A 72,089-nucleotide genomic window follows, 5' to 3' on the forward strand; every position below is an offset into this window, starting at 1 on the left:
CTTCTGTTTTCGCTGCTTCTGTATTTGGTATTTTGTATCTGATTGTTTTTATTTTTATATAGTCAGGAACCTAGTTGCTGCTAGTGGGCTCGAGCATACCACACTATACGACACTATACTCATTAACTCCTTAAGATCTATTTCTAGTGGGCACTAAGCATCAACACTTGGTGTTACTGCATGCTAATTAGTCAATTTTCTTGACGCCGTCCCCTGTGGTCGGGCGGGGGTGGTTCTGCCCCCCCGTTGTCTGCTCGGTGGCGGTTGCGTCTTGGCCGCTCCCTGGGCCCCCTGTGGGGTGCGGTGTTGGGGTGCTTCCCCTGGTGCCCGGGGCGGTGCCGTCCCGGCGCGGTCCGCTGCTCCGTGCCCGGCGGCGCGGTTCGGGGTGGGTGGGCCTCCGGTGTGCCCCGTGGTTCCCTCTCCCCTCCCCCTTCCTCCCCCCCGTCGCCTCTCCCTCCTCGCCTCCTCCCGCCCATCCTCCTCTGCCTCCCGGTCCCTTTTCCCTTGTCGCCCTCCCTCCTCCCCCCCCCCCCCCCCCCTCCTGCCCTGCAGCCGCCCTTTCGCCTTCTTGTCGTCTTCTCCCCGCTTCCCCCCCCCCCTTCCCTGTCTGCCCTGCGGCCCCTCCCCCTCCCTCTCCCTGGGCCTGGGGCTCCCTCCCCGGCCCGGGCGTCGGGCTCCGGGGGCCGGGCGGGGGTTTGAGGCCTGCCCCACTCCGGTAGAACTCCTGGCGCCCCGGGCGGGCTCCGGTGGCCGGTGGGCTGTCCGGTAGCCCTGCTGCGCTGGCTGTCCGCCCATTGTGGTGCCGGGTGGGGGGGGGGGGGGGGGGGTGTGCTGGGGGGCGGGCGTGCCACCTACACCCGCCGGGTTGGGTGAGGCCCCGCTGGTCGCTCCTCTTACTCACTTCACAAGCTTTGCACTATACACTTTGTAAATATACACATAGGGCACACAACACATTTCTTGGTGGGGTGGGGAAGGGTGGAAACACCGTCTTCACCCTTCAACTCCCCTCCAATTTTAATGCACTTCACGTCCAAGGGGAGGAGTGAGTTGGGGCGGGGAGCCATCAGAGGGGATGGAGTGCAGTGCCTGGCAGCGCTGTGGTCCCCCCCATTTGTATCCCTGCCCCACCACTTTGTCCCTCCATTCCCTTTTTTAATGCACCACACATATACATATTCATTTCTTTGGGGGGATACGGGTGTGTCGGAGTAGGGCAAATTTTTTCCCTCTGCTCCGACTCACCTGCTCCCAATTTTAATGCACCACACGCACACACTTGTATATACACTGGGTGGGGCCGCTTTGCTGGACCGCGGTTGACGGCTTCTTTCTTTGGTGGTGGTCCTTATGCATGCCAGATCCGTCGCACCAGCATCTACTGAAACTCAACAGAAGTAGCCTCTCCCTCCCACAGCCCCTTGAATCAGTTGGTGCTGGTGTCTGTGGTTCTCACTTTGCTCTATCTATCCTTCCCTCCTTCCTCTCTTTAGTTTTTCCTCTGGTCACTTGAGATCTTAATTTATTAGAAGTATGAGGTTTCTGGGGTTGGCATAAGACTCTGGTTTTGTTACCACGTAGGAGGGGTCTTGTTGGTGCTGGACTTCACTTTGATGGATTGGATGTGCTGGCTTCTATGGATCTCTCTCTGCCTTATCGATCCTTCCCTCCTTCCTCTCTTTAGTTTTTCCTCTGGTCTCTTGAGATCTCGCCAAATTTGCTGGAATTTAGAGGCTTCCGGGGTTGGCGTAAGACTTTGATTTTGTAATCATGGGGAAGGCAGGAAGTGTTTGGTCGGTGCTGGATTTCACTTTGATTTTCCTTTCTTTTCTCTTTATTTCTTTTTTTTCTGACCTTTTCTCTGGTCTCCTGACCATTTAAACCTCACGACTCTGGCAAGATTCTGAAGTACCTGGTTAAGGCGAAGGGTAATGGGATATTTATAAGGTTTTAGGTGAATGAATGAGTATAAATTTATACGTATTTGCACGCACGCACGCACGCGCACGCACGCAAACGCACGCAAACGCACACACGCAAACGCACGCACGCACGCAAACGCACGCACACATACACACAAAAAAAAACAAAAAAAAACAACAAAAAAAAACAATACTTTTTGTAGGTCTTAGACTAATAGGTATGCCTCTGAATTTTCACAAATCTAGGTCAAGTCAAGTCATCTTTAGTTATTTCGCGCTTGAATCATCCAATCGGAAATGCTCCATAAAAATGTATAGAGGGCGCTATTTATTGCAAATTTCAAAAGAAATCTCTAAAAATTCATGTTCATGACAAGTCTGATGTGTGTGCAAAGTTTCATGAGTTTTCACACATGTATAGACCAAAAAAAATAAGCAGCACTTTACTTGGCAAACAATGCATCGCTATGGCAACAGCATGTGACAAAATAAAAAACTTTCGATAACTTTGCATCTTAAACATCTTAAGATGAAACACACCAAGTTTGAAGACGGTCGGATGAATTTTTTACGAGGAGTTCGTGAAAATATGACCCCTAAGAAAGGCCACACAAAATGGCGACAAATCCCAACGTAAATAAAAAATGGCGGACTTCCTGTTTGGTTTAGCATATGGTTCCAAGAGACTTTTTTGTACATCGTGGGCTCTTATGTATGCCTCCAAATTATCATAGCGCTAGGTGAAACGTACAACCGGGAATGCTTCGTTAAAGTGGAGTTTTTTAGCACAAAATGTGATGCCCGGCCCCTGGGGAACTTCCTGTTGGGTTTAGTACATGGCGCCAAGAGACTTTTTTGTACATCGTGAGCTGTTACATATGTCTAGAAATTTTCGTAGCTCTAGCTGCTTCGTACAACTGGGAATGCTTCATTAAGAAGGATTTTTTTCCTTTGCAAAAAGTGCATGCCACGACAACAACGTGCGACGAAATAAAAAGCTTTCAATAACTTTTCATCTTCAACATCTTAAGATGAATCACACCAAGTTTGAAGATGATCGGATAAACTCTGTAGGAGGAGTTTGTTAAAATATGACCCCTATGAAATGGCCAAAAAAAATGGCAACACATTCCAAAGTAAATCAAAATGGCGGACGTCCTGTTAGGTTTAGCATATGGTTCAAAAAGAGTTTTTTGTACCTCGAGGGCTGTTATATACCTCTACAAATTTTGGTAACTCTAGGTGAAACGTACAGCCGGGTATGCTTTGTTAAAGAGGAGTTTTTTTAGCTCAAAATGTGATGCCGGGCCCCTGGGGGACTTCCTGTTGGGTTTAGCACAGGGCACCAAGAGACTTTTTTGTACATCTTGGGCTGTTACATATGTCTACAAATTTTCGTAGCTCTTGCTGCTTCGTACAAATGGGAATGCTTCTTTAAGTATATATTTTTTCCTTTGCAAACAGTGCATGCCATGACAACAGCGTGCGACGAAATACAAAGCTTTCAATAACTTTTCATCTTCAATATCTTAAGATGAATCACACCAAGTTTGAAGATGATCGGATAAACACTGTAGGAGGAGTTCGTTAAAATAAGACCCCAATGAAATGGCCCAAAAAATGGCAACACGTTCCAAAATAAATCAAAATGGTGGACTTCCTGTTAGGTTTAGCATATGGTTCAAAAAGAGTTTTTTGTAGGTCATAGCCTGTTACATATGTGTACCAATTTTCGTAGCTCTAGATTAAACGTACAACCGGCAATGCTTCGTGAAGTAAGAATTTTTAAACTCTAAATTTGATGCGCCGCCGCCGTCATATAGTATATCAAAAACTTTTCATTTTTCACAATGATGTTGTCCCAGGTGTTGAGATGGTACATCCCAAGTTTGAAGTCAATCGGGTTAACCGTGTAGGAGAAGCGGGCAAAAGTACGACTCCTGTAAATGTGCAAAAATTGGCAAAAATTGGACATTTAAATACTCATACCTCACTTTCTGTCTATTTTAGGGTACACACTTCAAAGAGGTTTTTGTTCATTGGGATGTGCTACAGGTGCCACACAATTTTCATAGCCGTCGGACAATCGTAGCGGGACAGGGATCCGTTTAACCTATGTAGGGGGCGCTAAGGAGCCATTTTTCTGTTATCATGTATGGCGACTTTAAAATATCAAATTTTTCGCCAGGCCTGATGTGCGTGTAAAGTTTGGTGAGTTTTCGTTCACGTTTAGTGTCTCAAAAATGCGATTGTTTGCGGAGAAGAAAAAGAATAATAACTAGAGCTGCGAGCAGCTATAAAGGGCCCTCGCAACCCGGGCCACGTTGGGGTATTTGCACGTCGGGGTACTGGCATGTTGGGGTACTGTCAAATAGGAAACCATCTAAATTGTAAACGTTTTTGCCATGCTTTGTGTTTTTAAAGTTTCATGGAAAGGCCAAAAACGATGCACAATTAACAAAATAAAATCAAAATGGATTGGCACATGGCTATATAGAATACTTTTTGAATATATTCGGCATGCCTGCCAATATTCACACATCTAGCTGAATCATATAATCGGAAAGACTTCATAAAAATGTCTAGAGGGCGCTATTGAGCCATTTATTACAAATTGCACAACAAATCTCTAAATAAAATATTCATGTTCCAGACAGGTCTGGTGTGTGTGCAAAGTTTTGTGAGTTTTCACCCATATTTATACTCTCAAAAAAGCATTTTTCTTCACAAACAATGCATGGCTACAGCAAAGGCGTGTGACAAAATAAAAAAATTTAATAACTTTTCATCTTAAATATCTTAAGATGAAACACGCCAAAGAATGAAGACGATCTGATAAGTTCTGTTGAAAATATGACCCCTATAAAAGGCCCCAAAAAATGGCTACAAATACCAAAGTAAATCAAAATGGCAGACATCCTTTTTGATTCAGCATATGGCTTTAGAAACCTTTTTGTAAGTCTTAGGCTGATAGGTATCCCAATTTTTACAAATCTAGCTGAATCATAAAACACAAAACATTTGCAAAAGCTTCATAAAAATGTCAAGAGGGCGCTATTGAACCATTTATTGCAAATTGAATAAGAAATCTCTAAAATATTCATGCTGATGACAAGCCTGATGTGTGCGTAAAGTTTCATGAGTTTTTGCACGTTTAGACCCCAAAAAAAAAGCAGCATTTTACTTGGCAAACAATGCATCGCCATGACAACGGCGTGCGACAAAATAAATAACTTTCGATAACTTTGCATCTTAAACATCTTAAGATGAAGCACACCAAGTTTAAAGACAGTCGGATAAATTTTGTAGGAGGAGTTCGTTAAAATATGACCCCTAAATAAGGCCACAAAAAATGGCTACAAATCCCAACGTAAATCAAAATGGTGGAATTCCTGATTGGTTTAGCTATGGCTCCAAGAGACTTTTTTGTACATCCTGAGCTCTTATGTTTGCCTGCAAATTATCATAGCTTTAGGTGAAACGTACAACCGGGAATGCTTTGTCTGTTTAATCAAAACGCAAAATATGGTGTGCAATTCCAATGCATTGCTATGGCAACAGCGTGTGACAAAATAAAAAACTTTCGATTACTTTGCATCTTAAACATCTTAAGATGAAACACACCAAGTTTGAAGACAGTCGGATAAATTTTGTAGGAGGGGTTCGTTAAAATATGACCCCTGAAAAAGGCCACAAAAAATGGCAACAAATCCCATCATAAATCAAAATGGCGGACTTCCTGTTTGGTTTAGCACATGGTTCCAAGAGACTTTTTTGTACATCGTGGGCTCTTATGTATGCCTGCAAATTATCATAGCGCTAGGTGAAACGTACAACCGGGAATGCTTCGTTAAAGAGGAGTTTTTTTAGCTCAAAATGTGATGCCCGGCCCCTGGGGGACTTCCTGTTGCGTTTAGCACATGGCACCAAGAGACATTTTTGTACATCCTGGGCTGTTACATATGTCTACAATTTTTCGGCGCTCTAGCTGCTTCGTACAACTGGGAATGCTTCATTAAGAAGGATTTTTTTCCTTTGCAAAAAGTGCATGCCACGATAACAGCGTGTGACGAAATAAAAAACTTTCAATAACTTTTCATTTTCAACATCTTAAGATGAATCACACCAAGTTTGAAGATGATCGGATAAACTCTGTAGGAGGAGTTTGTTAAACTATGACCCCTATGAAATGGCCAAAAAAAATGGCAACACATTCCAAAGTAAATCAAAATGGCGGACGTCCTGTTAGGTTTAGCATATGGTTCAAAAAGAGTTTTTTGTACCTCGAGGGCTGTTATATACCTCTACAAATTTTGGTAACTCTAGGTGAAACGTACAGCCGGGTATGCTTTGTTAAAGAGGAGTTTTTTTAGCTCAAAATGTGATGCCCGGCCCCTGGGGGACTTCCTGTTGGGTTTAGCACAGGGCACCAAGAGACTTTTTTGTACATCTTGGGCTGTTACATATGTCTACAAATTTTCGTAGCTCTAGCTGCTTCGTACAACTGGCAATGCTTCTTTAAGGATATTTTTTTTCCTTTGCAAACAGTGCATGCCATGACAACAGCGTGCGACGAAATACAAAGCTTTCAATAACTTTTCATCTTCAACATCTTAAGATGAATCACACCAAGTTTGAAGATGATCGGATAAACACTGTAGGAGGAGTTCGTTAAAATAAGATCCCAATGAAATGGCCAAAAAAATGGCAACACGTTCCAAAAAAAATCAAAATGGTGGACTTCCTGTTAGGTTTAGCATATGGTTCAAAAAGAGTTTTTTGTAGGTCATAGTCGGTTACATATGTGTACCAATTTTCGTAGCTCTAGATTAAACGTACAACCGGCAATGCCTCGTGAAGTAAGAATTTTTAAACTCTAAATTTGATGCGCCGCCGCCGTCATATAGTATATCAAAAACTTTTCATTTTTCACAATGAATTTGATGCGCCGCCGCCGTCATATAGTATATCAAAAACTTTTCATTTTTCACAATGATGTTGTCCCAGGTGTTGAGATGGTACATCCCAAGTTTGAAGTCAATCGGGTTAACCGTGTAGGAGAAGCGGGCAAAAGTATGACCCCTGTAAATGTGCAAAAATTGGCAAAAATTGGACATTTAAATACTCATACCTCACCTTCTGTCTATTTTAGGGTACACACTTCAAAGAGGTTTTTGTTCATTGGGATGTGCTACAGGTGCCACACAATTTTCATAGCCGTCGGACAATCGTAGCGGGACAGGGATCCGTTCAACCTATGTAGGGGGCGCTAAGGAGCCATTTTTCTGTTATCATGTATGGCGACTTTAAAATATCAAATTTTTCGCCAGGCCTGATGTGCGTGTAAAGTTTGGTGAGTTTTCGGTCACGTTTAGTGTCTCAAAAATGTGATCGTTTGCGGAGAATAATAATAATAACTAGAGCTGCGAGCAGCTATAAAGGGCCCTCGCAACCCGGGCCACGTTGGGGTATATGCAAGTCGGGGGACTTGCACGTTGGGGTACTGTTAAATAGACAAGGACCATGGAAAATAGAAATGCATTTGCCGTGCCTTGTGTGTAAAAAGGTGCAGTAAAAGGCCAAAAATGATGCACAATTCCCAAAATAAATTCAAAAGTGTGGACTTTCTGATGTGTGTGCAAAGTTTCATGAAAAGTCGCTCGTTTGATATTCAAAACCAGCATCTGTTTATTTGAAAACATTGCATGGCACAGAGATGGTGTGTGATCAAATAAAAAGCTTTTTGATGACTCTTAATGTGGTGTCGCTGTGCAACACATATGTATTCATGACATAGTGAAGTATTGTGACAGTTTTGTAGGGTCCAGCAAACAGTAAATGTGTGACAGTTATTCAAGAAAAAATGTAGCTTTGAAGCAGGCTAACCAATGACATCATCTAAAGGGGAAAAAAGCACATGAGCAAGCATAGGTATAAGTAGAGGAGAAAAAGAGATGAAAGAAGTGCGAGAGATGGAACAGGAGAGGAATGCACCTGTTTATGTATAGCTGTTGTAACAGGACAGATTAAATAACACTTTAACCTGGGGTTAACAGCGCCCTAGGACAGATAAACTCTTTAGTGTAAAAGTTTTCTGGGACAGATGAATCCCTTGGGGTCAAAGAGTTTGGGTTAGCACATAGTCTGTCTTAGGATAATGTAACCTCCATGGATGAATTAGTCCTAGGACGCTTTGACCTGCGGGCTAAAACTTCAGGGGGGTTAACCTGTCCTGTTATATTGTGATCATCGTCTTCGTGCATGTCCTCAGTGGCTTCTTCTGTCTGTGTGGCAGCATTTGATACATCTGTAGAACAAAAAAGAATGAAGAATCATGTTAGATCTATGAAGTTTGGTTGTCTTAGGTGTAGTTTACAGAACAGTCGTGTGCATATTTTTAGCATGGTAGTGTCTTAATACAAATGCATATTATGTAATGCACTGTATATGGATATTACAGACGTAATATTTGACGGTGATCTTATATTCATAGTTTTTGCCCGTTAATAAATAATATAGCTAGTAAGTAATAAGACACGCAAAAATGGTATAGTTGAATCCTCTGGGTCAAAAAGCAATGTTTTAGGATTGTGTGATGAAATGAAGAATAAAAGTAAGGATACGACAGGTACATAAATGGTTATATATACACACGGACATATATATTTATACAGTATAACAGTGCCGCATGTATTGGTTTTAAGGAAAGAGTTGAAAAGCAGTGTTCAGAAAAAAGCATAAGACGCACAAAGTACCATTTCACTACATGTAATAAGTTGTCAAGTAGACATGTGAATTAAGTGGTTAAGATAGTGGCTACTGTGCAAGTAAGCTTCAATTGTCTCTAAAAGGTTAGCATATGTGTTCTACATGATATCAATGGCTAGACGTGCTCGTGGAGAAACATTACAAACAGAAAAACACACTAAAGGTGCCTTTAACAAACCTGTTAATAAATGAGAACTTAATACATATATGTATGGCATACTGTATATAATTGAGAAAGTTGTCCTGTTTAGTTTATGTATTGTATACTTACGGAAAAAAGTTGGCAATCTTTGCGTATGGAGATGATTAGAGGGTCTTTATCAAAAGAGAATTTGCTTGTTGATTTGTGCATGTTCTGTAGAAAAGCAAAGGAGTAGAAATAAATACAGTATCATACTTCATAAACATACAAGAAATTTGTAGCTGTATTAACCATTGTTGGTATTTGAAGTGATAATTTAGGAATAGAAGTGTAGTGATTGCAGAATTTATAGAGTGCTTACCTTGTATGACTTTGTAGATGGAAATGTCTTTTGTTGAAAGAGCTCTTTGTTGTCTACTATATATGCAAGGACAAGCATAAGTAGGTGTGGTTATGAAGTACTTGACCATTGAAATAAAGCAGTGGTATCAAATGTATGGACCGTGGTTTGGCTCAGGCCTGCAAAGGGGTTTAATGTGGCACAAGAGATAATCTTGTAAGGTACAAAAAATAATAATAATATAATAGGTATGCCTCTGAGTTTTCACAAATCTAGGTCAAGTCAAGTCATCTTTAGTTATTTTGCGCTTGAATCATCCAATCGGAAATGCTCCATAAAAAAATGTATAGAGGGTGCGATTTATTGCAAATTGCACAAGAAATCTCTAAAAATTCATTTTAATGACAAGTCTGATGTGTGTGCAAAGTTTCACGAGTTTTCACACATGTATAGATAAAAAAAAACAAAGCAGCACTTTACTTGGCAACCAATGCATCGCTATAGCAGCAGCGTGCGACAAAATAAAAAACTTTCGATAAATTTGCATCTTAAACATCTTAAGATGAAACACACCAAGTTTGAACACGGTCGGATGAATTTTGTAGGAGGAGTTAAAATATGACCCCTAAAAAAGGCCACAAAAAAAGTCTACAAATCCCATCATAAATCAAAATGGCGGACTTCCTGTTTGGTTTAGCACATGGTTCCAAGAGACTTTTTTGTACATCGTGGGCTCTTATGTATGCCTCTAAATTATCATAGCGCTAGGTGAAACGTACAACCGGGAATGCTTCGTTAAAGAGGAGTTTTTTAGCTCAAAATGTGATGCCCGGCCCCTACGGGACTTCCTGTTGGGTTTAGCACATGGCACCAAGAGACTTTTTTGTACATCGTGGGCTGTTACATTTGTCTCCAAATTTTCGTAGCTCTAGCTGCTTCGTACAACTGGGAATGCTTCATTAAGAAGTAATTTTTTCCTTTGCAAACTGTGCATGCCACGGCAACAGCGTGCGACAAAATAAAAAGCTTTCAATAACTTTTCATCTTCAACATCTTAAGATGAATCACACCAAGTTTGGAGATGATCGGATAAACTCTGTAGGAGGAGTTCGTTAAAATAAGACCCCTATGAAATGGCCCAAAAAATGGCAACACGTTCCAAAGTAAATCAAAATGGCGGACTTCCTGTTCGGTTTAGCATATGGTTCAAAAAGAGTTTTTTGTACCTTGAGGGCTGTTACATATGTCTTCAAATATTGGTAACTCTAGGTGAAATGTACAGCCGGGAATGCTTCATTAAGTTAGAATTTTGAAACACAAAATTTGATGCCTCGCCTCTGGCGGACTTCCTGTTAGGTTTAGCATATGGCACCAACAGGCTTTTTTGTAGATCATAGTCTGTTACATATGTGTACCAATTTTCGTAGCTCTAGATTAAACGTACCACCGGCAATGCTTCGTTAAGTAAGAATTTTGAAACTGTAAATTTGATGCCCCGCCACCGTCATATAGTATGTCAAAAACTTTAGATTTTTTACCATGATGTTGTCCCAGGTGTTGAGATGGTACAGCCCAAGTTTGAAGTCAATCGGGTTAACCGTGTAGGAGAAGCGGGCAAAAGTATGACCCCTGTAAATGTGCAAAAATGGGCCAAAATTGGACATTCAAATACTCATACCTCACTTCCTGTCTATTTTAGGGTACACATATCAAAGAGGTTTTTGTTCATCTGGATGTGCTACAGGTGCCACACAATTTTCGTAGCCATAGGACAATCGTAGCGGGACAGGGATCCGTTAAACCTATGTAGGTGGCGCTACAGAGCCATTTTTCTGTTATCATGTATGGCGACTTTAAAATATCTAATTTTTCGCCAGACCCGATCTGCGTGTAAAGTTTGGTGAGTTTTCGTTCATGTTTAGTGCCTCAAAAATGTGGTTGTTTGCGGAAAAGAATAATAACAAAGAAGAAGAAGAATAATAATAATAAGAATTCCTTCAGGAACAATAGGGACCTCGCAGCGGTCGCTGCTCGGGCCCTAACTAGAGCTGCGAGCAGCTATAAAGGGCCCTCGCAACCTGGGCCACGTTGGGGTACTTGCACGTCGGGGTACTGGCACGTTGGGGTACTGTCAAATCGGACAAGGACCATCTAAAATGTTTTTGACAAGCTTTGTGAGTGCAAAAGGCCAAAGATGGTGTGCAATTCCCAAAATAAATTCAAAATGGCGGACTTCCTTTTAGGTTTAGCATACGGCTACAGAATACTTTTTGTAGGTCTTAAGCTAATAGGTATGCCTCCCAGTTTTCACAAATCTAGGTCAAGTCATCTTTAGTTGTGTATCGCTTGAATCATACAATTGGAAATGCTCCATAAAAATGCATAGAGGGCGCTATTGAGCACAACGTTGGGTTACTTGCACGTCAGGGTACTGGCACGTTGGGTACTGTTACATGGAACAAGGACCATTTAAAATGTTAGCTTTTTCCATGCCTTGTCTGTGCAAAGTTTAATGAAAGAGGCCAAAAATGATGTATAATTCCCAAAATAAAATCAAAATAGCGGACTTCCTCTTTGGTTTGGCAAATGGCTACATAATACTTTTTTGTAGGTATTAGGCTGATAGGGGTCTGTCCTAATTTTCACAAATCTAGCAGAATCATACAATCGGAAATACTTCATAAAAATGTCTAGAGGGCGCTATTTATTGCAAATTGCACAATAAATCTCTAAAAATTCATGTTCATGACAAGTCTGATGTGTTTGCAAAGTTTCATGAGTTTTCACACATGTATAGATAAAAAAAACAAAGCAGCACTTTACTTGGCAAACAATGCATCGCTATAGCAGCAGCGTGCGACAAAATAAAAAACTTTAGATAACTTTGCATCTTAAACATCTTAAGATGAAACACACCAAGTTTGAAGACGGTTGGATGAACTTTGTACGAGGAGTTCGTTAAAATATGACCCCTGAAAAAGGCCACAAAAAATGGCAACAAATCCCATCGTAAATCAAAATGGCAGACTTCCTGTTTGGTTTAGCACATGGTTCCAAGAGACTTTTTTGTACATCGTGGGCTCTTATGTATGCCTGCAAATTATCATCGCGCTAGGTGAAACGTACAACCGGGAATGCTTCGTTAAAGAGGAGTTTTCTAGCTCAAAATGTGATGCCGGCCCCTGGGGGACTTCCTGTTGGGTTTAGCACATGGCACCAAGAGACTTTTTTGTACATTGTGGGCTGTTACATATGTCTACAAATTTTTGTAGCTCTAGCTACTTCGTACAACTGGGAATGCTTCATTAAGAAGGATTTTTTTCCTTTGCAAAAAGTGCATGCCACGACAACAGCGTGCGACGAAATAAAGAGCTTTCAATAACTTTTCATCCTCAACATCTTAAGATGAGTCACACCAAGTTTGAAGATGATCGGATAAACTCTGTAGGAGGAGTTCGTTAAAATATGACCCCTATGAAATGGCCCAAAAATTGGCAACACATTCCAAAGTAAATCAAAATGGCGGACGTCCTGTTAGGTTTAGCATATGGTTCAAAAAGAGTTTTTTGTACCTCGAGGGCTGTTATATACCTCTACAAATTTTGGTAACTCTAGGTGAAACGTACAGCCGGGTATGCTTTGTTAAAGAGGAGTTTTTTAGCTGAAAATGTGATGCCCGGCCCCTGGGGGACTTCCTGTTGGGTTTAGCACAGGGCACCAAGAGACTTTTTTGTACATCTTGGGCTGTTACATATGTCTACAAATTTTTGTAGCTCTAGCTACTTCGTACAACTGGGAATGCTTCATTAAGAAGGATTTTTTTCCTTTGCAAAAAGTGCATGCCACGACAACAGCGTGCGACGAAATAAAGAGCTTTCAATAACTTTTCATCCTCAACATCTTAAGACGAGTCACACCAAGTTTGAAGATGATCGGATAAACTCTGTAGGAGGAGTTCGTTAAAATATGACCCCTATGAAATGGCCCAAAAAATGGCAACACATTCCAAAGTAAATCAAAATGGCGGACGTCCTGTTAGGTTTAGCATATGGTTCAAAAAGAGTTTTTTGTACCTCGAGAGCTGTTATATACCTCTACAAATTTTGGTAACTCTAGGTGAAACGTACAGCCGGGTATGCTTTGTTAAAGAGGAGTTTTTTAGCTCAAAATGTGATGCCCGGCCCCTGGGGGACTTCCTGTTGGGTTTAGCACAGGGCACCAAGGGACTTTTTTGTACATCTTGGGCTGATACATATGTCTACAAATTTTCGTAGCTCTCGCTGCTTCGTACAAATGGGAATGCTTCTTTAAGGATATTTTTTTTCCTTTGCAAACAGTGCATGCCATGACAACAGCGTGCGACGAAATACAAAGCTTTCAATAACTTTTCATCTTCAATATCTTAAGATGAATCACACCAAGTTTGAAGATGATCGGATAAACACTGTAGGAGGAGTTCGTTAAAATAAGATCCCAATGAAATGGCCAAAAAAATGGCAACACGTTCCAAAATAAATCAAAATGGCGGACTTCCTGTGAGGTTTAGCATATGGTTCAAAAAGAGTTTTTTGTAGGTCATAGCCTGTTACATATGTGTACCAATTTTCGTAGCTCTAGATTAAACGTACAACCGGCAATGCTTCGTGAAGTAAGAATTTTTAAACTCTAAATTTGATGCGTCGCCGCCGTCATATAGTATATCAAAAACTTTAGATTTTTTACAATGATGTTGTCCCAGGTGTTGAGATGGTCCATCCCAAGTTTGAAGTCAATCGGGTTAACCGTGTAGGAGAAGCGGGCAAAAGTATGACCCCTATAAATGTGCAAAACTGGGCCAAAATTGGACATTCAGATGATCATACCTCACTTTCTGTCTATTTTAGGGTACACACATCAAAGAGGTTTTTGTTCATCTGGATGTGCTACGGGTGCCACACAATTTTCGTCGCCATAGGACAATCGTAGCGGGACAGGGATCCGTTTAACCTATGTAGGTGGCGCTATGGAGCCATTTTTCTGTTATCATGTATGGCGACTTTAAAATATCAAATTTTTCGCCAGGCCTGATGTGCGTGTAAAGTTTGGTGAGTTTTCGTTCACGTTTAGCGTCTCAAAAATGCGATTGTTTGCGGAGAATAATAATAATAATAATAATAATAATAATAATAACTAGAGCTGCGAGCAGCTATAAAGGGCCCTCGCAACCCGTGCCACGTTGGGGTATTTGCACGTCGGGGTACTGGCACGTTAGGGTACTGTTTCATAAGAAACCGTCTAAATTGTAAATGTTTTGCCATGCTTTTTGTGTTTGTTCATATTGCTATGGAATGCTTTGTCGAGGTATTCGGCTGATAGGTATGCCTCCCAATATTCACACATCTAGCTGAATCATATAAAAAAAAAAAATTCTTTGCAAACAATGCATCGCTACAGCAAAGGCGTGCCACGTTGGGGTACTTGCACGTCGGGGTACTGGCACGTTGGGGTACTGTCAAATAGGACAAGGACCATCTAAAATGTTTTTGACAAGCCTTGTGTGTGCAAAGTTTAATCAAAACGCAAAATATGGTGCGCAATTCCCAAAATAAATTCAAAATGGCGGACTTCCTTTTAGGTTTAGCATACGGCTACAGAATACTTTTTGTAGGTCTTAAGCTAATAGGTATGCCTCCCAGTTTTCACAAATCTAGGTCGTCATCTTTAGTTGTGTATCGCTTGAATCATACAATTGGAAATGCTCCATAAAAATGCATAGAGGGCGCTATTGAGCACAACGTTGGGTTACTTGCACGTCAGGGTACTGGCACGTTGGGGTACTGTTACATGGAACAAGGACCATTTAAAATGTTAGTTTTTTCCATGCCTTGTCTGTGCAAAGTTTAATGAAGAAGGCCAAAAATTATGTATAATTCCCAAAATAAAATCAAAATAGCGGACTTCCTCTTTGGTTTGGCAAATGGCTACATAATACTTTTTTGTAGGTCTAGCATAATCATACAATCGGAAATGCTTCATAAAAAGGTCTAGAGGGCGCTATTTATTGCAAATTGCACAATAAATCTCTGAAAATTCATGTTCATGACAAGTCTGATGTGTTTGCAAAGTTCCATGAGTTTTCATGTGTATAAAAAAAAAAAAGCAGCACTTGACAAACAATGCATTGCTATGGCAACAGCGTGTTACAAAATAAAAAACTTTCGATTACTTTGCATCTTAAACATCTTAAGATGAAACACACCAAGTTTGAAGACAGTCGGATACATTTTGTAGGAGGGGTTCGTTAAAATATGACCCCTGAAAGTTTTTCCTTGCCCGGTTGGAGGGTTAGATCAGGGGATGTCGCAACTTGTTTGTGGTTAAGTGCTACAGAAGTAAATGTGTCTTAACAACCTCATGATTGAATGTGTTTTCAATTCTCTAGGATGTGATTGGATTGTATCAATTAAATGTTCGTATAACTGATTCAGTGAGTAGTAAAAATAGTGTGTCAAGTATAATGACATGAAATATAAGGAATACAAAAAACAAAACAAGAACCCTCTAAATTACACATTTTGTTCCAGGCTTTATGTGCGTGCATAGTTTGAGTATACACCTAGGTTTAGGCCAGGAGTGTTCAAACCTTTTGCAAAGAGGGCCGGGTATGGTAAGGTGAGAATGTGTGGGGCCTAATCAACCATTTAGTTTAGCCTGACATAATTTTTTTACATGCATATGTAAATATATATATGTGGACAAATGTGTACATATGTCTACAAATTTTTGTAGCTCGAGCTGCTTCGTCCAACTGGGAACGCTGCATTAAGAAGGATTTTTTTTTCCTTTGCCAACAGTGCATGCCACGACAACAGCGTGCGACGAAATAAAAAGCTTTCAATAACTTTTCATCGTCAACATCTTAAGATGAATCACACCAAGTTTGAAGATGATCGGATAAACTCTGTAGGAGGAGTTCGTTAAAATAAGACCCCTATGAAATGGCCAAAAAAATGGCAACATGTTCCAAAGTAAATCAAAATGGCAGACTTCCTGTTAGGTTTAGCATATGGTTCAAAAAGAGTTTTTTGTACCTCGAGGGCTGTTACATATGTCTTCAAATTTTGGTCACTCTAGGTGAAACGTACAGCCGGAAATGCTTCATTAAGTAAAAATTTTGAAATGCAAAATTTGATGCCCTGCCTCTGGCGGACTTCCTGTTAGGTTTAGCATATGGCACCAACAGGCTTTTTTGTAGATCATAGTCTGTTACATATGTGTACCAATTTTCGTAGCTCTAGATTAAACGTATAACCGGCAATACTTCAGATGAAACATGCCAAAGAATGAAGACAATCTGATAAGTTTTGTAGAAAATATGAGGCCTATAAAAGGCCCCCAAAAAATGGCTACAAATAGCAAAGTAAATCAAAATGCCGGACTTCCTGTTTGGCTTAGCATATGGTTCTAAAAGACTTTTTTGTACATCGTGGGCTCTTATGTATGCCTCCAAATTATCATAGCGCTAGGTGAAAGGTACAACCGGGAATGCTTCGTTAAAGAGGAGTTTTTTAGCTCAAAAAGTGATGCCCGGCCCTTGCGGGACTTCCTGTTGGGTTTAGCACAAAGCAGCAAGAGACTTTTTTTGTACATCGTGGGCTGTTACATATGTCTACAAATTTTCGTAGCTCTAGCTGCTTCGTACAACTGAGAATTCTTCATTAAGAAGAATTTTTTTCCTTTGCAAACAAGTGCATGCCACGACAACAGCGTGCAGCGAAATAAAAAGCTTTCAATAACTTCAACATCTTAAGATGAATCACACCAAGTTTGAAGATGATCGGATAAACTCTGTAAGAGGAGTTCGTTAAAATAGGACCCCTATGAAATGGCCAAAAAAATGGGAACACGTTCCAAAGTAAATCAAAATGGTGGACTTTCTGTTAGGTTTAGCATATGGTTCAAAAAGAGTTTTTTGTACCTTGAGGGCTGTTACATATGTCTTTAAATTTTGGTAACTCTAGGTGAAACGTACAGCCGGGAATGCTTCATTAAGTAAGAATTTTGAAACTCCAAATTTGATGCCCCGCCTCTGGCGGACTTCCTGTTGGGTTTAGCATATGGCACCAACAGACTTTTTTGTAGGTCATAGTCTGTTACATATGTGTACCAATTTTCGTAGCTCTAGGTTAAACATACAACCGGCAATACTACGTTTAGTAAGAGTTTTGAAACTCTAAATTTGATGCCCCACCGCCGTCATATAGTATGTCGAAAACTTTAGATTTTTTACCATGGTGTTGTCCCAGGTCTTGAGATGGTACATCCCAAGTTTGAAGTGAATTGGATTAACCGTGTAGGAGAAGCAGGCAAAAGTATGACCCCTGTAAATGTGCAAAAATTGGCCAAAATTGGACATTTAAATACTCATATCTCACTTCCTGTCTATTTTAGGGTACACACATCAAAGAGGTTTTTGTTCATCTGGATGTGCTACAGGTGCCACACAATTTTCATAGCCGTCGGACAATCGTAGCGGCCCAGGGATCTGTTTAACCTATGTAGGTGGCGCTATGGAGCCATTTTTCTGTTATCACCTATGGCGACTTTAAAATATCAAATTTTTCGCCAGGCCTGACGTGTGTGTAAAGTTTGGTGAGTTTTCGTTCACGTTTAGTGTCTCAAAAATGTGATTGTTTGCGGAAAAGAATAATAACAAATAAAAAGAAGAAGAATAATAGGAATTCCTTGAAAAACAATAGGGACCTCGCAGCGGTCGCTGCTCGGGCCCTAACTAGAGCTGCGAGCAGCTATAAAGGGCCCTCGCAACCCGTGCCACGTTGGGGTATTTGCACGTCGGGGTACTGGCACGTTAGGGTACTGTTTCATAAGAAACCGTCTAAATTGTAAATGTTTTGCCATGCTTTTTGTGTTTGTTCACATTGCTATGGAATGCTTTGTCGAGGTATTCGGCTGATAGGTATGCCTCCCAATATTCACACATCTAGCTGAATCATATAAAAAAAAAAATTCTTTGCAAACAATGCATCGCTACAGCAAAGGCGTGCCACGTTGGGGTACTTGCACGTCGGGGTACTGGCACGTTGGGGTACTGTCAAATAGGACAAGGACCATCTAAAATGTTTTTGACAAGCCTTGTGTGTGCAAAGTTTAATCAAAACGCAAAATATGGTGCGCAATTCCCAAAATAAATTCAAAATGGCGGACTTCCTTTTAGGTTTCGCATACGGCTACAGAATACTTTTTGTAGGTCTTAAGCTAATAGGTATGCCTCCCAGTTTTCACAAATCTAGGTCAAGTCATCTTTAGTTGTGTATCGCTTGAATCATACAATTGGAAATGCTCCATAAAAATGCATAGAGGGCGCTATTGAGCACAACGTTGGGTTACTTGCACGTCAGGGTACTGGCACGTTGGGGTACTGTTACATGGAACAAGGACCATTTAAAATATTAGTTTTTTCCATGCCTTGTCTGTGCAAAGTTTAATGAAGAAGGCCAAAAATTATGTATAATTCCCAAAATAAAATCAAAATAGCGGACTTCCTCTTTGGCTTGGCAAATGGCTACATAATACTTTTTTGTAGGTCTAGCATAATCATACAATCGGAAATGCTTCATAAAAATGTCTAGAGGGCGCTATTTATTGCAAATTGCACAATAAATCTCTGAAAATTCATGTTCATGACAAGTCTGATGTGTTTGCAAAGTTTCATGAGTTTTCATGTGTATAAAAAAAAAAAAAGCAGCACTTGACAACTGTTACATGGAACAAGGACCATTTAAAATGTTAGTTTTTTCCATGCCTTGTCTGTGCAAAGTTGAATGAAAAAGGCCAAAAATGATGTATAATTCCCAAAATCAAATCAAAATAGCGGACTTCCTCTTTGGTTTGGCAAATGGCTACATAATACTTTTTTGTAGGTCTAGCATAATCATACAATCGGAAATGCTTCATAAAAAGGTCTAGAGGGCGCTATTTATTGCAAATTGCACAATAAATCTCTGAAAATTCATGTTCATGACAAGTCTGATGTGTTTGCAAAGTTCCATGAGTTTTCATGTGTATAAAAAAAAAAAAGCAGCACTTGACAAACAATGCATTGCTATGGCAACAGCGTGTTACAAAATAAAAAACTTTCGATTACTTTGCATCTTAAACATCTTAAGATGAAACACACCAAGTTTGAAGACAGTCGGATAAATTTTGTAGGAGGGGTTCGTTAAAATATGACCCCTGAAAGTTTTTCCTTGCCCGGTTGGAGGGTTAGATCAGGGGATGTCGCAACTTGTTTGTGGTTAAGTGCTACAGAAGTAAATGTGTCTTAACAACCTCATGATTGAATGTGTTTTCAATTCTCTAGGATGTGATTGGATTGTATCAATTAAATGTTCTTATAACTGATTCAGTGAGTAGTAAAAATAGTGTGTCAAGTATAATGACATGAAATATAAGGAATACAAAAAACAAAACAAGAACCCTCTAAATTACACATTTTGTTCCAGGCTTTATGTGCGTGCATAGTTTGAGTATACACCTAGGTTTAGGCCAGGAGTGTTCAAACCTTTTGCAAAGAGGGCCGGGTATGGTAAGGTGAAAATGTGTGGGGCCTAATCAACCATTTAGTTTAGCCTGACATAATTTTTTTACATGCATATGTAAATATATATATGTGGACAAATGTGTACATATGTCTACAAATTTTTGTAGCTCGAGCTGCTTCGTCCAACTGGGAACGCTGCATTAAGAAGGATTTTTTTTTCCTTTGCCAACAGTGCATGCCACGACAACAGCGTGCGACGAAATAAAAAGCTTTCAATAACTTTTCATCGTCAACATCTTAAGATGAATCACACCAAGTTTGAAGATGATCGGATAAACTCTGTAGGAGGAGTTCGTTAAAATAAGACCCCTATGAAATGGCCAAAAAAATGGCAACATGTTCCAAAGTAAATCAAAATGGCAGACTTCCTGTTAGGTTTAGCATATGGTTCAAAAAGAGTTTTTTGTACCTCGAGGGCTGTTACATATGTCTTCAAATTTTGGTCACTCTAGGTGAAACGTACAGCCGGAAATGCTTCATTAAGTAAAAATTTTGAAATGCAAAATTTGATGCCCTGCCTCTGGCGGACTTCCTGTTAGGTTTAGCATATGGCACCAACAGGCTTTTTTGTAGATCATAGTCTGTTACATATGTGTACCAATTTTCGTAGCTCTAGATTAAACGTATAACCGGCAATACTTCAGATGAAACATGCCAAAGAATGAAGACAATCTGATAAGTTTTGTAGAAAATATGAGGCCTATAAAAGGCCCCCAAAAAATGGCTACAAATAGCAAAGTAAATCAAAATGCCGGACTTCCTGTTTGGCTTAGCATATGGTTCTAAAAGACTTTTTTGTACATCGTGGGCTCTTATGTATGCCTCCGAATTATCATAGCGCTAGGTGAAAGGTACAACCGGGAATGCTTCGTTAAAGAGGAGTTTTTTAGCTCAAAAAGTGATGCCCGGCCCTTGCGGGACTTCCTGTTGGGTTTAGCACAAAGCAGCAAGAGACTTTTTTGTACATCGTGGGCTGTTACATATGTCTACAAATTTTCGTAGCTCTAGCTGCTTCGTACAACTGAGAATTCTTCATTAAGAAGAATTTTTTTCCTTTGCAAACAAGTGCATGCCACGACAACAGCGTGCAGCGAAATAAAAAGCTTTCAATAACTTTTCATCTTCAACATCTTAAGATGAATCACACCAAGTTTGAAGATGATCGGATAAACTCTGTAAGAGGAGTTCGTTAAAATAGGACCCCTATGAAATGGCCAAAAAAATGGGAACACGTTCCAAAGTAAATGAAAATGGTGGACTTTCTGTTAGGTTTAGCATATGGTTCAAAAAGAGTTTTTTGTACCTTGAGGGCTGTTACATATGTCTTTAAATTTTGGTAACTCTAGGTGAAACGTACAGCCGGGAATGCTTCATTAAGTAAGAATTTTGAAACTCAAAATTTGATGCCCCGCCTCTGGCGGACTTCCTGTTGGGTTTAGCATATGGCACCAACAGACTTTTTTGTAGGTCATAGTCTGTTACATATGTGTACCAATTTTCGTAGCTCTAGGTTAAACATACAACCGGCAATACTACGTTTAGTAAGAGTTTTGAAACTCTAAATTTGATGCCCCACCGCCGTCATATAGTATGTCGAAAACTTTAGATTTTTTACCATGGTGTTGTCCCAGGTCTTGAGATGGTACATCCCAAGTTTGAAGTCAATTGGATTAACCGTGTAGGAGAAGCAGGCAAAAGTATGACCCCTGTAAATGTGCAAAAATTGGCCAAAATTGGACATTTAAATACTCATATCTCACTTCCTGTCTATTTTAGGGTACACACATCAAAGAGGTTTTTGTTCATCTGGATGTGCTACAGGTGCCACACAATTTTCATAGGCGTCGGACAATCGTAGCGGGCCAGGGATCTGTTTAACCTATGTAGGTGGCGCTATGGAGCCATTTTTCTGTTATCACCTATGGCGACTTTAAAATATCAAATTTTTCGCCAGGCCTGACGTGTGTGTAAAGTTTGGTGAGTTTTCGTTCACGTTTAGTGTCTCAAAAATGTGATTGTTTGCGGAAAAGAATAATAACAAATACAAAGAAGAACTAGAGCTGCGAGCAGCTATAAAGGGCCCTCGCAACCCGGGCCACGTTGGGGTACTTGCACGTCGGGGTACTGGCACGTTGGGGTACTGTCAAATAGGACAAGGACCATCTAAAATGTTTTTGACAAGCCTTGTGTGTGCAAAGTTTAATCAAAACGCAAAATATGGTGCGCAATTCCCAAAATAAATTAAAAATGGCGGACTTCCTTTTAGGTTTAGCATACGGCTACAGAATACTTTTTGTAGGTCTTAAGCTAATAGGTATGCCTCCCAGTTTTCACAAATCTAGGTCAAGTCATCTTTAGTTGTGTATCGCTTGAATCATACAATTGGAAATGCTCCATAAAAATGCATAGAGGGCGCTATTGAGCACAACGTTGGGTTACTTGCACGTCGGGGTACTGGCACGTTGGGGTACTGTTACATGGAACAAGGACCATTTAAAATGTTAGTTTTTTCCATGCCTTGTCTGTGCAAAGTTTCATGAAAAAGGCCAAAAATGATGTATAATTCCCAAAATAAAATCAAAATAGCGGTCTTCCTCTTTGGTTTGGCAAATGGCTACATAATACTTTTTTGTAGGTCTAGCATAATCATACAATCAGAAATGCTTCGTAAAAATGTCTAGAGGGCGCTATTTATTGCAAATTGCACAATAAATCTCTGAAAATTCATGTTCATGACAAGTCTGATGTGTTTGCAAAGTTTCATGAGTTTTCATGTGTATAAAAAAAAAAAAGCAGCACTTGACAAACAATGCATTGCTATGGCAACAGCGTGTTACAAAATAAAAAACTTTCGATTACTTTGCATCTTAAACATCTTAAGATGAAACACACCAAGTTTGAAGACAGTCGGATAAATTTTGTAGGAGGGGTTCGTTAAAATATGACCCCTGAAAAAGGCCACAAAAAATGGCAACAAATCCCATCATAAATCAAAATGGCAGACTTCCTGTTTGGTTTAGCACATGGTTCCAAGAGACTTTTTTTTGTACATCATGGGCTCTTATGTATGCCTGCAAATTATCATAGCGCTAGGTGAAACGTACAACCGGGAATGCTTTGTTAAAGAGGAGTTTTTTAGCTCAAAATGTGATGCCCGGCCCCTGGGGGACTTCCTGTTGGGTTTAGCACATGGCACCAAGAGACTTTTTTGTACATCCTGGGCTGTTACATATGTCTACAATTTTTCGTCGCTCTAGCTGCTTCGTACAACTGGGAATGCTTCATTAAGAAGGATTTTTTTCCTTTGCAAAAAGTGCATGCCACGACAACAGGGTGTGATGAAATAAAAAAAACTTTAGATAACTTTGCATCTTAAACATCTTAAGATGAAACACACCAAGTTGTAAGACAGTCGGATAAATTTCGTAGGAGTTCGTTAAAATGTGACCCCTAAAAAAGGCGTAAATCAAAATGCCAGACTTCCTGTTTGGTTTAGCACATGGTTCCAAGAGACTTTTTTGTACATCGTGGGCTCTTATGTATGCCTGCAAATTATCATAGCGCTAGGTGAAACGTACAACCGAGAATGCTTCGTTAAAGAGGAGTTTTTTTAGCTCAAAATGTGATGCCCGGCCCCTGGGGGACTTCCTGTTGCGTTTAACACATGGCACCAAGAGACATTTTTGTACATCCTGGGCTGTTACATATGTCTACAATTTTTCGTCGCTCTAGCTGCTTCGTACAACTGGGAATGCTTCATTAAGAAGGATTTTTTTCCTTTGCAAAAAGTGCATGCCACGATAACAGCGTGTGACGAAATAAAAAACTTTCAATAACTTTTCATTTTCAACATCTTAAGATGAATCACACCAAGTTTGAAGATGATCGGATAAACTCTGTAGGAGGAGTTTGTTAAAATATGACCCCTATGAAATGGCCAAAAAAAATGGCAACACATTCCAAAGTAAATCAAAATGGCGGACGCCCTGTTAGGTTTAGCATATGGTTCAAAAAGAGTTTTTTGTACCTCGAGGGCTGTTATATACCTCTACAAATGTTGGTAACTCTAGGTGAAACGTACAGCCGGGTATGCTTTGTTAAAGAGGAGTTTTTTAGCTCAAAATGTGATGCCCGGCCCCTGGGGGACTTCCTGTTGGGTTTAGCACAGGGCACCAAGAGACTTTTTTGTACATCTTGGGCTGTTACATATGTCTACAAATTTTCGTAGCTCTAGCTGCTTCGTACAAATGGGAATGCTTCTTTAAGGATATTTTTTTTCCTTTAAAAACAGTGCATGCCATGACAACAGCGTGCGACGAAATACAAAGCTTTCAATAACTTTTCATCTTCAACATCTTAAGATGAATCACACCAAGTTTGAAGATGATCGGATAAACACTGTAGGAGGAGTTCGTTAAAATAAGACCCCAATGAAATGGCCAAAAAAATGGCAACACGTTCCAAAATAAATCAAAATGGTGGACTTCCTGTTAGGTTTAGCATATGGTTCAAAAAGAGTTTTTTGTAGGTCATAGCCTGTTACATATGTGTACCAATTTTCGTAGCTCTAGATTAAACGTACAACCGGCAATGCTTCGTGAAGTAAGAATTTTTAAACTCTAAATTTGATGCGCCGCCGCCGTCATATAGTATATCAAAAACTTTTCATTTTTCACAATGATGTTGTCCCAGGTGTTGAGATGGTACATCCCAAGTTTGAAGTCAATCGGGTTAACCGTGTAGGAGAGGCGGGCAAAAGTATGACCCCTGTAAATGTGCAAAAATTGGCAAAAATTGGACATTTTAATACTCATACCTCACTTTCTGTCTATTTTAGGGTACACACTTCAAAGAGGTTTTTGTTCATTGGGATGTGCTACAGGTGCCACACAATTTTCATAGCCATCGGACAATCGTAGCGGGACAGGGATCCGTTTAACCTATGTAGGGGGCGCTAAGGAGCCATTTTTCTGTTATCATGTATGGCGACTTTAAAATATCAAATTTTTCGCCAGGCCTGATGTGCGTGTAAAGTTTGGTGAGTTTTCGGTCACGTTTAGTGTCTCAAAAATGCGATTGTTTGCGGAGAAGAATAATAAGAATAAGAATAATAACTAGAGCTGCGAGCAGCTATAAAGGGCCCTCGCAACCCGGGCCACGTTGGGGTATATGCAAGTCGGGGGACTTGCACGTTGGGGTACTGTTAAATAGAAAAGGACCATGGAAAATACAAAGGCATTTGCCGTGCCTTGTGTGTAAATAGGTGCAAGGCCAAAAATGATGCACAACACCCAAAATAAATTCAAAAGTGTGGACTTTCTGATGTGTGTGCAAAGTTTCATGAAAAGTCGCTCGTTTGATATTCAAAACCAGCATCTGTTTATTTGAAAACATTGAATGCCACAGAGATCGTGTGTGATCAAATAAAAAGCTTTTTGATGACTCTTAATGTGGTGTCGCTGTGCAACACATATGTATTCAAGACATAGTGAAGTATTGTGACAGTTTTGTAGGGTCCAGCAAACAGTAAATGTGTGACAGTTATTAAATAAAAAATGTAGCTTTGAAGCAGGCTAACCAATGACATCATCTAAAGGGGAAAAAAGCACATGAGCAAGCATAGGTATAAGTAGAGGAGAAAAAGAGATGAAAGAAGTGTGAGAGATGGAACAGGAGAGGAATGCAGCTGTTTATGTATAGCTGTTGTAACAGGACAGATTAAATAACACTTTAACCTGGGGTTAACAGCGTCCTAGGACAGATAAACTCTTGAGTGTAAAAGTTTTCTGGGACAGATGAATCCCTTGGGGTCAAAGAGTTTGGGTTAGCACATAGTCTGTCTTAGGATAATGTAACCTCCATGGATGAATTAGTCTTAGGACGCTTTGACCTGCGGGCTAAAACTTCAGGGGGGTTAACCTGTCCTGTTATATTGTGATCATCGTCTTCGTGCATGTCCTCAGTGGCTTCTTCTGTCTGTGTGGCAGCATTTGATACATCTGTAGAACAAAAAAGAATGAAGAATCATGTTAGATCTTTGAAGTGTGGTTGTCTAAGGTGTAGTTTACAGAACAGTCGTGTGCATATTTGTAGCATGGTAGTGTCTTAATACAAATGCATATTATGTAATGCACTGTATATGGATATTACAGACGTAATATTTGACGGTGATCGTATATTCATAGTTTTTGCCCGTTAATAAATAATATAGCTTGGATCAGTAAAGTAATAAGACACGCAAAAATGGTATAGTTGAATCCTCAGGGTCAAAAAGCAATGTTTTAGGATTGTGTGATGAAATGATGAATAAAAGTAAGGATACAACAAGTACATAAATGGTTATGTAAGTGTAAAATTTGGCATGGTGTGTCCAGATACATGCAGGATAAGTATAAAATATTGTGGTGTGTGATTGATTTCTTCTTAGTAAAAATTAGTATTGTAAAGGTCAAGTCACAGTATGTCCCAAAAAAAAATCTAAAAAAATCTATGGTATAGAAACATCAGAATCAGGGGCAAAGACATAAACATAATAATAGTAATTAATAATGATAGAATTTAAATCTTTTCCATGAATATGTCAGTTGTTTTGAGAAGATACAAAAAAAAAAAAAAAGAATTTTGAAGTGTTTATCAGTGGATGAAAGAGGGCAAGATCACAGCACAGCTACATGATATCAGTCACATTAGAAAGTAATCAAGTGTAGTATGTATTCACATTATATACATTGAGAAATTGCGGCTCAATAATCAGTCAGTGTTTCAGTTAACAGTCCAATGTTACCTTCAAGATATTCCTAACAGAAAAAAAGGAACGTGCATTAACAAAAAAAATGTAAAAATGTCCATTGTCAAACATGTCATTCATTATACACAATGTGTAGGATGGGGATGCTTGCTGTGTTAGTGTTTGTGTGTCTTCCATGTCATATAGCTTACCATCACGGACAAATGCATCACATGCATCCTTTATATCCAATGCAGTCTCGAGTTCTTTCACACGCTTGGTTTTGAAGTCCATCTGTTTTTCAAGTGCTCGATTGACTCGAGTCACATGGACTAGTTGGTTCATCATTTGGGAATGAAGATCAAGGCTGCGCTGGTATAAGTCGTTGCGACTGAAAGCATGATCAATGCATGCATACTGTAATGACAAAGCATTCAATGAAAATCAGTCATGTTAGATTCCATGAATCTAAATAGCAGAGGTAACGTGTTGGTGCAAAACTTTGTGGTTGTGTAGCATGTTACTCAATGGTTGTGTGTGTCAAAACGAGTTTATTTAAAAAAAAAAAACCAAAAAAAAAACAAACGAGTTTATTTGAAAGAATATACAAATATATACACACGGACATATATATTGATACAGTATAACAGTACTGCATGTATTGGTTTTAAGGAAAGAGTTGAAAAGCAGTCTTCAGGAAAATGCACAAGACGCACAAAGTACCATTTCACTACAAGTAATAAGTTGTCAATTAGACATGTGAATTAAGTGGTTAAGATAGTGGCTACTGTGCAAGTAAGCTTAAATTGTCTCTAAAAGGTTAGCGTATGTGTTCTACATGATATCAATGGCTAGACGTGCTCGTGGAGAAACATTACAAACAGAAAAACACACAAAAGGTGCCTTTAACAAACCTGTCAAAAAATGAGAACTTAATACATATATGTATGGCATACTGTATATGATTGAGAAAGTAGTCCTGTTTAGTTTATTTATTGTATACTTACGGAAAAAAGTTGGCAATCTTTGCGTATGGAGATGATTAGAGGGTCTTTATCAGAAGAGAATTTGCTCGGTGATTTGTCCATGTTCTGTAGAAAAGCAAAGGAGTAGAAATAAATACAGTGTCAGATTTCATAAACATACAAGAAATTTGTAGCTGTATTAACCATTGTTGGTATTTGAAGTGATAATGTAGGAATTGAAGTGTAGTGATGGCAGAATTTACAGAGTGCTTACCTTGTATGACTTTGTAGATGGAAATGTTCTTTGTTGAAAGAGCTCTTTGTTGTCTACTATATATGCAAGGACAAGCATAAGTAGGTGTGGTTATGAAGTACTTGACCATTGAAATAAAGGAGTGGTATCAAATGTATGGACCGTGGTTTGGCTCAGGCCCGCAAAGGGGTTTAATGTGGCACAAGAGATAATCTTGTAAGGTACAAAAAAATAATAATAATATGAGTAATGTCTTACCAATTAATCAGATGGCCAAAATCAAAAAAAAGAAATGTGTAATTTCAAAAGTAGTTTTTAGGTGACCAATCAATTAGAACACGGAATGGATCAGCATGTTATTATTTTACACACAAGCTAAAGTTATGGATTGTTGGGGGGGAAAAAAAGACAAACATAAATGTGCTGAATATGACACTCATTCAGCTATTGGTAACACAAACACAATATGGTGTGAAATAATGTCCAATAACTTCATTAATTGTGTCACACAGTACATTCTAGAAATAATATATATATGAAAGACAGGTAGATATAACACGCTCGGAACTCATATGGACAGTGTTGCCACTTTCCATTTGCATGTGAGTTATTCTTAGCAAAAATGTATTTACAGTTGAGCCTTGCTATTTAGGGTAGTTGTACAAATAGCAAAAATCTGTCTATAACTGATGCCGATTGTATTTAAGCTATATACCAGGATGTTATCAGTCCAGCCAACTTAGTTATAGAGTATATTGTCCTTCATGTTGCCACTGAGCTAATAAAAGTTGATAAAAAAGCATGATCACAAGTGGTGAGTGACTGTTAGTAAGAATAATAATTGTATCTATGTTGTGTGCTACAATGAAAGTATTGATAGTGACATGTTATGATATATAATACAATTTTCTAAGTAGCATTTGAAACATCAGTATCTTTAATTTATTGACAAGAAAACACAGGAATGTATGGATATAGATGTTGATAGATAAAAAAGCAATATTTTCTACATACTATCAGTTAGCATTACAAGTATCCATAGTAAGTAAAAGAAATGCTGTTAATTGTGAAATTGGAGTGCAAAAAATTATATAAACTTTGCTTGTACATGTGAGGGAATTGTAATCATTAGCAAAGGCAATAGGAAACAAACAGAATGCACATAGCTTACAAAACATAAAAGTAGTAGTATAAAAGTGTTGATGTTTAAATTTCATTGTGTAACAGTGTTGATGTTTAAATTTCATAGAAGTATCATATTTTGCCCGCCCCTTCTGTTCTTATTGGTCAAAAGTCTGACTCTTTCAAGGGCGGCTACATTTAAACCACTGTCACTGAAAGAGACTTCCTCTTGTTGTTCTTCACTGGTTTTGCGTCAGCAGATTCAGAGAGCACAGACAGCAAGATTTCCACAAACGTTATTTCAGCTGTTGGAGTATCCTCTAGTGTTTTTATTTATTTATTTATTTATTTATTTATTTATGTATTTATTTATTTAGTTAGTAGTAACAGGTAATTGTATATTAAATATTTATTGTAGTAGGAGTGTAGATTGTTAGCTTCTTAAATGCCTCGGGGGAAAGGCTATCATCGTTCGGAGGCAGCCAAGAGGAGGATGACTGAACGTCTTCGACTTGGTGATGTTCAGCAACCATTTCATGCAACTTGCGCACGTAAGTAGCTACCATTTGTATGTAATATTTTAAGCACGAAGACGTCCGATGAATTATTGCGGAGAAAAATTTAAACAGTGTTTTATTTCCTTTGTTGTCATGAAATGTAATTCAATAATGATTATTTCTGTATGTGCTAATAGGTGGTGGTACTGGTGGCCGTCACAAAGTGCAAGAATGGCCAATTTCTTGCGTTACTGGTCGAAGCCACAAGTTGGTCATACCCTCTGAGTGTCCAAACAAGAAGGTATACATGGTTTCTAGTTCTACATTTAAGAAAAAAGTGCAATGGATACTGATTGTGCTAAATTAAATACTGTACATTATGTCATATAGTTTGTCTTGCTCATTGGAGACTCGCACCTACGGAGCATCGCAGATGGTTTTGTGGAGATGCCAAAGGATTCTTTTTCCTTTGGCGTCATGTCGACACCCGGAGCTTGTGCAACCGAGTTGACTACTGAGGTGCAGCATGCTGTTGTGCCTAGAACTCCAGACGTGGTTTGTCTTTTGGCTCCTAGCAATAACCTGACATCCAGCCGCACCCCTGACGAGGCAGGAGCAGATTTCTGCAGACTCCTTGGTAATGTCTGTGGTCGCTGGCCTAATAAGGTACATGTATATTATGTTTATTAATAGATTTGTAATACTATTATGAGGTGTATAGTATACACGATTGCAGTGTGATGTGGAAATATTTTCATGGGTAAAATAGTACAAACGTAAGTTATAAACGCTGCTTGTTTTGAATAGGTGTTTGTCTTGGACTTTCCTCCACGTCTAACCGTGGATGTGACTCAGCAGGATTACTTGCGTCAGGAGTTTCATCGTGTGTCAGCACGTATGGGTGAGTTACTAGATAATGACATTCAGTTAGGTCTTACATGTTTTATCATATGGTGTGCGTTTTTGTTACACTGTAAACTGTGCATCCTACAGAATATAAACTGTGAATGTAAAAAGACTTTAATAGGTAATAAACATAGATATAAAATTATTGATGACTATAGGAGAAAATCATAATGAAGGATGTTCTCTCCCAATGTCTTTTTAAGGGGTCAAGTACATGTCTACTGCAGCGTTCTTCCCTTTGAAGAACTTGAAGCTGTGGAGTAAAGATGGTGTAAGTTCCATTATGGTATAATAATTCAGAATCATTGGATATACACATTGATTAGATTTGTATGGTAGTACTGGAATAAAATAGGTTAGTAGTGTTATAAAATTGTTACTTATTTTTGCAGGTGCACTTGAGTGATGATCATGGGATGAGTATTCTTGTGCAGTTGATGTGTGATGGTGTTCATCAGGTTAGCCATTTTATACTGTAATTTGTTTCATTGTAGTTTTGTATTACGTTTGTAATGTGCTTAAATTGTGTAGTTGTATGGAAATATGTACATTTTTCTGAATGCAGTATATATGTATTTAGATATGTATTTTATATAATGCTGTTTGTGAATCATGATTTAGGCAAATATCAGTGATATATAAGTAACATAAATATTTTTCTTCTTGTTATTTTTATTTTTTTTTTTTTTTATCAGCAACTTGACCTCCAAACACCTAAGTTGGAGATACAAGTAGCATCGAGGCCACCAGCGGTTAAAACTATTCCAAAAATTGTGGTTAAGGGTGAGACTTTGGTTCTTCGTCGATTGAACCCGTTTGAGTGGACTGTTGTTGGACCAGGCAGGAAGGTAATGGTTGCATATTGTAATAGCTTGGTTGTTGTTGTAGTTTTTAGTGTTGTGATATATTTGTTTTACATTAGATTCTCCAAAGTTGAGCAAAGTAAAGGTCAGTATAGGTTGATAAATAAAAATGATGATGTCTGTCATTGCAGAGGACGCAAGCAGGACTTGAACAATCCTGTGATGGGGTTCCCAAAAAGAGGAAAATTCAGCCTAACGTTAGTTTGTTTAGAATAATTATATAGTGTATTTGTTATAGACAAGATGCATTCAGTAACATATTTTCAAAATGTGTATTTCACAGGTTGTGCTAAAGGAATGTTTTATTCCTCTAACCCCAGTTTGGTTCAGCAGTGAAATGTTGGGTGCGATGGATAAGATAAAACCATCAGATCTGTCCAGCCCTGTGAAGGCTGCTCCAAGAGACAAAAAGGTAATTTTCATGTAAATGTCATGGTTCAGGTGTTGTCATTAAGTGAGTCCAGTCATTTACGTGACACATTCTTCTTGATTGATAACATTTAAATTGTGTATAATTGTCTAAAGAAGCTGTAATCTGCATGTGTGGAATATATAAATATATATATTTTTTGTCTTTCATTAGAAATCAAATGTGAGATATCAACAGAGAGTTGTTTTCAAAAGGACAAAGTCACAGGTTTGTGTTTTTATTTGTATTTTTTATTGGGGAGTAATGTAAATATTAGACTAGTTTATAATTGCTGTTATTCAGTTTGAGAAGGGGAGAATAAAATGTTTTATAGCAATGAGTAACAATAGTTATTGTAATATAAATAAGTACATTTGTAGTTGTTGTTTTGCAGGCATTACAAAGGATGGTGGTGGATGCCAGTCTTTGTTCTTCCAGTGTTGTGGAAGAGGTTGTGCAGCAAGAGGTTAGTTTATTGCTTTAGAATTTCAGAAAAGAGAGATAAGTGTTTATTAGTGATGTATGGTTGTTGTTATTTATGTTATTGATCTAGCACATTGTTTAAGAATGAACAATATTGGTAATTTATGTATAATCAAGTAGACTAGTGAGGAGGAATTAAGTGTACTTTGTAATGTGCAAGTAATAGTAAAACAATAAAAAAAAAAAACATACACAGTAGTTTGTTGGCTCAGTGGAGTATGTAACATCATTTCATTATCTAACCTTTTTGCTGTTGTATACATTCTAAGTAGGTATTACTTTTGTTATTGTGTTTAATAGGCAACACCAAGGCCGTTGGTGGATGCAAGTTTGTCTTGTTCCAGTGGTGTGGAAAAGGCTGTGCAGGAGGAGGTTTGTGGCCTGCTTTAGAATGTCACCTTAAAAAAGAGAACATGTTTTGTAGCAATGAGTGACTATTGTTATATAAATGATATAAGTTCATTTGTAGTTGTTGTTTTGCAGGCAACACAAAGGATGGTGGTGGATGCCAGTCTTTGTTCTTCCAGTTTTGTGGAAGAGGTTGTGCAGCAAGAGGTTTGTTTCTTGCTTTAGAATTTCAGAAAAGAGAGAAAATTATGATAAGTGCTTATTAGTGATGTATGGTTGTTGTTATTTATGTTATTGATCTAACACATTGTTTAAGCATTAACAATACTGGTAATTTATGTATAATCAAGCAGACTAGTGAGGAGGAATTAAGTGTACTTTGTAATGGGCAAGTAATAGTAAAACAACAACAAAAACACACAGTCGTAACCTTTTTGCTGTTGTATACATTCAAAGTATGTATTACTTTTGTTATTGTGTTTAATAGGCAACACCAAGGCCGTTGGTGGATGCAAGTTTGTCTTGTTCCAGTGGTGTGGAAAAGGTTGTGCAGGAGGAGGTTTGTGGCCTGCTTTAGAAAGTCACCTTAAAGAAGAGAACATGTTTTGTAGCAATGAGAGACAATTGTTATATAAATGATATAAGTTAATTTGTAGTTGTTGTTTTGCAGGCAACACAAAGGATGGTGGTGGATGCCAGTCTTTGTTTTTCCAGTGTTGTGGAAGAGGTTGTGCAGCAAGAGGTTTGTTTCTTGCTTTACAATTTCAGAAAAGAAAGAAAATTATGATAAGTGCTTATTAGTGATGCATGGTTGTTGTTATTTATGTTATTGATTTAGCACATTGTTTAAGCTTTAGCAATATTGGAAATTTATGTATAAATCAAGTAAACTAATGAGGGTGAAAGAAGTGAATTTTGTAATGTTGCTTAAGTATGCATAAGTAATATATATATAACCATGAAAACATAGAGTTGTTTGTTGGATGGATTGTTGGAACATGCAACATCATTTCATCGCCTACCCTTGTTGCTGTTGTATACGTTCACATAGCAAGTATGGATTACTTTTGTTTTGTTTTGTTTTTTGTTTAATAGGTAACACAAAGACCAGTGGTGGATGCAAGTTTGTCTTGTTCCAGTGTTGTGAAAGACGCTGTGCAGGAGGAGGTTGGTGTTCTGCATTAAAATGACAAGTTCCATAAAAGTACATTGTTTTCTATGTAGTGATGTAGTTTGTTGTTGAAGATGTTGCCATTCATCTGGGCGAATGTTGAAGTAGTAAAAACATAGATAACATATGTAACCATTTTCTGCCACGTGTATGCTATGCATGTTCCGTGATGTTGTGTAATGTTAAATTAATAAATGAATCGTTTGTTAAAATGTATTTTTTTGTCATATACCTATAGTTGCCGAGGGAGAGGACTTCTCGCATGGAGCATGCAGCCAAGATCAGTCCCAAGCGTATACAAAGTAAGACCATTGGTAATGCAAATACATCTATGTGTTATGTTTTAGAAGGTGATGTTACATGTAATTCATTCTTGACTGATATGAACACAGCATATGACAGTTATGCACATACTGACAGCTCCAGTATTAATGTTCATTCAATATCATTCGGAGCTCCAAGTGATGCTCTAGAGTGTCAATGCAGAAGTGTGAATGGGTCTTTTCATCAAGGAGACAGTCGGTTGAACCATCCAGGTAAGCAGTGTATGGCTATAGCGTATGTGGGTCTAGCAAATCACACAGCTAGTAGTGCGTTTTCATGGTGTTCAGAAGATTTAGACAAAGTTCTTGTTTTAGGTGATCGTTTGTATACATTATTGAAGAATAGTGACAAGTTCAGTAGCTCACATAACTATTTAATGGTGCCAGACTTGCCAAAGCAGCTGGTTTTAGAAGGAACGCTGTTTGAGTTTAAGGAAATAGATGTGGTGTCTGGATTTATACCGATGGTCGATAAAACAATTATTGTGGAATGTCAAGACGTTACTATTTTAAAAGGATTGCAAAAGATACATGATCAAGTTGATTTATGTTTGCTGACCATGGGTTGTTATACATGTGCAATCATTTGCAAAAATGGACAGTATGCAGTATTTGATTCCCATGCTCGCAGTGCTAGTGGAATGCCAGATGGTGATGGTAAAAGTGTTATAGTTTACTTTAATTGTCTTCAAGATGTTTATGATCATATATGTAATTTGACAAAAAAGACATGTAGAGGGCAAACGTTTTTTGAGTTTTCAGGTTTTCATGTTGTGCGGACACAGACAAGGTCATATGAACACTCTGTAAAGGGTGTTGGCATGATTGTATTGGATTCCCTGGCTGAAGTTACACGTAATTTAGGTTTGGATAATAACAGCACAATATTTGAGCTCCATGCGTACACCGAGGCAGAAAAAGTACATTCCCAACCAGTGTCATTTGGAGCTTCAAGTCATGCTTTAGAGCGTTATGATGACAGAAGCTTGAATGGTTTTCATAAGGGAGACACACTACAAGCAATGGCTCAATGTTCAGTGGGTCAACAAGCTAAACCCTCTGTAAAGGATGTAAAAATTACTACACAGGATTCTACTGTATCACAGCAATGTAAGATGTCATTGAGAAGTAGCGTTTCAAGGACAATGCAAAGTTGTGACGCTACTGCACTTAATGCTGATGTGCAGATAATGGGCAATGTGACTCATAAAAAGATGCAATTTAAACCTATTGGTAAACAAGTTGTCCAAGATTTATGTACACGATTTAAATGGGATTTAGAGAAACTTGTTGTAGAGGAGTCTGCAAATGGTGGTTTACTAGGGCTTCCATGCCAGAAAGAGAAAATAATAGGTGATGGGAACTGTTTCTTTCGAGCAGTATCTCAAGCTGTGTGTGGTTCACAAAAGAACCACAGAAAAATCAGACTAGCTGTTGTAAAACAAATGGAATCAAATGCAGTTGTGTATGAAACATTTTTAAGGAGTGAGTACTCTTCAGTGGATGAGTATATAAAAAAATCAAAAATGCGAAATGTTGGCAGTTGGGCTACTGAAGTGGAAATTCAAGCAACAGCAGATTGTTTAGGAGTCAATATATTTATATATTATGATGGTAAGTGGTTAGAATATAGTTCAAAAGCAAAAGAGGGAATTTACCTAGAAAATAGCAATGGTAATCATTATGAAACTGTTATTTGTGTGTATCATCCAGAACTGCAGAAGTGTTATGGATTGTGTAAAGCCTATCTGGCCAACTTCGAAGCATATAATTTAAGAAGGCAAAATATAGTTCAAGGTTCATGTATACAAGTAAGTGTTAAAAGTGTAAACAACACTGACAATTTGAATCTAACCAGAACACTAAGTATTAAGAAAGAAATTGTGAATATTGAGGATGATGGTATAGCGCAAACAAAATATTCAAAGAGTAATAGTTTTATTTCAAAGTATTTGATACAGAAATATAGATATCAAAAGAAAACTAATTATCAAGACAACGTATCGCATAGAAATAAACTAAAGGAAATGCGTGTTGCGAAATATCACCTAAATGCATTGCATCGGGACAAACTTAGGGACAAAAGTAGAAAAAAATATTGGGAAAATCCTTTTCTAAGGGAAAAAGTGAAAGAATTGAGTGTAAAGAAATATTGTGAAAACACAGTGCATAGAGAAAAAGTCAAAGACATGAGTATAAAAAAATATTGGCAAAACGAACCGCATAGAAAAAAAATGAAAGAAATGAGTGCAAATAAATATGGGCAAGATGAAACACATAGGGAAAAAGTGAAAGAAATGAGTATAAAGAAATATCGGCAAAATGAATTGCATAAGGAAAAAGTGAAAGAAATGAGTATAAAGAAATATCGGCTAAATGAATTGCATAAGGAAAAAGTGAAAGAAATGAGCACAATAAATTATTGGCATAACGTGTTGCACAGGAAAAGCGTTAAACTTCGAAGTAAATGTAAGTATGATAGTAATCCCGATCACAAGAAAAAAGTTAAGGCAGCTACAAGATGTAGGATGCAAAAAATTAAAGAGAAGTCAACACAGATAGATTTCATTATGAAAAATTTTTGGGATAAAGTGAAAAATGGGCCGGAATTTGTGTGTAGCGTCTGCCATAGATTGTTATTTAGACGCCAGGTTTTATTTTATAAAACCGATAATTACAAGAAAAATAAAATAGTAGCTGCAATAGCAGAAAAATGTGTAACAGAAAAATATTTGCACAAATGTAGTGTGGACTGTGTAGTACCATGTAGGGCATTACAGTCAGCTAGAGGCCAGCTGTGGATTTGCTTCACCTGCAATGGTAAGATTATTAAAGGCGAAATACCTCCTGAATGCGTAAATAACAATTTGACAGTCCAACCCATTCCACCTGACTTGGCATGTTTGAATAGCTTGGAACAACATTTGATTGCCTTACATATACCATTTATGAAAATGTTAGCTTTACCTAAAGGTGGGCAAAATGGAGTACATGGACCAGTGACGTGTGTTCCAGCAAATATTGTGCAAACAAACAATTTGCTGCCTCGTTCAAATATGGAAGGGTCTTTATTGGCTGTAAAACTGAAGCGAAAATTAACATATAAAGGTTATTATGAATACCAATTTGTTGATACGATGCGCATAAGACAAGCATTACAAATTTTAAAACAAACAAATGTGCATTATAAAGATGTTAATTTTAACGAAACCTGGATAAATGAGTTTTGTAGGGAACAAGGTGAAGTTGTAGAAAATATCAATAATGTTGAAAGTGGTGAAAACTCAAATGTTGAAGACGACCTTTTGCATGATAGACAACAACATTGTATGTTTCAAGACACCTGTTTAATGCCTGTTGATATTGGCCAGGAAGCGCTCGATCAGTACTTTGATGATGTTTTAAATTTGGCACCAGCAGAAGGCAATAATCCTGTGAAATTGCTTTCTGATCATACAAATGAAGCCAAATGCTTCCCAGTCTTATTTCCACAGGGACGAAATACATACCACGATAGTAGGCAATATCGACTTACTTTGGCACGTTATTTCAACAACAGAATTTTACATGCTGATGGAAGGTTTGCACAAAATGTTGAATATATATTTTTTGCTCAGTACATGTCTGAGATAGAGCAGGTTATCTCAAATGTATCCATTGCATTACGCAAAGGAAACAAAGGTCAAACATTTAAAAAGCTGAGCAAAGATATGTTAAAAAATGAAGAATCATTGAGGGATTTATTAAAGTTTGATGAAGGTTATCGTTTCCTTAAACCTATAAGAGGTACCCCAGCTTTTTGGCAGGGAGTACAACGAGACCTGATTGCCTGTGTTCGTCAGCTTGGTGTTCCTACCTGGTTTTGTTCATTTTCTTCGGCTGACATTCGGTGGAAAACCCTTCTGAACAGTATATTAAAAAATAACGGTAGAACACAGACAGCAGAAGAGTTAGAATGGGCAGACAAATGTGAACTGCTTCGTCACAATCCCGTAGCTGCTGCACGATATTTTGATTTTCGCTGGCATATCTTTTTGCGCGAGGTGCTTATGTCTGATTTACATCCAATTGGTAAAATCCTGGATTACTTTCACAGGGTGGAATTTCAGCAGCGTGGTTCACCTCATACTCACTGCTTTTTTTGGATTTTCAATGCTCCACTGATTGACAAAAACACAGATGATGAAGTATGTGAATTTATCGATAAATATGTAACATGTGAATTACCTTCAGAAGATGAGGCATTATTAGACATAGTCACGTCTGTACAGGAGCATTCAAAGCAACATACCAAATCATGTAAAAAGAAAAACACAGTTTGTCGTTTCAATTATCCCAGGCCAGCATCCAGTAGGACATTTATTAGTCGTAAGAAAACTGATGAAAATGACAAAAAACAATGCAAATGTAAGGTAGATAAAGATGCTTTAGCAAAATGTGCATGTAAAAATGAGGAACAGCAAGAATCTATCAGAGCAGCAGAAATTATGACAGCAGTAAAGACTGCTCTTTCAGATAAAAACGCGAGCTTCGACTCTGTGGAACATTTGTTTGAAAGCCTCGGCATAAATCAAGAAACGTTTGAGGATGCATATCAACGCTTTAGTCGAAATACACATGTTGTTTTGAAAAGGGACGTTAAAGCGGTTTGGGTAAATCCGTACAATAAGTCACTGCTAAAATGTTGGAATGCAAACATGGACATACAATACGTTATTGATGCATATGCATGCATAGTGTACATAATTTCTTATATTTCAAAGTCAGAAAGGGAAATGGGATTACTGTTAAGAAATGCTCAAAGTGAAGCCGCAAAAGATGGAAATGTTTCTGCAAAGGCTGCATTAAAAAATCTCGGTAGTGTTTATCTACAGAACAGAGAGGTCTCTGCTCAAGAGGCAGTCTATCGGTTAACAAATATGCATCTGAAGGAATGCTCAAGGAAAGTTGTCTTTGTACCAACAGGGGACAATCAAGTGAAACTAAGTTTGCCTTTAAATGTGTTACGGCAAAAGGCGGCATCACAAAATCTTACCACGGAAGACATGTGGATGACCAGTACAGTAGAACGGTATAAAAATAGACCCAATGATGCCACTTTTAATGATATGTGTATGGCCACATTTGCATCAGAATATCGTGTTTTGAGTAAGAATGAGAAATGCCAAAATCGGATTACACTGAATAATGATTGCGGTTTCATCGCAAAAAGAACACGAACAAAACCTGCAGTAGTTCGATACATGCGCTTTTCTGAAAGTAAAAATTCAGAATTGTTTTACCAAAGTAGGATGCAATTGTTTTTGCCATATCGGGTAGATACACAGCTAAAACCTCCCAACTGCGAATTATTTGAACAGTTTTACAAAAATGGTCATGTGAGATTTAATGATGGTTCAAAACATTCAGTGAAGTCGGTTGTTGATTTGAACAGAAGTAAATTTGAAAAAGAAGCAAATGAATTGGAAGCCATCCAGAATATGATTGATTCAGATGGCATTTTAGAAAATGCTTGGTGTGATCTGTTCCCCGAGCAAGAGCTAGAACGATTACAATGTGAGGAGGAACGGAAAAACAAAGACCAGATAGTAGAAGAAGTAGAAAATATTCCGGATTTAGCTGTAGGTAACCAAAAAATAGCACATTTGGAAAAGAGAAATAACATAATGAGCAGAAGTGATGGCTTGGCTTTAATTAGATCTCTCAATAAGACACAATTGTCTGTTTTCTATCAAATACGACAGTGGTGTTTAGAAAAGTTAGCAGGGAAAAATCCCGATCCATTGCATGTATTCATTACAGGTGGTGCCGGGACAGGAAAAACCCATTTAATAAAAGCTATTCAATATGAAGCAACAAGACTGTTGTCAACAGTCTGCCGCCATCCTGACAATGTTTGTGTTTTGATAACTGCTCCAACAGGAATTGCTGCATACAATTTGCATGCATCAACTATTCATCATACATTTAGCATAAGCAAAGATTGTCGCTTACCTTACACACCATTGGGTGAGGAAAAGCTTAATTCATTGCGTGCTAAATATAGTGATTTGCAAATTCTCATAATAGATGAAATATCTATGGTTGATCACAAAATGTTATCATATATTCATGGTAGGTTAAGACAAATTAAACAAACTGGTGATGTTCACCCCTTTGGTAAAGTAAGTGTAATTGCTGTTGGAGATTTTTTCCAATTACCTCCGGTAAAAGGGAAACCCCTATATGTAGATGATGTTGGCTTTAACTTGTGGTCTAATCGATTTAGACTTGTGGAATTGAAAGATATAGTTAGGCAAAAAGACCATGTTTTTGCAGAGTTGCTGAATAGAATACGAACTCGTTCCAAAGGCACCCCAATGTTAAAAACTGACATAGAAACTCTAAAAAGTTGTGAAACTGGCGAAGTCAGCTCAGCATTGCACATATTTCCTACTAATAAACAAGTAAATGAACACAACATTCAACAGCTATTTAAGACTTGTCCAGAATATATTGAGATAGATGCTCAGGACTTTGTCACTAATAAAAAAACAGGAAAACTAGAGTTAAAAAGTGGACATCACGCTAAAGCACATGATGCATGTTTGGCCGAAAAATTGTTGTTGGGAAAAGATGCACGGGTTATGTTGTGTAAGAATGTTGATGTTATGGATGGTCTGGTTAATGGTGTATGTGGTACAGTAACACATATTGTTACTTATCAAAATAATAAGTTTCCTCAAAAAGTGTATGTGAAATTTGATGATAATCAAATCGGTGCCCAAAGTAGGAAACAATCTGCAGGTTCCAATCCATTTATTTCAATGGGTGCCACTGTGATAATGCCAGAAGAAGAAAGAGTCACAAAACAAGGAGGGTTGCGCAGACAGTTTCCACTTAAACTTGCGTGGGCTTGTACAATACATAAAGTACAAGGAATTACAGTTGACAATGTAGTAGTGTCCCTCAAAAAAGTTTTTTCTGCAGGACAGGCGTATGTGGCCTTAAGTCGTGTCACCAGTTTGGCAGGATTAGTTATTCAAGATTTAGAAGATAAAGCTCTGTATTGTAAAGATCACATTAAGGATGCAATTCAGAGCATGCCTAAATTCCTGATAGAAAATGAAACAAAATCCAAATTCAACACACATACTTTTTCTTTATTCATGATGAATGTGCAAAATTTGCCGTGTCATGTTTTTGATCTGGGATTGTGCACACAGCATTTGCAGCTTAACTGTATTGCTGTTATAGAAACCTGGCTACCACCTGTTTTTTCAATGGAAGCAGTCAAACTTGATGGTTACAATTTTCATAGTGCACCACGTGCTTTAGCATACAATGGCAACCACCCTGCTTTGGTTGGTTTGCAACACCAACAACACGGTGGTGTTGGCATGTATATTGCACACAATATGAAATATGACATTCTCAAACTACCAAATGTGAACTTGGAATGCTGGGCTTACAAATGTGCTACTTACAATATATTAGTAGCAGTCATTTATCGACCACCATCATATCCCATGTCTTTATTTAAAGAAAATCTAGGAAAGCTCCTTGATTGGCTAGATCCTCAAAGTAACACAATAGCTGTCATGGGAGATTTCAATGATGATCTTCTAAAATCATCCACAATCTGCAAATTTGTAACAGACAGAGGGTATTCTCAGCTTGTTGGAGAACCCACGACAGAAAAAGGTACACAAATTGATCATGTGTATGTAAAAACTCAATTTTATGATGTAAAATCTATAGTTGTACCAACATATTTCAGTGATCACGAAGGGCTTGTGTGTTCTTTTACACATAAATGTATGAATAATGATCCAAAAAACTAACATATTTTATACACTCAGATTTACAAAGGTGTCAACCTATAGGGATGTCGTTCCAGAACAAATTACCGGTAACTGAATCCTAATACTTTTAAAATTAAACAAGCCCTATAAACAAGCCCTAAAAGTACTTGACAAAAAAACAAAACAAAAAAACATATCATCATTGTCATATCCTGAAAAAGTATGGCCTTTTAACTGGGAAAACATTGTAAAATATACTGATTGTGTCCTTGTTTACAAAATTTTTCATGGTAAAGCTCCACCACCATTATTACAGTTTGTTCAGAGCGACTCTAATAGCTCAACCAGAGCTGGCTCTCGGGGTGACTGGAAAGTGCCACTCAGGAAAACTGCTTTTGGTCAAGCTACCTTCTATCGCTCATCACAAACATGGAACTACATACCAAGTACAATACGAGAATTGCTAAATATATCATTATTTTCTAAGTATTTGAGAGCATGGCTATTTGTAAAGCAAATCTGTCAACATAACATTGAATGAAAGCAGTTTTCCAGCTGCCTGTAATGTAATCCTTAGTAGTGTGTGATTGGCCCTGTTTTTGTTATAGAAATGTAATACAACTAAGTATTTTATGGTGATGGCAATAGTATTTTATGTATTATTCTTTTATTTTTTCCTCTTTTAATTGCTTTTACTCTATCCTGTCCCCACTTTGGGGACCTTCCTGCCGATGGGACAAGGGATGCAAATTACTAAAACAGCTAAAATCTTACACATATTTACATTTGTAAATGTTCATTAATATGTTCTGTACCATTTTAAAAAATAAAAAATAAACAAATGGAAAAAAAAATGATGTCAAATGATGTAATTCTGTGAATATAACTTTTTGCGTACCAACATTTATATTATGGCATTGACTTGTGAGACTGATACTGACATCATACTTTTGTGAAAGATGTTTCATGTACACTACCTGTGAAAATTGGAGGTTCTACCTGTGTATAAATGTTGACATGTCAACGAGAGACCGTTTTGTTTATATCTCAACTTCAAACTTCTAATACATTTTTGAAAAGCATATATTTGCCTGTTTGACTACCGCTTGTCCTCTCTTTTGCCCGCCGCCACATCCTGCTTGGAGACGGGGCTAGGCGGTGATGAAAGAGTGTGACGTTTTTGCTGTATGGATTCTGCACTGACGGACCGGGACAAGATCTGAGGTGGACCATTTCCCCAGAGGCATTACTATGGAGAAATCTACATCGACTCACCAGACCGGGGCCTGAGCAAGAGTCACAGCGCTTCATCTCAATAAAATGACTTTGTTGTTTTTGAGCGAATATTGTATAGCACCATACTACTGTATCTGTGAAATGTTGTCCATGTGTCATCCATTGCAGCCTGGTCATCCTGGAAGGGGGATTCTCTCCATCTGTGGACCCTTCTCAAGGTTTCTCCCTTTTTCCCCAAATGGGTTTTTTTGAGTTTTTCCTTGCCCGGTTGGAGGGTTAGATCAGGGGATGTCACAACTTGTTTATAGTTAAATAAATGTCTTAACAACTTCACGATAGAATTTGTTTTCTATTCTCCAAGGTTGCGGATTGGATTTATCGATTTCAATGTTCCCATAATTTATTCACTAAGAAATATAAATAGACAAGTGTATGAAATACTTAATCTATCATTGTTGGCATGTCACATCACATTTGAGCAATAACATATCTGAAATTAATCATTTAAAAAAATATGCATGCATCTGTGTGCACATAAGTATGCCTTCCAATTTTCACAAATGAAGGTGATTCATGCAATAGGGAATGCTTCATTAATAAAATGTGTAAAAAGTACTGTTGAGCAATTTAGTGGAAACTACACTAGGAATTTGTAAAATATTCATGTTCATGACAGGTCTGACCTGTGCAAAGTTCCAAAAAACTTTCGATAACTTTGCATCTTAAACATCTTAAGATGAAACACACCAAGTTAGAAGACGGTAGGATGAATTTTGTAGGAGGAGTTAAAATATGACCCCTGAAAAAGGCCACAAAAAAAGGCTACAAATCCCATCATAAATCAAAATGGCGGACTTCCTGTTTGGTTTAGCACATGGTTCCAAGAGACTTTTTTGTACATCGTGGGCTCTTATGTATGCCTGTAAATTATCATAGCGCTAGGTGAAATGTACAACCGGGAATGCTTCGTTAACGAGGAGTTTTCTAGCTCAAAATGTGATGCCCGGCCCCTGGGGGACTTCCTGTTGGGTTTAGCACATGGCACTAAGAGACTTTTTTGTACATTGTGGGCTGTTACATATGTCTACAAATTTTTGTAGCTCTAGCTACTTCGTACAACTGGGAATGCTTCATTAAGAGGGATTTTTTTCCTTTGCAAAAAGGGCATGCCACGACAACAGCGTGCGACGAAATAAAGAGCTTTCAATAACTTTTCATCCTCAACATCTTAAGATGAGTCACACCAAGTTTGAATATGATCGGATAAACTCTGTAGGAGGAGTTTGTTAAAATATGACCCCTATGAAATGGTCCAAAAAATGGCAACACATTCCAAAGTAAATCAAAATGGCGGACGTCCTGTTAGGTTTAGCATATGGTTCAAAAAGAGTTTTTTGTACCTCGAGGGCTGTTATATACCTCTACAAATTTTGGTAACTCTAGGTGAAACGTACAGCCGGGTATGCTTTGTTAAAGAGGAGTTTTTTAGCTCAAAATGTGATGCCCGGCCCCTGGGGGACTTCCTGTTGGGTTTAGCACAGGGCACCAAGAGACTTTTTTGTACATCTTGGGCTGTTACATATGTCTACAAATTTCCGTAGCTCTCGCTGCTTCGTACAAATGGGAATGCTTCTTTAAGGATATTTTTTTTCCTTTGCAAACAGTGCATGCCATGACAACAGCGTGCGACGAAATACAAAGCTTTCAATAAGTTTTCATCTTCAACATCTTAAGATGAATCACACCAAGTTTGAAGATGATCGGATAAACACTGTAGGAGGAGTTCGTTAAAATAAGACCCCAATGAAATGGCCAAAAAAATGGCAACACGTTCCAAAATAAATCAAAATGGCGGACTTCGTGTGAGGTTTAGCACATGGTTCAAAAAGAGTTTTTTGTAGGTCATAGCCTGTTACATATGTGTACCAATTTTCGTAGCTCTAGATTAAACGTACAACCGGCAATGCTTCATGAAGTAAGAATTTTTAAACTCTAAATTTGATACGTCGCCGCCGTCATATAGTATATCAAAAACTTTAGATTTTTTACAATGATGTTGTCCCAGGTGTTGAGATGGTCCATCCCAAGTTTGAAGTTAATCGGGTTAACCGTGTAGGAGAAGCGGGAAAAAGTATGACCCCTGTAAATGTGCAAAACTGGGCCAAAATTGGACATTCAGATGATCATACCTCACTTTCTGTCTATTTTAGGGTACACACATCAAAGAGGTTTTTGTTCATCTGGATGTGCTACGGGTGCCACACAATTTTCGTCGCCATAGGACAATCGTAGCGGGACAGGGATCCGTTTAACCTATGTAGGTGGCGCTATGGAGCCATTTTTCTGTTATCATGTATGGCGACTTTAAAATATCAAATTTTTCGCCAGGCCTGATGTGCGTGTAAAGTTTGGTGAGTTTTCGTTCACGTTTAGCGTCTCAAAAATGCGATTGTTTGCGGAGAAGAATAATAATAAGAATAATAATAATAACTAGAGCTGCGAGCAGCTATAAAGGGCCCTCGCAACCCGGGCCACGTTGGGGTACTTGCACGTCGGGGTACTGGCACGTTGGGGTACTGTCAAATAGGACAAGGACCATCTAAAATGTTTTTGACAAGCCTTGTATGTGCAAAGTTTAATCAAAACGCAAAATATGGTGTGCAATTCCCAAAATAAATTCAAAATGGCGGACTTCCTTTTAGGTTTAGCATACGGCTACAGAATACTTTTTGTAGGTCTTAAGCTAATAGGTATGCCTCCCAGTTTTCACAAATCTAGGTCAAGTCATCTTTAGTTGTGTATCGCTTGAATCATACAATTGGAAATGCTCCATAAAAATGCATAGAGGGCGCTATTGAGCACAACGTTGGGTTACTTGCACGTCAGGGTACTGGCACGTTGGGGTACTGTTACATGGAACAAGGACCATTTAAAATGTTAGTTTTTTCCATGCCTTGTCTGTGCAAAGTTTAATGAAAGAGGCCAAAAATGATGTATAATTCCCAAAATAAAATCAAAATAGCGGACTTCCTCTTTGGTTTGGCAAATGGCTACATAATACTTTTTTGTAGGTATTAGGCTGATAGGGGTCTGTCCTAATTTTCACAAATCTAGCAGAATCATACAATCGGAAATACTTCATAAAAATGTCTAGAGGGCGCTATTTATTGCAAATTGCACAATAAATCTCTAAAAATTCATGTTCATGACAAGTCTGATGTGTTTGCAAAGTTTCATAAGTTTTCACACATGTATAGATAAAAAAACAAAGCAGCACTTCACTTGGCAAACTGCATCGCTATAGCAGCAGCGTGCGACAAATTAAAAAACTTTTGATAACTTTGCATCTTAAACATCTTAAGATGAAACACACCAAGTTTGAAGACGGTCGGATGAACTTTGTACGAGGAGTTCGTTAAAATATGACAACTGAAAAAGGCCACAAAAAATGGCAACAAATCCCATCGTAAATCAAAATGGCAGACTTCCTGTTTGGTTTATCACATGGTTCCAAGAGACTTTTTTGTACATCGTGGGCTCTTATGTATGCCTGCAAATTATCATAGCGCTAGGTGAAACGTACAACCGGGAATGCTTCGTTAAAGAGGAGTTTTCTAGCTCAAAATGTGATGCCCGGCCCCTGGGGGACTTCCTGTTGGGTTTAGCACATGGCACCAAGAGACTTTTTTGTACACTGTGGGCTGTTACATATGTCTACAATTTTTTGTAGCTCTAGCTACTTCGTACAACTGGGAATGCTTCATTAAGAGGGATTTTTTTCCTTTGCAAAAAGTGCATGCCACGACAACAGCGTGCGACGAAATAAAGAGCTTTCAATAACTTTTCATCCTCAACATCTTAAGATGAGTCACACCAAGTTTGAAGATGATCGGATAAACTCTGTAGGAGGAGTTCGTTAAAATATGACCCCTATGAAATGGCCCAAAAAATGGCAACACATTCCAAAGTAAATCAAAATGGCGGACATCCTGTTAGGTTTAGCATATGGTTCAAAAAGAGTTTTTTGTACCTCGAGGGCTGTTATATACCTCTACAAATTTTGGTAACTCTAGGTGAAACGTACAGCCGGGTATGCTTTGTTAAAGAGGAATTTTTTTAGCTTAAAATGTGATGCCCGGCCCCTGGGGGACTTCCTGTTGGGTTTAGCACAGGGCACCAAGAGACTTTTTTGTACATCTTGGGCTGTTACATATGTCTACAAATTTTCGTAGCTCTAGCTGCTTCGTACAACTGGCAATGCTTCTTTAAGGATATTTTTTTTCCTTTGCAAACAGTGCATGCCATGACAACAGCGTGCGACGAAATACAAAGCTTTCAATAACTTTTCATCTTCAACATCTTAAGATGAATCACACCAAGTTTGAAGATGATCGGATAAACACTGTAGGAGGAGTTCGTTAAAATAAGACCCCAATGAAATGGCCAAAAAAATGGCAACACGTTCCAAAATAAATCAAAATGGCGGACTTCCTGTGAGGTTTAGCATATGGTTCAAAAAGAGTTTTTTGTAGGTCATAGCCTGTTACATATGTGTACAAATTTTCGTAGCTCTAGATTAAACGTACAACCGGCAATGCTTCGTGAAGTAAGAATTTTAAACTCTAAATTTGATGCGTCGCCGACGTCATATAGTATATCAAAAACTTTAGATTTTTTACAATGATGTTGTCCCAGGTGTTGAGATGGTCCATCCCAAGTTTGAAGTTAATCGGGTTAACCGTGTAGGAGAAGCGGGCAAAAGTATGACCCCTGTAAATGTGCAAAACTGGGCCAAAATTGGACAGTCAGATGATCATACCTCACTTTCTGTCTATTTTAGGGTACACACATCAAAGAGGTTTTTGTTCATCTGGATGTGCTACGGGTGCCACACAATTTTCGTCGCCATAGGACAATCGTAGCGGGACAGGGATCCGTTTAACCTATGGAGGTGGCGCTATGGAGCCATTTTTCAGTTATCATGTATGGCGACTTTAAAATATCAAATTTTTCGCCAGGCCTGATGTGCGTGTAAAGTTTGGTGAGTTTTTGTTCACGTTTAGCGTCTCAAAAATGCGATTGTTTGCGGAGAAGAATAATAATAAGAATAATAATAATAAGAAGAATTCCTACAAAAACAATAGGGCCTCGCAGCGGCACCGCCGCCGCCGCTGCTCGGGCCCTAACTAGAGCTGCGAGCAGCTATAAAGGGCCCTCGCAACCCGGGCCACGTTGGGGTATTTGCACGTCGGGGTACTGGCATGTTGGGGTACTGTCAAATAGGAAACCATCTAAATTGTAAACGTTTTTGCCATGCTTTGTGTTTTTAAAGTTTCATGGAAAGGCCAAAAACGATGCACAATTAACAAAATAAAATCAAAATGGATTGGCACATGGCTATATAGAATACTTTTTGAATATATTCGGCATGCCTGCCAATATTCACACATCTAGCTGAATCATATAATCGGAAAGACTTCATAAAAATGTCTAGAGGGCGCTATTGAGCCATTTATTACAAATTGCACAACAAATCTCTAAATAAAATATTCATGTTCCAGACAGGTCTGGTGTGTGTGCAAAGTTTTGTGAGTTTTCACCCATATTTAGACTCTCAAAAAAGCATTTTTCTTCACAAACAATGCATGGCTACAGCAAAGGAGTGTGACAAAATAAAAAAATTCAATAACTTTTCATCTTAAATATCTTAAGATGAAACACGCCAAAGAATGAAGACGATCTGATAAGTTCTGTTGAAAATATGACCCCTATAAAAGGCCCCAAAAAATGGCTACAAATACCAAAGTAAATCAAAATGGCAGACTTCCTTTTTGATTCAGCATATGGCTTTAGAAACCTTTTTGTAAGTCTTAGGCTGATAGGTATCCCAATTTTTACAAATCTAGCTGAATCATAAAACACAAAACATTTGCAAAAGCTTCATAAAAATGTCTAGAGGGCGCTATTGAACCATTTATTGCAAATTGAATAAGAAATCTCTAAAATATTCATGCTGATGACAAGCCTGATGTGTGTGTAAAGTTTCATGAGTTTTTGCACATGTTTAGAACAAAACAAAAAAGCAGCATTTTACTTGGCAAACAATGCATCGCCATGACAACGGCGTGCGACGAAATAAATAACTTTCGATAACTTTGCATCTTAAACATCTTAAGATGAAGCACACCAAGTTTAAAGACAGTCGGATAAATTTTGTAGGAGGAGTTCGTTAAAATATGACCCCTAAAAAAGGCCACAAAAAATGGCTACAAATCCCAACGTAAATCAAAATGGTGGACTTCCTGATTGGTTTAGCATATGGCTCCAAGAGACTTTTTTTGTACATCCTGAGCTCTTATGTTTTCCTGCAAATTATCATAGCTTTAGGTGAAACGTACAACCGGGAATGCTTTGTCTGTTTAATCAAAACGCAAAATATGGTGTGCAATTCGATGCATTGCTATGTCAACAGCGTGTGACAAAATAAAAAACTTTCGATTACTTTGCATCTTAAACATCTTAAGATGAAACACACCAAGTTTGAAGACAGTCGGATAAATTTTGTAGGAGGGGTTCGTTAAAATATGACCCCTGAAAAAGGCCACAAAAAATGGCAACAAATCCCATCATAAATCAAAATGGCAGACTTCCTGTTTGGTTTAGCACATGGTTCCAAGAGACTTTTTTGTACATCATGGGCTCTTATGTATGCCTGCAAATTATCATAGCGCTAGGTGAAACGTACAACCGGGAATGCTTCGTTAAAGAGGAGTTTTTTAGCTCAAAATGTGATGCCCGGCCCCTGGGGGACTTCCTGTTGGGTTTAGCACATGGCACCAAGAGACTTTTTTGTACATCCTGGACTGTTACATATGTCTAAAATTTTTCGTCGCTCTAGCTGCTTCGTACAACTGGGAATGCTTCATTAATAAGATTTTTTTTCCTTTGCAAAAATTGCATGCCACGACAACAGCGTGTGACGAAATAAAAAACTTTCAATAACTTTTCATTTTCAACATCTTAAGATGAATCACACCAAGTTTGAAGATGATCGGATAAACTCTGTAGGAGGAGTTTGTTAAAATATGACCCCTATGAAATGGCCAAAAAAAATGGCAACACATTCCAAAGTAAATCAAAATGGCGGACGTCCTGTTAGGTTTAGCATATGGTTCAAAAAGAGTTTTTTGTACATCGAGGGCTGTTATATACCTCTACAAATGTTGGTAACTCTATGTGAAACGTACAGCCGGGTATGCTTTGTAAAAGAGGAGTTTTTTAGCTCAAAATGTGATGCCCGGCCCCTGGGGGACTTCCTGTTGGGTTTAGCACAGGGCACCAAGAGACTTTTTTGTACATCTTGGGCTGTTACATATGTCTACAAATTTTCGTAGCTCTAGCTGCTTCGTACAAATGGGAATGCTTCTTTAAGGATATTTTTTTTCCTTTAAAAACAGTGCATTCCATGACAACAGCGTGCGACGAAATACAAAGCTTTCAATAACTTTTCATCTTCAACATCTTAAGATGAATCACACCAAGTTTGAAGATGATCGGATAAACACTGTAGGAGGAGTTCGTTAAAATAAGACCCCAATGAAATGGCCAAAAAAATGGCAACACGTTCCAAAATAAATCAAAATGGTGGACTTCCTGTTAGGTTTAGCATATGGTTCAAAAAGAGTTTTTTGTAGGTCATAGCCTGTTACATATGTGTACCAATTTTCGTAGCTCTAGATTAAACGTACAACCGGCAATTCTTCGTGAAGTAAGAATTTTTAAACTCTAAATTTGTTGCGCCGCCGCCGTCATATAGTATATCAAAAACTTTTCATTTTTCACAATGATGTTGTCCCAGGTGTTGAGATGCTACATCCCAAGTTTGAAGTCAATCGGGTTAACCGTGTAGGAGAAGCGGGCAAAAGTATGACCCCTGTAAATGTGCAAAAATTGGCAAAAATTGGACATTTAAATACTCATACCTCACTTTCTGTCTATTTTAGGGTACACACTTCAAAGAGGTTTTTGTTCATTGGGATGTGCTACAGGTGCCACACAATTTTCATAGCCGTCGGACAATCGTAGCGGGACAGGGATCCGTTTAACCTATGTAGGGGGCGCTAAGGAGCCATTTTTCTGTTATCATGTATGGCGACTTTAAAATATCAAATTTTTCGCCAGGCCTGATGTGCGTGTAAAGTTTGGTGAGTTTTCGTTCACGTTTAGTGTCTCAAAAATGCGATTGTTTGCGGAGAAGAAAAAGAAGAATAACTAGAGCTGCGAGCAGCTATAAAGGGCCCTCGCAACCCGTGCCACGTTGGGGTATTTGCACGTCGGGGTACTGGCACGTTAGGGTACTGTTTCATAAGAAACCGTCTAAATTGTAAATGTTTTGCCATGCTTTTTGTGTTTGTTCACATTGCTATGGAATGCTTTGTCGAGGTATTCGGCTGATAGGTATGCCTCCCAATATTCACACATCTAGCTGAATCATATAAAAAAAAAAAATTCTTTGCAAACAATGCATCGCTACAGCAAAGGCGTGCCACGTTGGGGTACTTGCACGTCGGGGTACTGGCACGTTGGGGTACTGTCAAATAGGACAAGGACCATCTAAAATGTTTTTGACAAGCCTTGTGTGTGCAAAGTTTAATCAAAACGCAAAATATGGTGCGCAATTCCCAAAATAAATTCAAAATGGCGGACTTCCTTTTAGGTTTAGCATACGGCTACAGAATACTTTTTGTAGGTCTTAAGCTAATAGGTATGCCTCCCAGTTTTCACAAATCTAGGTCAAGTCATCTTTAGTTGTGTATCGCTTGAATCATACAATTGGAAATGCTCCATAAAAATGCATAGAGGGCGCTATTGAGCACAACGTTGGGTTACTTGCACGTCAGGGTACTGGCACGTTGGGGTACTGTTACATGGAACAAGGACCATTTAAAATGTTAGTTTTTTCCATGCCTTGTCTGTGCAAAGTTTAATGAAGAAGGCCAAAAATTATGTATAATTCCCAAAATAAAATCAAAATAGCGGACTTCCTCTTTGGTTTGGCAAATGGCTACATAATACTTTTTTGTAGGTCTAGCATAATCATACAATCGGAAATGCTTCATAAAAAGGTCTAGAGGGCGCTATTTATTTCAAATTGCACAATAAATCTCTGAAAATTCATGTTCATGACAAGTCTGATGTGTTTGCAAAGTTCCATGAGTTTTCATGTGTATAAAAAAAAAAAAGCAGCACTTGACAAACAATGCATTGCTATGGCAACAGCGTGTTACAAAATAAAAAACTTTCGATTACTTTGCATCTTAAACATCTTAAGATGAAACACACCAAGTTTGAAGACAGTCGGATAAATTTTGTAGGAGGGGTTCGTTAAAATATGACCCCTGAAAGTTTTTCCTTGCCCGGTTGGAGGGTTAGATCAGGGGATGTCGCAACTTGTTTGTGGTTAAGTGCTACAGAAGTAAATGTGTCTTAACAACCTCATGATTGAATGTGTTTTCAATTCTCTAGGATGTGATTGGATTGTATCAATTAAATGTTCTTATAACTGATTCAGTGAGTAGTAAAAATAGTGTGTCAAGTATAATGACATGAAATATAAGGAATACAAAAAACAAAACAAGAACCCTCTAAATTACACATTTTGTTCCAGGCTTTATGTGCGTGCATAGTTTGAGTATACACCTAGGTTTAGGCCAGGAGTGTTCAAACCTTTTGCAAAGAGGGCCGGGTATGGTAAGGTGAGAATGTGTGGGGCCTAATCAACCATTTAGTTTAGCCTGACATAATTTTTTTACATGCATATGTAAATATATATATGTGGACAAATGTGTACATATGTCTACAAATTTTTGTAGCTCGAGCTGCTTCGTCCAACTGGGAACGCTGCATTAAGAAGGATTTTTTTTTCCTTTGCCAACAGTGCATGCCACGACAACAGCGTGCGACGAAATAAAAAGCTTTCAATAACTTTTCATCGTCAACATCTTAAGATGAATCACACCAAGTTTGAAGATGATCGGATAAACTCTGTAGGAGGAGTTCGTTAAAATAAGACCCCTATGAAATGGCCAAAAAAATGGCAACATGTTCCAAAGTAAATCAAAATGGCAGACTTCCTGTTAGGTTTAGCATATTGTTCAAAAAGAGTTTTTTGTACCTCGAGGGCTGTTACATATGTCTTCAAATTTTGGTCACTCTAGGTGAAACGTACAGCCGGAAATGCTTCATTAAGTAAAAATTTTGAAATGCAAAATTTGATGCCCTGCCTCTGGCGGACTTCCTGTTAGGTTTAGCATATGGCACCAACAGGCTTTTTTGTAGATCATAGTCTGTTACATATGTGTACCAATTTTCGTAGCTCTAGATTAAACGTATAACCGGCAATACTTCAGATGAAACATGCCAAAGAATGAAGACAATCTGATAAGTTTTGTAGAAAATATGAGGCCTATAAAAGGCCCCCAAAAAATGGCTACAAATAGCAAAGTAAATCAAAATGCCGGACTTCCTGTTTGGCTTAGCATATGGTTCTAAAAGACTTTTTTGTACATCGTGGGCTCTTATGTATGCCTCCAAATTATCATAGCGCTAGGTGAAAGGTACAACCGGGAATGCTTCGTTAAAGAGGAGTTTTTTTAGCTCAAAAAGTGATGCCCGGCCCTTGCGGGACTTCCTGTTGGGTTTAGCACAAAGCAGCAAGAGACTTTTTTTGTACATCGTGGGCTGTTACATATGTCTACAAATTTTCGTAGCTCTAGCTGCTTCGTACAACTGAGAATTCTTCATTAAGAAGAATTTTTTTCCTTTGCAAACAAGTGCATGCCACGACAACAGCGTGCAGCGAAATAAAAAGCTTTCAATAACTTTTCATCTTCAACATCTTAAGATGAATCACACCAAGTTTGAAGATGATCGGATAAACTCTGTAAGAGGAGTTCGTTAAAATAGGACCCCTATGAAATGGCCAAAAAAATGGGAACACGTTCCAAAGTAAATCAAAATGGTGGACTTTCTGTTAGGTTTAGCATATGGTTCAAAAAGAGTTTTTTGTACCTTGAGGGCTGTTACATATGTCTTTAAATTTTGGTAACTCTAGGTGAAACGTACAGCCGGGAATGCTTCATTAAGTAAGAATTTTGAAACTCCAAATTTGATGCCCCGCCTCTGGCGGACTTCCTGTTGGGTTTAGCATATGGCACCAACAGACTTTTTTGTAGGTCATAGTCTGTTACATATGTGTACCAATTTTCGTAGCTCTAGGTTAAACATACAACCGGCAATACTACGTTTAGTAAGAGTTTTGAAACTCTAAATTTGATGCCCCACCGCCGTCATATAGTATGTCGAAAACTTTAGATTTTTTACCATGGTGTTGTCCCAGGTCTTGAGATGGTACATCCCAAGTTTGAAGTCAATTGGATTAACCGTGTAGGAGAAGCAGGCAAAAGTATGACCCCTGTAAATGTGCAAAAATTGGCCAAAATTGGACATTTAAATACTCATATCTCACTTCCTGTCTATTTTAGGGTACACACATCAAAGAGGTTTTTGTTCATCTGGATGTGCTACAGGTGCCACACAATTTTCATAGCCGTCGGACAATCGTAGCGGGCCAGGGATCTGTTTAACCTATGTAGGTGGCGCTATGGAGCCATTTTTCTGTTATCACCTATGGCGACTTTAAAATATCAAATTTTTCGCCAGGCCTGACGTGTGTGTAAAGTTTGGTGAGTTTTCGTTCACATTTAGTGTCTCAAAAATGTGATTGTTTGCGGAAAAGAATAATAACAAATAAAAAGAAGAAGAATAACTAGAGCTGCGAGCAGCTATAAAGGGCCCTCGCAACCCGGGCCACGTTGGGGTATTTGCACGTCGGGGTACTGGCATGTTGGGGTACTGTCAAATAGGAAACCATCTAAATTGTAAACGTTTTTGCCATGCTTTGTGTTTTTAAAGTTTCATGGAAAGGCCAAAAACGATGCACAATTAACAAAATAAAATCAAAATGGATTGGCACATGGCTATATAGAATACTTTTTGAATATATTCGGCATGCCTGCCAATATTCACACATCTAGCTGAATCATATAATCGGAAAGACTTCATAAAAATGTCTAGAGGGCGCTATTGAGCCATTTATTACAAGTAGCACAACAAATCTCTAAATAAAATATTCATGTTCTAGACAGGTCTGGTGCGTGTGCAAAGTTTTGTGAGTTTTCACCCATATTTAGACTCTCAAAAAAGCATTTTTCTTCACAAACAATGCATGGCTACAGCAAAGGCGTGTGACAAAATAAAAAAATTCAATAACTTTTCATCTTAAATATCTTAAGATGAAACACGCCAAAGAATGAAGACGATCTGATAAGTTCTGTTGAAAATATGACCCCTATAAAAGGCCCCAAAAAATGGCTACAAATACCAAAGTAAATCAAAATGGCAGACTTCCTTTTTGATTCAGCATATGGCTTTAGAAACCTTTTTGTAAGTCTTAGGCTGATAGGTATCCCAATTTTTACAAATCTAGCTGAATCATAAAACACAAAACATTTGCAAAAGCTTCATAAAAATGTCTAGAGGGCGCTATTGAACCATTTATTGCAAATTGAATAAGAAATCTCTAAAATATTCATGCTGATGACAAGCCTGATGTGTGTGTAAAGTTTCATGAGTTTTTGCACATGTTTAGACCAAAAAAAAAAAGTAACATTTTACTTGGCAAACAATGCATCGCCATGACAACGGCGTGCGACAAAATAAATAACTTTCGATAACTTTGCATCTTAAACATCTTAAGATGAAGCACACCAAGTTTAAAGACAGTCGGATAAATTTTGTAGGAGGAGTTCGTTAAAATATGACCCCTAAAAAAGGCCACAAAAAATGGCTACAAATCCCAACGTAAATCAAAATGGTGGACTTCCTGATTGGTTTAGCATATTGCTCCAAGAGACTTTTTTTGTACATCCTGAGCTCTTATGTTTGCCTGCAAATTATCATAGCTTTAGGTGTTTAATCAAAACGCAAAATATGGTGTGCAATTCCCATGCATTGCTATGGCAACAGCGTGTGACAAAATAAAAAACTTTCGATTACTTTGCATCTTAAACATCTTAAGATGAAACATACCAAGTTTGAAGACAGTCGGATAAATTTTGTAGGAGGGGTTCGTTAAAATATGACCCCTGAAAAAGGCCACAAAAAATGGCAACAAATCCCATCATAAATCAAAATGGCGGACTTCCTGTTTGGTTTAGCCCATGGTTCCAAGAGACTTTTTTGTACATCGTGGGCTCTTATGTATGCCTGCAAATTAGCATAGCGCTAGGTGAAACGTACAACCGGGAATGCTTAGTTAAAGAGGAGTTTTTTAGCTCAAAATGTGATGCCCGGCCCCTGGGGGACTTCCTGTTGCGTTTAGCACATGGCACCAAGAGACATTTTTGTAGATCCTGGGCTGTTACATATGTCTACAATTTTTCGTCACTCTAGCTGCTTCGTACAACTGGGAATGCTTCATTAAGAAGGATTTTTTTCCTTTGCAAAAAGTGCATGCCACGATAACAGCATGTGACGAAATAAAAAACTTTCAATAACTTTTCATTTTCAACATCTTAAGATGAATCACACCAAGTTTGAAGATGATCGGATAAACTCTGTAGGAGGAGTTTGTTAAAATATGACCCCTATGAAATGGCCAAAAAAAATGGCAACACATTCCAAAGTAAATCAAAATGGCGGACGTCCTGTTAGGTTTAGCATATGGTTCAAAAAGAGTTTTTTGTAAATCGAGGGCTGTTATATACCTCTACAAATTTTGGTAACTCTAGGTGAAACGTACAGCCGGGTATGCTTTGTTAAAGAGGGGTTTTTTTTAGCTCAAAATGTGATGCCCGGCCCCTGGGGGACTTCCTGTTGGGTTTAGCACAGGGCACCAGGAGACTTTTTTGTACATCTTGGGCTGTTACATATGTCTACAAATTTTCGTAGCTCTAGCTGCTTCGTACAACTGGCAATGCTTCTTTAAGGATATTTTTTTTCCTTTGCAAACAGTGCATGCCATGACAACAGCGTGCGACGAAATACAAAGCTTTCAATAACTTTTCATCTTCAACATCTTAAGATGAATCACACCAAGTTTGAAGATGATCGGATAAACACTGTAGGAGGAGTTCGTTAAAATAAGACTCCAATGAAATGGCCAAAAAAATGGCAACACGTTCCAAAATAAATCAAAATGGTGGACTTCCTGTTAGGTTTAGCATATGGTTCAAAAAGAGTTTTTTGTAGGTCATAGCCTGTTACATATGTGTACCAATTTTCGTAGCTCTAGATTAAACGTACAACCGGCAATGCCTCGTGAAGTAAGAATTTTTAAACTCTAAATGTGATGCGCCGCCGCCGTCATATAGTATATCAAAAACTTTTCATTTTTCACAATGATGTTGTCCCAGGTGTTGAGATGGTACATCCCAAGTTTGAAGTCAATCGGGTTAACCGTGTAGGAGAAGCGGGCAAAAGTATGACCCCTGTAAATGTGCAAAAATTGGCAAAAATTGGACATTTAAATACTCATACCTCACTTTCTGTCTATTTTAGGGTACACACTTCAAAGAGGTTTTTGTTCATTGGGATGTGCTACAGGTGCCACACAATTTTCATAGCCGTCGGACAATCGTAGCGGGACAGGGATCCGTTTAACCTATGTAGGGGGCGCTAAGGAGCCATTTTTCTGTTATCATGTATGGCGACTTTAAAATATCAAATTTTTCGCCAGGCCTGATGTGCGTGTAAAGTTTGGTGAGTTTTCGGTCACGTTTAGTGTCTCAAAAATGCGATTGTTTGCGGAGAAGAATAATAATAAGAATAATAATAATAAGAAGAATTCCTACAAAAACAATAGGGCCTCGCAGCGGCACCGCCGCCGCCGCTGCTCGGGCCCTAATAATAATAAGAAGAATTCCTACAAAAACAATAGGGCCTCGCAGCGGCACCGCCGCCGCCGCTGCTCGGGCCCTAATAATAATAATAAGAATTCCTACAAAAACAATAGGGCCTCGCAGCGGCACCGCCGCCGCCGCTGCTCGGGCCCTAATAATAAGAATTCCTTGAAAAACAATAGGGACCTCGCAGCGGTCGCTGCTCGGGCCCTAATAAGAAGAATTCCTACAAAAACAATAGGGCCTCGCAGCGGCACCGCCGCCGCCGCTGCTCGGGCCCTAACTAGAGCTGCGAGCAGCTATAAAGGGCCCTCGCAGCCCGGGCCACATTGGGGTCCTTGCACGTTGGGCTACTGGCATATTGGAAGCAAAATTTCTTTGAAAATGGCATAATAAACGTTTACATGTAGAATATTTTTTTTTGCCAGTGTGTGTCAAGCTCAACGGGTTTTGGTGGTTGTTAAGACCTGCAAAAATCAGCGTCCTTTTTTATTTTTAGGCAATGAGTTGCCCTGATTGGTATTTTTTGTAAAAGTGTATATACACATCATCGCTCGTTGTACTCATTGCACAATGTTACTTTTATTGTCCAAAGGGGCAATCAAAAATGAATAAAACAAAATGGAAACGTACATACGTTTGGATCGGTGTGAAGCCAGTGAACAATTTGAGTGGTGGAAACTAAAAGAATATTCATAAATGACTTAGTTATCACACTTAGAATGAGTGTACATTTTTTGTACAAAACACCGTATGTGGGTTTTTATATATATATATATATATATATATATATATATATATATATATATATATATATATATATATATATATATATATATATATATATATATATATAAATGCCTCAAGGGCTAGGTGGCGCTGTATTTATAACTGAATGTTGTCATAGAGATACCTTCAGGCCTTGATTATAAGCATACATGTCAAGTGTGGGATTTTTTTTGGAGCATGTACCGTGGAGTTATTAAGCATATCCTTCATTCACGATATTGCTTTTAATGTCCACAGAGGCTATCAAAAATAAATAAAAATATATATATGTTTGGATAAGTCTGATGCCAGTGAACATTTTGAGTGGTGGAAACTAAAAGAATATTCATAAATGACTTAGTTATCACACTTAGAATGAGTTTACATTTTTTGTACAAAATACCGTATGTGGGGTATTTTTTTTTTATGCCTCAAGGGCTAGGTGGCGCTGCATATATAACTGAATGTTGTCATAGAGATAGCTTCAGGCCTTGACGATAAACATACATGTCAAGTTTGGGATTTTTTGGAGCATGTACCGGGGAGTTATTAAGCATATCCTTTTTCAGTGCGAAACACAAATTTTGATGCCCCGCCTTCATCATATAGTATTTCGAAAGGTCAAGATTTTCCCCCCTGTCGTTGGCTCAGGTCTTGACATGGTCCAGGTCAAGTCTTAACTCAGTCAGATGAAACGTGTAGGAGAAGTGGGCAAAAGTCTGCGCCCTGTGAATGTGCAAAAATTGTCAAAAATGGGACATTCAAAAATTCGTAGCTCACTTCCTGTTCATTTTAGCATATGGGTCCAAGAGACTTTTTTGTAGGTCTTGGGCTCCCTCATACACCTAAAAATATTCGTCGTTCTTGCTTAAACGTACAACCGGGGCTGCTTCGTTAAAAACTTCTAGAGGGCGCTATTGAGTCATTTTTGTAAAAATAGCACAATCAACAATAAAATATTGCTCATTTTACCAGGCCAGATGTGTGTGCCAAGTTTCATGAGTTTCTGTGCATGTTTAGACCCTCAAAACTGGCGTTGTTTTCTTGGCGAACAGCGCTTAGCCACACCCACAGCAATTCGCGAAAACTCACAAACTTCGTGTTGTGACATCATGAAGGCCGAAACCCTCATCTGAGCAAATATGAGGTAGGTCCAGTTAACGTGTTTGGAGAAAAACGTAGAAGAAAATTCGTAATAAAAAAAATTGCCACTAGGTGGCGCTATCAGTTAGATGAAATATAAGTCAGTAGATGTCTTTAGTGCTGGACTCTCATCAAATGTGTGAAATTTTGAGAAGATAGGATCATCTCAGTCAAGTTAATGCAGCTTTTATTTTCACGAAAAATCTTCAGACTTTGCGTCACCGTAGCGGCCACGCCCTTTGGCGAAAAGTTACAATATTCGGTGTGGGGCATGATCAACATCTTAAGCCTTTTCTGACCAATTTTCAAATGGATCCCTTCAACAAGCTCAGCACAGTAGCTAAAAACGTAAAGTATGACATTTATTGTAACCACTAGGTGGCGCTATATGTATAACTGAATTTTATCATATAGATGTTTTCAGGCCGTGACTATTACGTTGCCTGAGAAGTTTGAGATTTTTTGGAGCTTGAACATGGGAGTTATTAAGCATTTGCTCTTTCTGGACAAATGAAATTTTAAAGGCAATATTTGATGCCCCGCCCCCGTCATATAGTATTTCAAAAAGGCAAGATGTTTTGCCCAGTTTTTCTCTCAGGTCTTGAGATGATAAATGCCAAGTTTGAAGTCAATTGGATGAAAAATGTTTGCAAAGGGGGAAAAAGCATGACCACAGTGAATGTGCCAAAATAGGCCAAAATTGGACATAAAAAAATTCATAGCTCACTTCCTGTACATTTTAGCTACATGGTCCCAATAGACTTTTTTGTGCGTCTCGGGGTGCTACACGTGCCTGCCAATTTTTGTTGCTCTAGCTCAAACGTGCCGGGCTTGGTTTTTATTTTTCTACGCTAGGGGGCGCTATCGAGTCGCATTGTTATGACGACTTAATAATATCAAATTTTTCGCCGGGCCTGAGGAGTGTGCAAAGTTCGGTGAGTTTTCGTGAATGTTTAGGTACCCAAAATCGCGATCGTTTGCGGAGAATAAAGAGGAAGAAGAAGAAGAAGAAGAATAACTAGAGCTGCGAGCAGCTATAAAGGGCCCTCGCAGCCCGGGCCACATTGGGGTCCTTGCACGTTGGGGTACTGGCACGTTGGGGTACTGGCATATTGGAAGCAAAATTTCTTTGACAATGGCATAATAAACGTTTACATGTAGAATATTTTTTTGCCAGTGTGTGTGTCAAGCTCAACGGGTTTTGGTGATTGTTAAGACCTGCAAAAATCAGCGTCCTTTTTTATTTTTAGGCAATGAGTTGCCCTGATTGGTATTTTTTGTAAAAGTGTATATATACATCATCGCTCGTTGTACTCATTGCACAATGTTACTTTTATTGTCCAAAGGGGCAATCAAAAATGAATAAAACAAAATGGAAACGTACATACGTTTGGATCGGTGTGAAGCCAGTGAACAATTTGAGTGGTGGACACTAAAAGAATATTCATAAATGACTTAGTTATCACACTTAGAATGAGTTTACATTTTTTGTACAAAACACCGTATGTGTGTTTTTTTTTAATATATATTATGCCTCAAGGGCTAGGTGGCGCTGTATTTATAACTGAATGTTGTCATAGAGATACCTTCAGGCCTTGATTATAAGCATACATGTCAAGTGTGGGATTTTTTTTTGGAGCATGTACCGTGGAGTTATTATGCATATCCTTCATTCACGATATTGCTTTTAATGTCCACAGAGGCTATCAAAAATAAAAAAATATATATATGTTTGGATAAGTCTGATGCCAGTGAACATTTTGAGTGGTGGAAACTAAAAGAATATTCATAAATGACTTAGTTATCACACTTAGAATGAGTTTACATTTTTTGTACAAAATACCGTATGTGGGGTATTTTTTTTTTTATATAAGCCTCAAGGGCGAGGTGACGCTGCATATATAACTGAATGTTGTCATAGAGATAGCTTCAGGCCTTGACGATAAACATACATGTCAAGTTTGGGATTTTTTGGAGCATGTACCGGGGAGTTATGAAGCATATCCTTTTTCATTGTGAAACACAAATTTTGATGCCCCGCCTTCATCATATAGTATTTCGAAAAGTCAAGATTTTTCCCCCTGTCGTTGGCTCAGGTCTTGACATGGTCCAGGTCAAGTCTTAACTCAGTCAGATGAAACGTGTAGGAGAAGTGGGCAAAAGTCTGCCCCCTGTGAATGTGCAAAAATCGTCAAAAATGGGACATTCAAAAATTCGTAGCTCACTTCCTGTTCATTTTAGCATATGGGTACAAGAGACTTTTTTGTAGGTCTTGGGCTCCCTCATACACCTAAAAATAGTCGTCGTTCTTGCTTAAACGTACAACCGGGGCTGCTTCGTTAAAAACTTCTAGGGGGCGCTATTGAGTCATTTTTGTAAAAATAGCACAATCAACAATAAAATATTGCTCATTTTACCAGGCCAGATGTGTGTGCCAAGTTTCATGAGTTTCTGTGCATGTTTAGACCCTCAAAACTGGCGTTGTTTTCTTGGCGAACAGTGCTTAGCCACGCCCACAGCGATTCGCGAAAACTCACAAACTTCGTGTTGTGACATCATGAAGGCCGAAACCCCCATCTGAGCAAATATGAGGTTGGTCCAGTTAACGTGTTTGGAGAAAAATGTACAAGAAAATTCGTAAGAAAAAAAATTGCCACTAGGTGGCGCTATCAGTTAGATGAAATATAAGTTCGTAGATGTCTTTAGGGCTGGACTCTCATCAAATGTGTGAAATTTTGAGAAGATAGGATCATCTCGGTCAAGTTCATGCAGCTTTTATTGTCACGAAAAATCTTCAGACTTTGCGTCACCGTAGCGGCACGCCCTTTGGCGAAAAGTTACAATATTCGGTGTGGGGCATCATCAACATCTTAAGGCTTTTCTGACCAATTTTCAACTGGATCCCTTCAACGAGCTCAGCACAGTAGCTAAAAACGTAAAGTATGACATTTATTGTAACCACTAGGTGGCGCTATATGTATAACTGAATTTTTTCATATAGGTGTTTTCAGGCCGTGACTATTACGTTGCCTGAGAAGTTTGAGATTTTTTGGAGCTTGTACATGGGAGTTATTCAGCATTTGCTCTTTCTGGACAAATGAAATTTTAAAGGCAATATTTGATGCCCCGCCCCCGTCATATAGTATTTCGAAAACGCAAGATTTTTTGCCTAGTTTTTCTCTTAAGTCTTGAGATGATAAATGCCAAGTTTGAAGTCAATTGGATGAAAAATGTTTGCATAGGGGGAAAAAGCATGACCACAGTGAATGTGCCAAAATAGGCCAAAATTGGACATAAAAAAATTCATAGCTCACTTCCTGTACATTTTAGCTACATGGTCCCAAAGACTTTTTTGTGCGTCTCGGGGTGCTACACGTGCCTGCCAATTTTCGTTGCTCTAGCTCAAACGTGCCGGGCTTGGTTTTTATTTTTCTACGCTAGGGGGCGCTATAGAGTCGCGTTGTTATAACGACTTCATAATATCAAATTTTTCGCCGGACCTGAAGAGTGTGCAAAGTTCGGTGAGTTTTCGTGAATGTTTAGGTACCCAAAATCGCGATTGTTTGCGGAGAATAAAGAATAATAATAATAACTAGAGCTGCGAGCAGCTATAAAGGGCCCTCGCAACCCGGGCCACGTTGGGGTATTTGCACGTCGGGGTACTGGCATGTTGGGGTACTGTCAAATAGGAAACCATCTAAATTGTAAACGTTTTTGCCATGCTTTGTGTTTTTAAAGTTTCATGGAAAGGCCAAAAACGATGCACAATTAACAAAATAAAATCAAAATGGATTGGCACATGGCTATATAGAATACTTTTTGAATATATTCGGCATGCCTGCCAATATTCACACATCTAGCTGAATCATATAATCGGAAAGACTTCATAAAAATGTCTAGAGGGCGCTATTGAGCCATTTATTACAAATAGCACAACAAATCTCTAAATAAAATATTCATGTTCTAGACAGGTCTGGTGCGTGTGCAAAGTTTTGTGAGTTTTCACCCATATTTAGACTCTCAAAAAAGCATTTTTCTTCACAAACAATGCATGGCTACAGCAAAGGCGTGTGACAAAATAAAAAAATTCAATAACTTTTCATCTTAAATATCTTAAGATGAAACACGCCAAAGAATGAAGACGATCTGATAAGTTCTGTTGAAAATATGACCCCTATAAAAGGCCCCAAAAAATGGCTACAAATACCAAAGTAAATCAAAATGGCAGACTTCCTTTTTGATTCAGCATATGGCTTTAGAAACCTTTTTGTAAGTCTTAGGCTGATAGGTATCCCAATTTTTACAAATCTAGCTGAATCATAAAACACAAAACATTTGCAAAAGCTTCATAAAAATGTCTAGAGGGCGCTATTGAACCATTTATTGCAAATTGAATAAGAAATCTCTAAAATATTCATGCTGATGACAAGCCTGATGTGTGTGTAAAGTTTCATGAGTTTTTGCACATGTTTAGACCAAAAAAAAAAAGTAACATTTTACTTGGCAAACAATGCATCGCCATGACAACGGCGTGCGACAAAATAAATAACTTTCGATAACTTTGCATCTTAAACATCTTAAGATGAAGCACACCAAGTTTAAAGACAGTCGGATAAATTTTGTAGGAGGAGTTCGTTAAAATATGACCCCTAAAAAAGGCCACAAAAAATGGCTACAAATCCCAACGTAAATCAAAATGGTGGACTTCCTGATTGGTTTAGCATATTGCTCCAAGAGACTTTTTTTGTACATCCTGAGCTCTTATGTTTGCCTGCAAATTATCATAGCTTTAGGTGTTTAATCAAAACGCAAAATATGGTGTGCAATTCCCATGCATTGCTATGGCAACAGCGTGTGACAAAATAAAAAACTTTCGATTACTTTGCATCTTAAACATCTTAAGATGAAACATACCAAGTTTGAAGACAGTCGGATAAATTTTGTAGGAGGGGTTCGTTAAAATATGACCCCTGAAAAAGGCCACAAAAAATGGCAACAAATCCCATCATAAATCAAAATGGCGGACTTCCTGTTTGGTTTAGCCCATGGTTCCAAGAGACTTTTTTGTACATCGTGGGCTCTTATGTATGCCTGCAAATTATCATAGCGCTAGGTGAAACGTACAACCGGGAATGCTTAGTTAAAGAGGAGTTTTTTAGCTCAAAATGTGATGCCCGGCCCCTGGGGGACTTCCTGTTGCGTTTAGCACATGGCACCAAGAGACATTTTTGTAGATCCTGGGCTGTTACATATGTCTACAATTTTTCGTCACTCTAGCTGCTTCGTACAACTGGGAATGCTTCATTAAGAAGGATTTTTTTCCTTTGCAAAAAGTGCATGCCACGATAACAGCATGTGACGAAATAAAAAACTTTCAATAACTTTTCATTTTCAACATCTTAAGATGAATCACACCAAGTTTGAAGATGATCGGATAAACTCTGTAGGAGGAGTTTGTTAAAATATGACCCCTATGAAATGGCCAAAAAAAATGGCAACACATTCCAAAGTAAATCAAAATGGCGGACGTCCTGTTAGGTTTAGCATATGGTTCAAAAAGAGTTTTTTGTAAATCGAGGGCTGTTATATACCTCTACAAATTTTGGTAACTCTAGGTGAAACGTACAGCCGGGTATGCTTTGTTAAAGAGGAGTTTTTTTTAGCTCAAAATGTGATGCCCGGCCCCTGGGGGACTTCCTGTTGGGTTTAGCACAGGGCACCAGGAGACTTTTTTGTACATCTTGGGCTGTTACATATGTCTACAAATTTTCGTAGCTCTAGCTGCTTCGTACAACTGGCAATGCTTCTTTAAGGATATTTTTTTTCCTTTGCAAACAGTGCATGCCATGACAACAGCGTGCGACGAAATACAAAGCTTTCAATAACTTTTCATCTTCAACATCTTAAGATGAATCACACCAAGTTTGAAGATGATCGGATAAACACTGTAGGAGGAGTTCGTTAAAATAAGACTCCAATGAAATGGCCAAAAAAATGGCAACACGTTCCAAAATAAATCAAAATGGTGGACTTCCTGTTAGGTTTAGCATATGGTTCAAAAAGAGTTTTTTGTAGGTCATAGCCTGTTACATATGTGTACCAATTTTCGTAGCTCTAGATTAAACGTACAACCGGCAATGCCTCATGAAGTAAGAATTTTTAAACTCTAAATTTGATGCGCCGCCGCCGTCATATAGTATATCAAAAACTTTTCATTTTTCACAATAATGTTGTCCCAGGTGTTGAGATGGTACATCCCAAGTTTGAAGTCAATCGGGTTAACCGTGTAGGAGAAGCGGGCAAAAGTATGACCCCTGTAAATGTGCAAAAATTGGCAAAAATTGGACATTTAAATACTCATACCTCACTTTCTGTCTATTTTAGGGTACACACTTCAAAGAGGTTTTTGTTCATTGGGATGTGCTACAGGTGCCACACAATTTTCATAGCCGTCGGACAATCGTAGCGGGACAGGGATCCGTTTAACCTATGTAGGGGGCGCTAAGGAGCCATTTTTCTGTTATCATGTATGGCGACTTTAAAATATCAAATTTTTCGCCAGGCCTGATGTGCGTGTAAAGTTTGGTGAGTTTTCGGTCACGTTTAGTGTCTCAAAAATGCGATTGTTTGCGGAGAAGAATAATAATAAGAATAATAATAATAAGAAGAATTCCTACAAAAACAATAGGGCCTCGCAGCGGCACCGCCGCCGCCGCTGCTCGGGCCCTAACTAGAGCTGCGAGCAGCTATAAAGGGCCCTCGCAGCCCGGGCCACGTTGGGGTACTTGCACGTTGGGGAACTTGCACATTGGGGTACTGGCACATTGGAAGCAGAATTTCTTTGAAAATGGCATGATAAACATGTGGACTTTTTTTTTTTTTTTTGCCAGGTGTGATGAGTGTGTCAAGCTCAATGGGTTTTGGTGATTGTTAAGATCTGCAAAAATCAGCGTCTTTTTTTTATTTTTAGGCAATGAGTTGCTCTGATTGGTATTTTTCGTAAAAGTATATATACACACATCATCGCTCGTACTCATTGCACAATGTTGCTTTTATTGTCCATAGAGGCGATAAAAAAAATAAATAAAACTAAATAAAAAATACGTATGTTTGGATCGGTCTGATACCAGTGAACATATGTGATGGAAAGTGTGAGTGGAAAGAGTGGTGGAAAGTAAAAGAATATTCATAAATGACTTAGTGATCACACTTACAATGAGTTTACAATTTTTGCAAAAATACCGTAAGTGAGGCATTTTTTTTTATGCCTCAAGGACTAGGTGGCGCTGTATTTATAACTGAATTTTGTCATAGAGATACCTTCAGGCCTTGACTCTAAATATACATTTCAAATATGGGATTTTTTGGAGCATGTACCTGGGAGTTATTAAGCATAGCCTTCATTCACCATATTGCTTTTAATGTCCATAGAGGCTATCAAAAATACATAAAACTAAATAACAAAAATATGTATGTTTGGTTAGGTCTGATGCCAGTGAATATTTTGAGTGGTGGAAGGTAAAAGAATATTCCTAAATGACTTAGTTATCACACTTAGAATGAGTTTACATTTTTTGTACAAAATACCGTAAGTGGGGTATTTTTTTTTCATGCCTCAAGGGCTAGGTGGCGCTGCATATATAACTGAATGTTGTCATAGAGATACCTTCAGGCCTTGACGATAAACATACATGTCAAGTTTGGGATTTTTTGGAGCATGTATCGGGGAGTTATTAAGCATATCCTTTTTCAGTGCGAAACACAAATTTTGATGCCCCGCCCTCATCATATAGTATTTCCAAAAGTCAAGATTTTTCCGTCTGTTGTTGGCTCAGGTCTTGGCATGGTCCAGGTCAAGTCATAAGTCAGTCGGATAAAACGTGTAGGAGAAGTGGGCAAAAGTATGCCCTCTGAAAATGTGCAAAAATCGTCAAAAATGGGACATTCAAAAATTCGTAGCTCACTTCCTGTTCATTTTAGCATATGGGTCCAAGAGTCTTTTTTGTAGGTCTTTGGCTCCCTCATACACGTAAAAATTTTCGTAGATCTTGCTTAAACGTACAATCGGGGCTGCTTCGTTAAAAATTTCTAGGGGGCGCTATTGAGTCATTTTTGTAAAAATAGCACAATCACCAATAAAATATTGTTCATTTTACCAGGCCAGATGTGTGTGCCAAGTTTCATGAGTTTCTGCGCATGTTTAGACCCTCAAAACTGGCGTTGTTTTCTTGGCGAACAGTGCTTAGCCACGCCCACAGCGACTCGCGAAAACTCACAAACTTCGTGTTGTGACAGCATGAAGGCCGACACCCTCATCTGAGCAAATATGAGGTAGGTCCAGTTAACATGGTTGGAGAAAAACATTGAAGAAAAATCGTAAGAAAAAAAATTGCCAGTAGGTGGCGCTATCAGTAAGATGAAATATAAGTTTGTAGATGTCTTTAGGGCTGGACTCTCATCAATTGTGTAAAATTTTGAGAAGATAGCATCATCTCGGTCAAGTTAATGCAGCTTTTGTTGTCACGAGAAATCTTCAGATTTTGCGGCACCGTAGCGGCCACGCCCTTTGGCGAAAAGTTACAATATTCGGTGTGGGGCATGATCAACATCTTAAGGCTTTTCTGACCAATTTTCAACTGGATCCCTTCAACGAGCTCAGCACAGTAGCTAAAAACGTAAAGTATGACAATTATTGTTACCACTAGGTGGCGCTACATGGATAACTGAATTTTATCATATAGATGTTTTCAGGCCGTGACTATTAAGTTGCCTGATAAGTTTGAGATTTTTTGGAGCTTGAACATGGGAGTTATTAAGCATTTGCTCTTTCTGGACAAATGAAATTTTAAAGGCAATATTTGATGCCCCGCCCCCGTCATATAGTATTTCGAAAAGGCAAGATTTTTTCCCCAGTTGTTCTCTCAGGTCTTGAGATGATAAATGCCAAGTTTGAAGTCAATTGGATGAAAAATGTTTGCAAAGGGGGAAAAAGCATGACCACAGTGAATGTGCCAAAATAGGCCAAAATTGGACATTAAAAAATTCATAGCTCACTTCCTGTACATTTTAGCTACATGGTCCCAATAGACTTTTTTGTGCGTCTCGGGGTGCTACACGTGCCTGCCAATTTTCGTTGCTCTAGCTCAAACGTGCCGGGCTTGGTTTTTATTTTTCCATGCTAGGGGGCGCTATAGAGTCGCGTTGTTATGACGACTTCATAATATCAAATTTTTCGCCGGGCCTGAGGAGTGTGCAAAGTTTGGTGAGTTTTCGTAAATGTTTAGGTACCCAAAATCGTGATCGTTTACGGAGAAGAAGAAGAAGAAGAAGAATAATAATAACTAGAGCTGCGAGCAGCTATAAAGGGCCCTCGCAGCCCGGGCCACGTTGGGGTCCTTGCACGTTGGGGTACTTGCACGTTGGGGTACTGGCACATTGGGGTACTGGCATATTGGAAGCAAAATTTCTTTGAAAATGGCATACTAAACGTTTACATGTAGAATATTTTTTTGCCAGTGTGTGTGTCAAGCTCAACGGGTTTTGGTGATTGTTAAGACCTGCAAAAATCAGCGTCCTTTTTTATTTTTAGGCAATGAGTTGCCCTGATTGGTATTTTTTTGTAAAAGTGTATATACACATCATCGCTCGTTGTACTCATTGCACAATGTTACTTTTATTGTCCAAAGGGGCAATCAAAAATGAATAAAACAAAATGGAAACGTACATACGTTTGGATCGGTGTGAAGCCAGTGAACAATTTGAGTGGTGGAAACTAAAAGAATATTCATAAATGACTTAGTTATCACACTTAGAATGAGTGTACATTTTTTGTACAAAATACCGTATGTGGGGTATTTTTTATTTTTTTTCATATAAGCCTCAAGGGCTAGGTGGCGCTGTATTTATAACTGAATGTTGTCATAGAGATACCTTCAGGCCTTGATTATAAGCATACATGTCAAGTGTGGGATTTTTTGGAGCATGTATCGGGGAGTTATTAAGCATATCCTTTTTCAGTGCGAAACACAAATTTTGATGCCCCGCCCTCATCATATAGTATTTCCAAAAGTCAAGATTTTTCCGTCTGTTGTTGGCTCAGGTCTTGGCATGGTCCAGGTCAAGTCATAAGTCAGTCGGATAAAACGTGTAGGAGAAGTGGGCAAAAGTATGCCCTCTGAAAATGTGCAAAAATCGTAAAAAATGGGACATTCAAAAATTCGTAGCTCACTTCCTGTTCATTTTAGCATATGGGTCCAAGAGACTTTTTTGTAGGTCTTTGGCTCCCTCATACACGTAAAAATTTTCGTAGATCTTGCTTAAACGTACAATCGGGGCTGCTTCGTTAAAAATTTCTAGGGGGCGCTATTGAGTCATTTTTGTAAAAATAGCACAATCAACAATAAAATATTGTTCATTTTACCAGGCCAGATGTGTGTGCCAAGTTTCATGAGTTTCTGCGCATGTTTAGACCCTCAAAACTGGCGTTGTTTTCTTGGCGAACAGTGCTTAGCCACGCCCACAGCGATTCGCGAAAACTCACAAACTTCGTGTTGTGACATCATGAAGGCCGAAACCCTCATCTGAGCAAATATGAGGTTGGTCCAGTTAACGTGTTTGGAGAAAAAATGTACAAGAAAATTCGTAAGAAAAAAAATTGCCACTAGGTGGCGCTATCAGTAAGATGAAATATAAGTTCGTAGATGTCTTTAGGGCTGGACTCTCATCAAATGTGTGAAATTTTGAGAAGATAGGATCATCTCGGTCAAGTTCATGCAGCTTTTATTGTCACGAAAAATCTTCAGACTTTGCGGCACCGTAGCGGCCACGCCCTTTGGCAAAAAGTTACAATATTCGGTGTTGGGCATGATCAACATCTTAAGGCTTTTCTGACCAACTTTCAACTGGATCCCTTCAACGAGCTCAGCGCAGTAGCTAAAAACGTAAAGTATGACATTTATTGTCACCACTAGGTGGCGCTATATGTATAACTGAATTTTATCATATAGATGTTGTCAGGCCGTGACTATTACATTGCCTGAGAAGTTTGAGATTTTTTGGAGCTTGAACATGGGAGTTATTAAGCATTTGCTCTTTCTGGACAAATGAAATTTTAAAGACAATATTTGATGCCCCGCCCCCATCATATAGTATTTCGAAAAGGCAAGACTTTTTGCCCAGTTGTTCTCTCAGGTCTTGAGGTGATAAATGCCAAGTTTGATGGGAATTGGATGAAAAATGTTTGCAGAGGGGGAAAAAGCATGACCACAGTGAATGTGCCAAAATAGGCCAAAATTGGACATAAAAAAATTCATAGCTCATTTCCTGTACATTTTAGCTACATGGTCCCAATAGACTTTTTTGTGCGTCTCGGGGTGCTACACGTGCCTGCCAATTTTCGTTGCTCTAGCTCAAACGTGCCAGGCTTGGTTTTTATTTTTCTACGCTAGGGGGCGCTATAGAGTCGCGTTGTTATGACGACTTCATAATATCAAATTTTTCGCCGGGCCTGAGGAGTGTGCAAAGTTTGGTGAGTTTTCGTGAATGTTTAGGTACTCAAAAATGCGATCGTTTACGGAGAAGAAGAAGAAGAAGAAGAAGAATAATAACTAGAGCTGCGAGCAGCTATAAAGGGCCCTCGCAGCCCGGGCCACGTTGGGGTCCTTGCACATTGGGGTACTTGTACGTTAGGGTACTGGCACGTTGGGGTACTGGCATATTGGAAGCAAAATTTCTTTGAAAATGGCATAATAAACGTTTACATGTAGAATATTTTTTTTGCCAGTGTGTGTCAAGCTCAACGGGTTTTGGTGATTGTTAAGACCTGCAAAAATCAGCGTCCTTTTTTATTTTTAGGCAATGAGTTGCCCTGATTGGTATTTTTTGTAAAAGTGTATATAGACATCATCGCTCGTTATACTCATTGCACAATGTTACTTTTATTGTCCAAAGGGGCAATCAAAAATGAATAAAACAAAATGGAAACATACATACGTTTGGATCGGTGTGAAGCCAGTGAACAATTTGAGTAGTGGAAACTAAAAGAATATTAATAAATGACTTAGTTATCACACTTAGAATGAGTTTACATTTTTTGTACAAAATACCGTATGTGTTTTTTTTTTTTATGCCTCAAGGGCTAGATGGCGCTTTATTTATAACTGAATGTTTTCATAGAGATACCTTCAGGCCTTGATTATAAGCATACATGTCCAGTGTGGGATTTTTTTTGGAGCATGTACCGTGGAGTTATTAAGCATATCCTTCATTCACGATATTGCTTTTAATGTCCATAGAGGCGATAAAAAATAAATAAAAATATATATATGTTTGGATAAGTCTGATGCCAGTGAACATTTTGA

The 72,089-nt window shown here is 38.5% G+C and overlaps 2 protein-coding genes across 3 annotated transcripts; one reads left to right on the top strand and one right to left on the bottom strand.

Moving 5' to 3' along the window:
* Window positions 1-25,127: 25,127 nt before the first annotated feature.
* Window positions 25,128-33,335, bottom strand: LOC144023235 (uncharacterized). Of its 2 annotated transcripts, none has more exons than XM_077528433.1 (4): window positions 27,739-33,335; window positions 27,507-27,590; window positions 26,712-26,916; window positions 25,128-25,771 (listed from the first exon to the last, which is right to left on the bottom strand). In XM_077528433.1, exons 1-4 carry the CDS (start codon window positions 27,814-27,816, stop codon window positions 25,614-25,616), a joined length of 525 nt encoding a protein of 174 aa, XP_077384559.1. In that variant the 5' UTR covers window positions 27,817-33,335; the 3' UTR covers window positions 25,128-25,613. The 2 variants fall into 2 exon arrangements, with proteins under 2 accessions (XP_077384559.1, XP_077384560.1); XM_077528434.1 differs by having other exon boundaries at window positions 27,669-33,334.
* LOC144023234 (uncharacterized) lies at window positions 29,174-43,192 on the top strand. The gene is made up of 18 exons (XM_077528432.1): window positions 29,174-29,390; window positions 29,534-29,637; window positions 29,727-30,002; window positions 30,144-30,237; window positions 30,446-30,513; window positions 30,635-30,700; window positions 30,938-31,090; window positions 31,237-31,302; window positions 31,389-31,517; window positions 31,689-31,742; window positions 31,909-31,980; window positions 32,298-32,369; window positions 32,481-32,552; window positions 32,833-32,904; window positions 33,016-33,087; window positions 33,441-33,512; window positions 33,755-33,818; window positions 42,769-43,192. Exons 1-18 carry the CDS (start codon window positions 29,285-29,287, stop codon window positions 42,783-42,785), a joined length of 1,629 nt encoding a protein of 542 aa, XP_077384558.1. The 5' UTR covers window positions 29,174-29,284; the 3' UTR covers window positions 42,786-43,192.
* The last annotated feature ends 28,897 nt before the right edge of the window (window positions 43,193-72,089 follow it).

This window comes from Festucalex cinctus, chromosome 8 (genome assembly GCF_051991245.1).
Source record: "Festucalex cinctus isolate MCC-2025b chromosome 8, RoL_Fcin_1.0, whole genome shotgun sequence".
Lineage (NCBI taxonomy): Eukaryota > Metazoa > Chordata > Actinopteri > Syngnathiformes > Syngnathidae > Festucalex > Festucalex cinctus.

Bases quoted from the DNA above. Each gene is read 5' to 3' on its own strand.
- LOC144023235 (XM_077528433.1), bottom strand. From the start codon at position 27,816: ATGCTTGTCCTTGCATATATAGTAGACAACAAAGAGCTCTTTCAACAA. The intron at 27,591-27,738 runs GTAAGCACTCTG...GCTTTTCTACAG, and splicing joins CATCTACAAAGTCATACAAG to AACATGGACAAATCACCGAG. The intron at 26,917-27,506 runs GTAAGTATACAA...TTGTCATTACAG, and splicing joins AAGATTGCCAACTTTTTTCC to TATGCATGCATTGATCATGC.
- LOC144023234 (XM_077528432.1), top strand. From the start codon at position 29,285: ATGCCTCGGGGGAAAGGCTATCATCGTTCGGAGGCAGCCAAGAGGAGG. The intron at 30,003-30,143 runs GTACATGTATAT...TGTTTTGAATAG, and splicing joins GTGGTCGCTGGCCTAATAAG to GTGTTTGTCTTGGACTTTCC. The intron at 32,370-32,480 runs GTTTGTGGCCTG...GTTGTTTTGCAG, and splicing joins AAAAGGCTGTGCAGGAGGAG to GCAACACAAAGGATGGTGGT.